Genomic DNA, 72,089 nt, shown 5'->3' with positions numbered 1-72,089 from the left:
TTCTTATCATAATAGTGAAATATTGAATAAATATCCATTAATTCATCAACTAAGCTAATTGAGTCCTAGTACATACCATAATGAAAGATCACAAGGTAAATATCATCAGATAAGTAGCAAAATTTACTGTCCATCAAGTATAAAAATATATATGCCGAGATATCCGGTCCTAAGTAACAAAATGGAAATACAATATCTATTCTATGATGGGTTGGGGTAAGGCCTCACAAACTATATATTCAATGTTATATTTTACCTAAATTCTTAGCATACAAGTGTTAAAGGTTCATATTTGCATAAGTAGAGATGCATTGAGAACTTAAAGAAAAAGAAAATCATAGAGTACTGAGCATCAATGGTACAATCTATAGTGATCAAGCTTTGCAGTATAGACCAAGTGATCAAGGAAGTTGATGTATTGAATAAATGAGTTAATATTAGTCGAGTGAATTAATCTTGATTGAGCAAGAAATGGAGACCAAGCTAGCTATCATGCACCAACCAAGTATGAAGGTATTAAATGCATATCTAAAACAAAAAGTTAAAGTTATTTATTGAATGTAGACATTAGTTTTTATTCACTAGGTGATCAATGAGCTCACGAGAGATTTTAAGTTGATCAAGATGATTTCAACAAGCAAGTGTGAGAGAGTCATAGCAGAATATCAACTAATTTGACAAACAAAGTAAGTATTACTCTCAATGTCGAGTTGACTATTCAGTGGAAATATTGCAAAATAACTTGTTAATGTGAAACCTTAGTTTACGATGGCATCTAGAAGTGAAATGTTGAAGGACAACAATGCACAAATTATAAGAAATGACCAATATCCTCCACCTAATTTTAGAAATTTAGTAATCCTCAAAAACACTATTGATGATATTGGAGGTTTATCGTCAATTCTACTCAGAGTCTTGACTATTCAGGATGTAAGATCCTGTTATCTATGCAAAGTAGGAGAAATTGGAGATTTTGAGATTAGAGCAGCTTATGATAAGCTCTGTGTTAATGGAATTTTGGAGGATGAATACAAGATCGTTGATGAGAAAGAGTTTACTCATGCCCTAGGTTTTCCAAAGGTTTTTAAAGTTGAATGGATAAAGGTCGTGATTATCTACATTCATAACATGCAAGTATGGTTGGAAGAAGGGTCAATCATGAATAACAAGGCTATCATTCGTAGGGTAACTAGGTACCCTACCCTAGATTGACCAAAAAGCATAAGAAGTGCAACAAAGAACAAAATTGAAAATCTGAACAAGGCTAAGTGAAATGGTTGAGGAATGTCAATTGATGGAATTGAGGACCCATTAGTTGAATTTTTTGTTTGTGTGATTGTACACAAATTTTATCAATCTAGCAAGTTGAATAGAGTACTGAATGTAACAGTGGATATGGGCTATAAAATTGTGAAGAAGGATCATTCCTATGACCTTGTCGAGCTACAACTTCACCAACTTACAAAGAATCTAGTAGCAATAAGGAAAATGAAGAATACCTCTTGTAAGTTTGGGTCTTTATTAGTATGTATATTTTTCTATGTATAAAACTCTTTTCCTACTATTGGAATAGTTGCTTGGGATAGGGATTGATCAGCCATGGAACAAATAAGTGACTTAATTAGAAGATTGGGAGAAAATTTTGAAGTAATAATGAACAATCATTTTGAAGAGCTCAAAGGAAAGATGAGAAATAGGGTGAGAATTCCTAAGTTTGTTGTAGACAAGTACTATGATGAAGTATGTTTTATTGTAGATAAAAATTTTGTATATGCACAAGCAATTTTGCCAAGGATAGCATGGCTAAGGCCAATGCCTTATGAAGTTAATTTAGATGAGATTACTGTAGCAGTCACTACGCTTTTGGTTGAAGAAATAGATGCATGTGCCTAGCAATTTGGCACATATGAAATAGTAATTTTTGAGCTAACTATTGATTATGGCACACCCATAGCAAGAAAGCAAAGAAAAAGGAAGAATGGCAAGAGTGGAAATAAAGAAGAGGGACAAGGGTCTGCACAACCTATAAAGGTCGAGGAAGGCAAAGGAAAAGAACTTGTTTCAAAGCCTAAGGCAACTAAGCAAAGAAAGGTTATTTTTATTGAGCCAAAGGTAAAGGCTGACCTAAAGAAGGATGCGTAAGGGATTATGACACCTGAATAGCCAAGGGGAAAGGTGATCATCACCAGGTCAAACTCATCTCAACCCCTTGCCAAAGAAGTCACAGAAAGTCCATCATAGAAGGGGAAATCGACTGAAGTACAAAAACATCTAACACAAGAGAAGTTGAGGAGAAAACTCATCATAGCACAAGAGGAGGAGGAAGATGATGAAAAGATTGAGTCTAATGAACCCAAAAAACTTCAAGTAATGAAGAGACTACCTACCATTACTATGGATCAAGTATGTGAAAAGTTAAGAAAATTGAGAAGCTTGATGGGATTCAAAGATATTCATTATGATTCTTTGAATAATGTTGATTAAGATAAGCTTTAACAAGCTATGATTGACATGATGGTCAAGTTTAATGTACATCCTTAGAATTGAGAGATGGATTCCTAGTGAGATTGTACAAATGAGTGGATGCAAAGTGGAAGTGGGCACTGGCCACCGAGAAAAAAATAAGAGAGACAACATTGGCACAAGCTATGCCAAATTTGGGGAAGACTTGTATCTCTATAGCCCTTAAGGATTTTGTAAAGAAGTTTATGCCAAGAGATAAGACATATAAAATTTTGAAAAATAAAACTCTTGAAGTTGAGAAAGATAGCATTCAGATATGGAAAGAAGAATTTGGATTGCTTACTCCATCTATGGAAGTGAGAGAAGGCAAAGACGCAGTAGAATTTGAAGATTACTAAAAAAAATAAGTTGCCAAGTTGACTGAGGAAATTCAACAACTAGTCAGTTAGTGTAAACATCAAAAGTTTGTGACAATAGAAGATGACACTAACACCCCTTCACCAAATCCAAATATACTCGCTAACGAGGACATTCAAAGCTTAATGAAAAAGTCAAGTAAGCTCTGCACTAACCCAATTTTGTTACAAATTTTATATTATCCAAAGATTGACAATAAGAAACTGATGATATTGATGTGACATCAATATTTGAGGATACAAGTACCAAGAAACTTGGTAAAGTTTTAATTGTGTTTACACCATTTACTTGTATGCCTATTTTGAAAATAGAGGAAAATTTTGTAAATGACACATGCACTAAGTCAGTAGCAAAAGAAGTAACATAGATAGAGCAAGAGGCTACTCAAGCTCTCATTCAATTACTAAGTGCAAAAGTTGTCGAACACACAACTAAGATACCTATACCATGTGTGATTCCTACACAATTACAACATCCAAGATCAAGATCAAGTGACAAGGGGAAATAGCTAAAATTATCCCTACCAAGTGATACAACCTCATGATCTCAAGATGTGACTCAATCAAGGGAGGATTATGAGTCAGTCAGTCTTGATGGGGTAATCACGTTACCTATGTATGATTTGAACAATCTAACACTTGAGCAAAAGCAAGAACTACAAACTTTGTTGAGTCATAAGGCAAAGCAAGAACAACTAAGGAGAGAGCAGAAGAGGAGGCAGGTATTACACACTATCAAAGACATTTTTGTAGATACATTTGAAATCGTAGATTTGAGTAATCAACATACAATTTTGGATCAACTCATATATTTAGCTGATAAGATTCAGACAGAAGATATAGAGACCAATGACAAATTGTTACAATGGTCTAAAAGAATAGTTGAACATAAAGTGCTAGAGAAAGTTTCATGGGAACTTATACATAGACAAGCTAAGCTTTCTACATCAATCACACAAGTGGACATAATTTTGCAAATAATCAATCCATTGTATTTGAAATTGTGTGATATTGATTTCTTTACAATTGATACTACACATTCATTAGAGTTGCTACATGCAAACATAAGAGCATGTGTAATTACATTGGGCAAGAATGCATGTTCAAGCTCATCCACGTATAATGAATTGACACTTAGTCAAGAGAGGTTAGTCGAGCTCATGGCTAAAGACAGAGAGATTAGGAGTAAGTTGACACTAATTCAACTTCAACTACTTCCACATATAGATATTATTCAGAAGGAGATATATATTGCTAAGAATATTTTGAAGAAAGGCACACACTTTTCCAATATTACAGGATTAATTGATCTAGTTGTCAAGCTAGAAATTTAGTTTCAAATTTTGGATCAAGTAAAGGAGAGATGGAATAAAGGCTATGCAAATATTGTGTCAAGTTGTCATCAATTCTTTGATAAGTACAAGTTAGCCCCAACAACCCCAAGCCATTCATGACAAAAAAAAGGGGGAAATACATAAAAGGGGAATATTGGTGAAATAAGGAACATAAGGGGAAATATTTGTGAAGTGATAACAAAGGCACCAAAATAGTACAACGTAGCATTAGAAGAGATTAGATGATCAGTATGGTCTTAGGGGGAGTACTCATTTTGAAAGAAACAATTATTCATGACAAAGTGTTTTTGCCACTGATGTCAAAGGGGGAGATTTTTTATCTCTACACCTATGTTTTCTATTAGTGTCAAAATGCTTAGTCATTTACTAGGCAAGATTACATGGTCATCACTACGACTGAGTTATCTAGTAAAGGTTGAGCATACAAAGCTTACATCGAGTAGGATAGTGATTGTCGAGTATTCAATAAAGACTGAGAACATGTACGCGTCGAGAAATATAGTTGGAGCCAAGCACATGGACAAGTTAACGAATGTCAAGAGTAAACATGTATACAGAAGTTGAGTGACAACATGAAGGAGTCTACATGATTAAGCGTCAGAGCACTCAAGTGCTGAGTAGTTCAGTTTTGTCATATGAGTTTGTAATGGCACAAACACATATGTAAACCATTTTGGCTATGACATTTAATATTTGTAGAGCTAGTTAAGAAGGTGATCACATGTCATTACAAAAGGTAATGATCCCAAGATATGCAATTCAACCAATCAGAAAATCAAATAGAAATGACAAATGACAGTGAATTGTAAACCGTCAATCAAGATCTATAACCTTCATTGAATATCAATTTAAGGAGGATTCTAACCCTAGAATTAGAGTATATGAGATATACATGAATGAAGGGACAACTAGATATATGTGAGTGAAGAAGTGTGAAGACTAAGTTTGAAAACAAATTATAAAGAGAGAAATTAGAGTAGCGAAGGATATAATCAAGATATCATATCAGGAGATCATATCAAAGATATAGAAAAGAGGAGACCCAAGACCAACTTATAGAGAAAACCAAGGGTCAGGTACTTAATCAACTACTATTAATTGAATCGGCATAAATATTTAACAAAGTGGTTTTAACATACCTATGTAAACCTCCTAACAGAGTCCTTACTTCATTTTGAGTGTAAAATCCTTTAACAAGGTGAGACCTAACAATCTCTAAAGCTTTTAACAGGGAAGACCCCTCATAGGGTAGATCATATCTTATGATTAAACATTGTTGCAAGAGTGAAGATTTGTGGGTCTCATCCCAACCCCAATTTGACCTTCGCATTGAAGTGTTTTTGGGTTACCAAATCATTGTGTTATGTGTTGAATTTTTCATGGATGTGATGTATTTCATTTATATTTTAACATTACAATTTTAATTTTAGATCTATTGTATGAGATGAATGAGATGTGAATTCAATAACTTGGTCTTAAAGCTAAAATTTTGAGATCCTAATTCACCCCCCCTTCTCAGTATCTTGTTTCCCATTTGCCCTTTTCAACACATTGAATGTATACATCTTTTGAAGGTTGAGATCAAGGGTGATTTTTTAATTTATTTTTGTGCTTCTATGGAACTGATCCATGCACAAGGAGATGAGCATCGAGTTCATGACTTATACATGTGAGTTGATTTTTTTTACATACAATCAACTTTCACATGGTAGTAAGCCTTTTATTTGTGAGTGTTGAGCTCTAGACAATGTGTCTAGATGTATGTACACTCAACAATTACGAAATTGTATTCATTACATTTTTCATCCCCTTTAAATAGAACCTTTTTTTTTTTTCTGGCATAAGATATTTTTGGGGGATTGGGCTGACATCCCTTTCAAGTATATCCAAATCTAGCATGCTTTTAGGGATAAGATTCTTTTTTCCTTCTGGAAAGATATAAATTTCGATATTTTTCTCATATTTTTATTAGTACTTATGTTTTTCTTTTAATCAAAGCTTCTATTTGTAAAAATATTATGTTCCAAATCCAAGTTCAAGTTATTAAAGTGTTGTTGGAATTGGTCCACCTGTAGGAGCTACTTGATCACTTGGAAATGCTCCTTGCACAATGGACAAGGTGCCCTTGGATAGTTTTTCTCCTCACAACCATCCTTTACTCTATGATTGTAAATGTGGCTGGAGCTCTTCTCCTTAGTGCTCTCAAACTACCATATCTCAGGATCCTTGTTGTCATTTTGGGGGCAAAAGTAAATTTCAACTTAACAACACTTCACTTTCCGAAGACTTTGCCTCTAGGTGGCCAAGTTCAAAGGGAGCATAGCCATGTATTAGTGGTGATAATGGATGAGTAATGACTAGAAAAGGTAATGGATGGATAGAATCCTTGAAGTGGATACTTATGTTGGCTTTGGTGATTTTACTTGTGAGTAATGAAGACAAGGATAAAAGAGGAGGATATAAAGATAATGGTGATGATGAGAAGTTCATTCCTGATGTGACCCAAAACCCCATTGATGTATTTGGAAAAATCATATGATAGAAACCCCCTTCATCCCCCACTAGAATTTCTCTTACTATTTAAGTGACTTTGTTATTGTTCTTGTTATCTTGCTTTCTAAATACTACCTATATAACCTTGAGACTCTCTCTCTCTCTCTCTCTCTCTCTCTCTCTCTCTCTCTCTCTCTCTCTCTCTCTCTCTCTATACATACATATATATATATATGTATGTATGTATAGAGAGAGAGAGAGAGAGAGAGAGAGAGAGAGAGAGAGAGAGAGAGAGAGAATTGAAAAATCCAGTGTTTTGTGGTAAAATGGAAGCACTTTAGATAAGATGTAGACTTCCACTTTATGAGGTCTCTCTCTCTCTCTCTCTCCATATATATATATATATATATATATATATATATATATATATATATATATAGAGAGAGATAGAGAGAGAGAGAGAGAGAGAGAGAGAGAGAGAGAGAGAGAGAGAGAGAGATAAAATTAAAAAATCCAGTGTTTTGTGGTAAAATGGAAGCACTTTAGATAAGATGTAGACTTCCACTTTATGAGGTCACTAAGCCATTCAAATATGCATGTGAGGGAAAGAGGGAAATTTCCAAGTATGATTCCACTTATGATCCAAAATAGATTAGCTAGGACCTAGAGGAATAAGGGAGCTAATACTAAATTTGAATTATAAAGAGGAATGCAACACAAGGGAATGTAGTCTCTTAGGCCCTTGATAGGATAATGTAAATGTGGAATTGAACTAATTGCTTAAATAATGTAGATGTTATGTTAACACAATCAGCCCAATTAAGATGTAAATCTAGCATAAGGATATGAAAGGAAACTAAATATTAAAGACTCACCTTGAAATGTGTAGAGGAAGATGTATTTTTGCTCCAAAACTCGCAAATATGAGCTGTATTTGAATATTCATCCACAAATCTTGGAATGAAATGATGAAAAGGAACAAAACCCATATATCTCCCCTAAATTTGAGACTAAATCACTAGGTCAAATTGGTAATATGTCCTACAACCAGGCTGACATAGCTCAATGATCTGCAATTGATGACCACAAAAATCTTGGATAGTGCAGGTTCCAGATTTGTAATTGTTTTCGCTCCCAACATGCAAATCAACATAGAAAAAAAAGGTTTGGGGGTTGGGGTTTGATGAGGGCTTGCCTTGGTCAAGCCCTAGGTTAAGGAATTAACCATAATTGAGAAATGTAAATATAAATGACTGAAAGACAAGATAAATGTTAGGATTCACCTTCTTTGTATGCATGTAAATGTAATGTATATCTCGAATTAGGAATATAGCATATCTCCACTCTTTGCAATGAATCTAACATAATCCCATCATCATTCCATGGATATAAAAGTGCATCAATGAAGAATATGATGAATGCTTCAATGTAGATCTTCTCCCTTGATGACCAACAATAAGCTAGATCTTGAAGAAGAAAAGATCACAAAGGATTCTTCAACACTAGATATAAATCTCCTTACTTGAATGCTTGAAAACTTGAATACTTGAATTCCTTGAATGCAAAAGGAAAAAATCTTCACTTGAGAGCAAGATCTTGAGTGCATGAATGAAATATGGATATGAATTATGAAAATGAATCCTCCAAGTCTCCTTATATATGAGCTTTTGGGTAGGAAAACAATGTAGGGCAATTGGATAATGATTAAAAACTAATTAAACCCCTAAGGCATTTCAAGCCCTAAGCTCTGTAACTAATGGGACTAGGTTGACCTGGGTGGACCTAGTCTATACTAGATTGACCTAAGTCAACCTGGTCTTAGAGGTCCAGTCTTGAGTGCCACAGAAAGCAATAGTAGGTTCCAGAAAGATAAGGGTTGAAAGATGAAGATGATAGGAGAAAAATGAGATTGAGCACAAACATATCCATGGTTTGAAGAAGGAGTTATGGAGAAAGAGCTCAAAGATCTTAAGATGCAAGTGCATCCATTTTAAGATGGTACATTAATCCCCCACTTTAGCAGGAGTATTAATTTCCTCAAACTCGTGGTAAAGTAAATCAATAGCAAAACAAAAAATCTTATCGCGAGTTAGGAGGAAAAGAAGTCATTAAGTCCCCAATAGACTTGAGTCTTTGTCACATCTAGAATCATAATAAGAGAGATAGGCACTACAAAAAGGGGTGTAGTTACTTGCCCAATAAAGTTTGTGTGCCTTATTATGAACCACACAAGAAAAAGAAAAAGAAAAATAAAAATAAAGAAGGAAATATCTCCACACTAGAAAAGGGGATGATGTTGAATAGTTTAGCATGTGTGTGTGGCATGCTAGTCAACCCATAAAATGAACCAGATGGTCTAGCAAGTGTGTGTGGAATACTTGTCAATCCATTGAGGGATTCAACTTCAAGAGAATTGTGTGTCCCAAAAGGAAGAATTGAAAAGTGACCCAAGCATAAGGATGTGTGTGTCCTTAAGGGATTGAAACAAGACTAGGCTTCCCAGACTGTTAGTAGTTAAACAAAGGGTTGAAACAAGGATCAAACCTCCCAATTTGTTAATAGTTTAAAGAGAGATCCAAAAAAAAGAGACCAAACCCCCAAAACAAATCCTGGAAACTAGAAGAAAAAGAAAGAGAGGGGATAAACATGAAATAACAATACGTATATTTGGGAATAACTTAGAAACCATACCAAGAACTAAAAGTTGAAGTAATCCAAGTTATACACAAGAATTCATATTTGTATTCCATGAAAAAGGATGAGTTGAGTGTATGCCCCCATGTTAAAGCGACTATAAAAACCTTAATGGGAGCAATGGCTTTAATGGAAGCATACATACATCCATTGAATAACATTTCCACTATGACATGCCTCAAAGAAGAGAAAAATACCAAGGGAAATGAGCACATGACAAAAAGAAAGAGGACAACAGGGATATACTAACTTTGGGTTAGTAAGATAATATGATAACATGTATTATTATATCAAGTATGAAAATATCATCATTCCCTAAAGGAAGTAGAACTACAATAAAATCAAGGAAAATACATAGAAGAGATACGAAGAAGAGTCTTTTTGGGCCAATAGCACGGAGATAAAAAAAGAATAAGTGCTACCATATCATAAGAAACCAAGAGGACTATACAATATCACTTGTATAAACAATAACAAAAATAAAACACAACATATAACACAAAACACAACATATAACAGTGTATAGAAGAGAAGAGATGCAAATAGAAGAATGTGAATGACAGGGCGATTACTTTATCCTCTTGAACTCAATGAAGTAACAAGGAGCATCGAAAGCAATCAAAAGACAAGACATAAAACACAACACAGGGAAAACACAACACGAAAACACAAAGACTACTATGATGAATAAGGTTCACATCAAGTGTTCTATGCGCCCCCCCATCTTGTTTAGAAAAGCTAAGGGAAGGAAGGCAACTCATGAGAGGAACAATATCCATTGTAGTAGGAATCATTGCAAGTTACAAGTAAGGACTTTGGAGTAAGGACTTTGGGAGTCACTATGCTTATTACTACAAGTGATTGTAAGCTGTGTAGAAAGTATGTTAGGAAAATCACTATCCCTACTAATTAAATCATCATCACTACTATCATCTAAAGTATCTTCCATATCTAGATTACTATAATCTAAAATAAGAACAAAATCATCATGTTTATCTAAATGCAAAATGTTACCTTGTGTAACTTCCTCCAAAGAATCATGCAAAGTTTGATCAAAGGAAGCTAAAGGTTGAGAAGAAGATGAAGGTTGAGAAGCAAGAGAATGAATTGTAGTCTTAACTTTGGCTTGATGATTCTTGTGATGCTAATGAGCATGTTGATTAGAAATAGTTTTATGAGATATAATAGAAAGACTAGGATCAACTACCATAGGTTTTGAAGAAGGAATGCCAATGGGTTGAGTAGATGTAGAGGGTAAAACAAATTTAGAAGTAGAAGGAGCAGTAGATAAGACAAGTATAGGTGAACAACCCTTAGGAAGATTCAACTCCATGATCTTAGCTACTCCATGTTGTTGATAGTTTCTACAGAGATAATCAAGATGAGTAGGTAGTTTTTAGGATGAGATGCAAACTACAAATCAATCCCAACACAATCTCTAGGACATGATGGTTTATAAAGAGAATGATTGATAGTAATAATGTTTCCATGACGTGGAAATTTAAGACATTTATGAATAGAAGCTATAACTTGTATAGAAGAAAGCCATGGAATACCAAGCTTAACTTGAAATTGATTAGAAGGGGTAATAACAACAAAGTTGGTAAAAATAAATTTCCTTGATAAAGTAACCTTCAAAGTGATAGAACGTCGAGAATGATAAAGGAAACCATTACAAGTTTGAATCCATACACGAGTAGAATCATAAGTCCCTCTATTCAACCCTTTGTTAAAAATGTGTTCTTTGGTGATAACATTCACAATAGAGGAAGGATCAACCCAAGTACCATGAGAAGGAATATAAGAAACTCTAACAGTGATGTAAATAGGACCATTAGGTGCCTTAAACATATCAGACTAACTAAAGCTAATAATAGATGTTTGTTCAAGTTCAGGTGGAGAATAAATCGAAGGTTGAGGTGCTAACTCAACATGATTAACCACATGATTCTCTTCTTGTATCTTCTCATCATAATTAATATGATGAACAGAAGAAGAAGGTTCATCAATAACATTCACTGAGTGAGAAGGCAAAGGATTAGTGCAAATCTACAAATTCTAATTAGGTGGCACAACAGACTTATTCATGTTATTAAATTGAGCATCAACATATATAGAATTATAATCAATAAAGTCCTGAGTAACATTCTCCAAACCATAATACTTTTAAGTATCCTGATCTAGTTGATAGTGATATTGACATAACACATTTGAATCAAAAGACTTAGGCAATAGTTTACTAGTGTCAATAAGAAAAATATGAGGAAGGTTAAGAACATGAGCATGAATCAACTTAGTCAACACCTTAGACAAAGGCTAAAATAGTTGAGTATACTGATGATTAGGACAAAATACAGAGGAAAAAGTAGTCATACATAGGGACATAGTAGCCACTTGATCATCAATTGTATTTGTAGACTTAGTTTTGATGAAATTTTTAGGTTTAGAGAACTTGTTTAAAATTTTGGTGGCATCACTCTTATCATTAGAAATAAGAGTCATCGGAGTAGAGTTCTCGAATTGATTCACTTGTAATTGATGATGGTCAAGCACTACACATAGGTGTGAAAATGATGTATAATTAGTAAGGAGAATCTTATCACTAATTTTTTTTGTAAATTAGAAATAAAGATGTGAATATCATGATCAGGTGTAGGATAAGAAATTTGAGCATACAAATGCTTAAATCTACCGATAAATTCAGTAACTTTCTCTTTAACATTATGCTTACAATGCATTAAATCAATTAAAGAAATTTCAGGACCAATATTATTTTGAAGCTATTAAATGAAAGCATCAGCAAGATTTTGAAAATAATCAATAGAGTAAGGAGGTAGAGAGAAATACCATTGCAATACTCTAACCCTAAAAGTACATGAAAATAGCTTAGCCATAAGCCTATAGTCATAAGAAAAATCACTACATATTGTCTAGAAAGTTTAACATGAATCATGGGATCTCCCTTACCATTATAAGTCTTTAGACGAGGTACCTCAACATGTTATGGAATAACAACATGAAGTATATCTAATGAAAGGGGATTAACAACATCACATGCAAGAATATTGTTCTTAGATTGAGTTAATTGAGCAAGTTGCTATTGTAAAGAAGTGAAAGTTTGAACCAATGTACTAATGGTAGAATCAAAAGAAATGCTAGTAGGCATAGGTATGCTAGATGGATTACAAAAGTTATAAGAAGTGGAAGGAATATGTAAAGATGCCAGCGAAGGATAAGAAGGAATGGGTAAAGGGTTCAAATAAGTAAAAGGAATCACATTATAGGAAGGTAATGAAGAAGGAATGGAAATAAGAGGAACAATCACATGAAGTGAAAGACTAGGAAGGCTAACACTCAAAGGAGTGGACACATGTGTAGAAGTAGTCATAAGAGGTAGAGCATATGTAGGTATCCTAGAAATAGTGGTAGAAATCGGGGTAGAGGGTTTAATGGCTATGGAAGAAGGAGGATATCCTATCTCTTGAGCACATTCTATCAAAGACTTCACATGAGTATTAATAAGATGAGATATACCACACAAGATAGAAAGATTATTGATGTCATTATTAACAAGCTTCTTAAGAGCTTCAACAACAACAACACCTTTGAGATTATGATTTTCTTGAGCAAGACAAGTTTCCAATTTATCAAATTCACTAGAAAGCTTATCAACTTGTGAATGAGGAACTCTTAAAGCATCATCATCATCATGAGATGAGTGAGAAGAGTTGTTCTCCATTGTAGGATTAAGATCACGAGTAAATATGTAAGTATATCATCATGAGTCCTAGGAAGAAAAGAGGAATCATGATCAAAGGAGCCCATGAATTTACAACTTCACTTAATGGGAATACTATAGTTTGGACTTAGTGTAATTAAGCTCATAAAAGAGGAGATCAAAAAAGGAAACCCCAATGAGATATAACCATACAAATGTAATAGAGAGCATAAAAGAGAGATCTAACCATAGTATAGCCAAATCTAACTCTAAAAAAAAGGGCACAAAGCAGGTCACCAAAAGAAGGTAAAGTCGAGCCCAAAGAAAAGAGATTACCAAAAGAGGAATATTTAACTCCAAGAAAGAGGGTAAGAAGGTTAGGTTCACTAACAAAAGGTAAACACCCAAAATATACATTCTAACTCCAAATAGAAAGGGGCACAAGTCGAGTTCACTAAAATATTTTGTGGTAAAAATGGAAGCACATTAGATAAGATGCATACTTCCACTTTACGGGGTCACTAAGCCATTCAAATATGTGTGTGAGGAAAAGAGGGGAATTTATAAGTATGATTCCACTTATGATCCTATTCTCTTAGGCCTTTGATAGTAAATTGGCTTAAATAATGTAAATCTAGATGTTATGTTAACACAATTAGCCCAATTAAGATGTAAATCTAGGGTAAGAATATGAAAAGGAATTAAATATGAATGACTCACCTTGCAATGTGTACACGAAAATGTATTTTTCTCCAAAACTCACTAATCTGAACTGTATTTGTATATTCGTCTACATATCTCAAAATGAAACTATGAAAGGAGCAAAACCCATAAATCTCCCCAAAATTCGAGTTTGAAGGATTAGGTCAACTTGGGAAGACATCCTACAACTAGGTTAACATAGTCCAGTGATCTGGAACCGACAACTCCAAAAAGTTTGTGAATTGTAGGTTCTAGATCTATAATCCTTTTTGCTCCCAACCTAAAAATCAACACAAAAAATAAAAGGTTAAGGGGTTGGGGTTTGATGAGGGCTTACCTTGTGTAGGACCAGAAAACGGGCTAAAAGCATAACATACTATGAGCAAATCACAAACCCAATAATCATACGTTAGCACCCACTAGTCTACCATGAAAGCCAAACTAAACAAAAGAAAGCAAACATAATCAAAAACTCCCTTTTCCGTTTCTAGCTCCCATGTCCTTCTTTCTTCTCCAAATGATTGTAGCTCCAAAGTTGCCTATAGTGCACACAATATTGAAGCAAAAGCCTATGATAGTGATAATGCCATGACAATACTTGAAGTGTGATTTTATGTGAGAGAGAGAATGCAAAATGCAAATTAGTAGAGACTCAAAAACTCAAAGATTCAAGGACTCAAGACTTAAGCATTCTAGATCTAAAATGAGAGGAAGGGTGTCCATTTTATAATTTTCATGTAGGGTGAGAGCATTGGATTTGTCACCCACAGACATGCGATGTGGAAAGAGATTCCTATGATGCATATGACAGAATATGCCAAATGTAAGATTCTATGACACATGAGAGTCAAATTTGGCTAAATGTGGAAGAGAATCTATGACGCGTCATAAGATTCCTCAACCCACTTAAAGCCAAGAATCTATGACGAATAAGCCAAATAGGGACATGCGTAAGAGGTAATAATAATTCCTATGACGCATCTGATAGAATATGCCAAAAGTAAGATTCTATGACACACGAGAGTCAAATTTGGAAGAGAATCTATGACGCGTCATAAGATTCCTCAACCCACTTAAAGCCAAGAATCTATGACGAATAAGCCAAATAGGGACATGCGTAAGAGATAAGAATATTTGATTATGACAAATCTCAGCCAAGTATCAAAGGATAATCCATGAGGTGTCACATCCAAGTGTCATGATGATGAAATATTTTATGGAATATTTGAATTAAAAATCCTTTTATTCCACAAAATAAGAATTAGTAGAAAATGGAATTAATGATGGAAAATAGAACTTAGGAAATTGTAAATTTCCATGGTTTGCAGATAATGAATCAATTAATTAATTGAGAATGATAATCAGGAAGAATAATTAGTGAGAATAATAGAATTAAATTATGGGTTATTTAATCCTATAGAGAAAATTAGTAGATGATTGGCCAAATTGATTAAATGAATGCGACCGTATCTTTTGATGAAAATGTGACGATGATGGATATCGAATAAGATGATGAAAAGGTAGACCAAAGCCATGGTCAAATTAATTGATAGATCGAAATTGATAACATGCCAAGGACACATGAAATGAATTAATTGATATGTAACATTTAACCGACATTGTAAATGCTATAGGATTGAAATTGATTGATAAGGTTTGATCATAATAACACTGACGGGCATTGTCAATATTATTAAAATGGTTGATGATGCCATGATCTGACATTGAAAGCCTCAAAAACATCAAAGATTGAATGACATGAATGATAGTTTGACCTAGCACTAAGAGCCACAACAGTACTAAGGTCAGATTGAAAATATTGATAAGTTGATAGGTTTCCAAGACATTGAAAGCCACAACAATGCCTAGGAGCGGATAAATGATGATTGATTTGGGATGTTTGATATGTTTTGGGTTGATTAGGACCAATTTTGAGTGATTTCGAGTTGATTTGGGGTGATTTCGAGTTAATTTGATATGATTCCGAGTTGATTTGATATGATTTTGAGTTGATATGAAATTGATACGAAAGGGGATACAAATGACGAAATATGGTCAATCTGGCCAAAAAGATCAAAGTTAGTAGAATGAGAAAATGGGACAAATTAGTATGAAGAAGTGATGAAGTCGTAGATGCGAACCATTTTTAAGCGTCTACATTTTACCCCTCTTTGATACAATGTGATTTAGAGGGTTGTATCAAAGAATAACTGATGAGAAAGCCACAACATGCCCCAGTAGGGATGATATATATGGGTGCCCCCTCAAAAAATTGACTAAGATAATCATATGATAAGTCAATTTATCGACAACAAGAAGACAAAACCATAGCAACTGACGAAATGAAAATCAGAGCTAAAATGTGAAAGTTATGAGGCCTAGAGTGTAGACCCGAAACTGTGCGTGCATGCCCAAAATGATGGAATGATGTCATAACATGAGGGAAATCATAAAAAATGGTCGTATTTGGTCAAATATGATGAGACAAATGTTTGACTGAGGTTGAACCAGGTGGAAAGCCATAGAAAGTTGATTGACAGTGTAGGATGATGCAAGATGAAGATGATTTGGTGAATCAGAAGACATGATCATGGTGATGGAGAATGAGATGACGAAGAAAGATGAGACGAGGAGATGTTAGTATGATGGAAAGACTTTTGCTTCTAGAAAGTGCACTATATGTCAAATGGAGCTTTATTTTGCTATGGCAAATGGAATACAACACATCATGGCATAAAGGGCCAGAGTGCAAATGCAAGCCTTTTGCATAAACAAGCACAATGCAGACAAAGAAATGACCTTGTCCTTCCTAAGGCATATGTACATGCCCTAGACTCTCAAAGGTACATTGTAATAGACAAATGGAAAAATGATAACCATGAACCATCCTGGCCACTCTCATAGATCAATTGATATCATCGAGTAACATAGGGACATGATCAAAAAACAAAGCAAAAATAAATCACTCACTAAACAACGTGAGCCAACAACTATTCTTGTCCATTATTACTTGCTTTTTAGTGTGTTTAGGTGTTTAGATGGTGTTCGATAGGTTGATAATGTGATAGCACTGTTTGTGGATTCAGTTGATAGGTTTGTAGTGACATGTTGTATTGAATGTTGGTTCATGTTGCTCGGATATTATGATTGGCATTGAAGTGTAGTGCTTTGATTTTCAGTCTGCAAAGTGCAAGTGTTTACACAAAAGGGATGGTTATCCACAATGAATTTGTATAAGCTTTATTGCAAAATTTTTGACGAGTTTTGTGATTTTTAGGGTTTTGTGGAGATATTTGATTTTTTTGCATGACCAGTTTCTTCAGGACATTTTATGATTTTTAAGGGTTTTTTTTCAGGACATTTTATGATTTTTAGTGATTTTTTCAGGATCATATATGAATTTTTAGGATCTTTTCAGGACATTATGTGATTTTTAGGGATTTTTTCAGGATCGTATTTGAATGATTAGGATTTTTTTCAGGACATTATGTGATTTTTAGTGATTTTTTTAGGACATTTTATGATTTTTAGGGATTTTTTTTAGGATCGTATAAGCATATACAAATGTCAGCTCCAATCCGTTATGCGAGAGATCCAATGGATAAAAAGCATTTAGGGGTATGCCCCTAGTTCAAATTCAAACTTACACACCATGTAGGTAATATGCCCCCAGACAAGACGCAAATTATGTACAAAGGCCAATGATAGAGAGTGTGTGTGTAGATTAGTGATGCTTAAGCGAGGTAACGAAGGACATTAACCAGTTCGTGAGCCATGATAAGGAACCAAGGATATCTTGCAATATGAAGGACATGATCAAGGAATGATAGAGGGGGAAAAGACTAAATGGAATCCTGATAGATGGAGGAGCAATAACTGATTACACATGGCGCCTGTTTGCCAGGTTTTCACCATGGTACTTGCCTAAAGCGCCTGATTGCTAGGTTTTCACTTTTGGACGAATTTTTTCTCTTGACTCAAATTTTCGTGCCAAGACACCTGTTTGCCAGGTTTTCATCAAGGCATCCATTTTTTTGCTTTTTTCATGACTTTTTGCTATTTTTTTGGTATTCTTTCAGGACTTTTTGCAATTTTTTTTAATATTTTTTCAGGACTTTTAGATGAAATCAAGAATGTCGCTGACAAATGCTAAGAAGATATCTGTTGTTGGTGCTGCTAGCTGATGAGCTCTGGATCCATGACTAACCATAACTACATAGGAGTCGTTCCGAGTCTGTAGCTAAAATCAAACCACTATAAAGGCCTCAAGAGATACCATCGTGTACCGTATGTAAGACAATGTCTATCTCTTGCGAATCAAGGCATCTAAGGATAATTGGGCCAATAGAAATGTCATTGATGATGATATAGGCAAAGGCTTGTTGGATAAAGGATTGATTTTGGTTATAGGACAAAGTAGGTAGTTGGATTTGGGGATAAACAAAGGGATATGAGGGAGGGTTGGGAGAGTTGAGACCAATGACCTTCCGCATGAATGCTGATTGAGAGAGCTCCAAAAGACTTTGTGGCATGTTGAACACTGGAACACTAATATTCATAGCATCATATTTTTCATTTTGTATCATTGGGAGCTGCTTAGCTTTTGATTTTTTATGGTCTAATGGTGCCTTTCAATTTTCACCAAGAGACCTATGCTTGTTATTTCTTTCTCTTTTTGCTTTGTAACTAGAAGGTGGAGTAGGCTCCCCAAAGTATGCCAATGTGTTCTCTTTAGGAGAAATTGCTTCTTTATGATCTTCAGTCATAATGCCTTCAAATTCTATTATAAGAGTGTCATCATTGTTGAATCGATCAAAAATTGGTGGTCCACGTTGGTCCCAATCCAAAGGTTCAGGATAACTTGAGGAGATGTCATCATCAGTGTTGAATGGGCTTCAGTTGAAGGTAGATATATGGGTAACTGATTCAACTGGGTCATTGGGGTTATGCTCAGAGGCTAGGGGATTGTTGGTTTCAAGTGGGATATCCTCAGATGCCTTTTCATCGTTTGAAACATCCATAGTCTTACATGTAGGTACTGTGGTACTAGGAGGACCTATTCGTAATGGTTTAAAACGAAGCCCCAAACTAGGAGGTTGTCCTTCTGTAGTGATAGGTTCAATGATTCCTTGTTTATGAGATCCAAGACCACTATAGCCATCATAGCCTTGTTTCTGCATGACGGTAAACCCAAGTCCATACTTGCTAGGAGATATCAAAGTGGGTTCTCGTTTTGCTTTTGCTTTCTCAATACATACAGATGTATTCTCATTGATAGAAGTATCATTCTTTGTACTGATGGGAGAAAGTTGTGACTCCCTAATGTGAGAGACTTGAGACATAAAGTACTCTCCACACCCATTGTCTTCAATCTTCATCTTTTCCTTGGCTTTACTGAGCAGTATATCAGCATCCACATACTTGGAGGAATTTGTGGGTTGTGCTTCATTGTTTGTTGGGATTTGGAATGCAGTAGCATCTCTTAGATTAGCACAAAATTGGAAAGGATCTGGATCGCCAGGGATGGTAACCTCTACGTTGTGATAGGAAAACTTCAAACATTGATGATATGTAGAAGGGACTGCTTTCATAGCATGAAGCCAAGGGCGTCCTAGTATCATGTTGCAATTCATTTCGATGTCTAGGACATGGAACAACGTATCTTCAATAGTTGGACCAACTCTAACAGGTAATGTGATGATGCCCTTGGAGAAGCGTTCACCATCATCATAAGCTTTTATTGTGATTCTTTGAGATGGATCCACATCATCTTCAGAATAACCCAAACTATTGACAACCTTAAGAGTACAGATGTTCAGTCCTGCTCCTCCATCTATTAAGACACATCTAACTTTGGCATTATGGATGAAGACTTCGAGATAAAGGGGATCGTTATGGTTAGGTTTGTCCTTAGGAATATCACAGGGTGAAAAAGTGATATGTTGTGACGCGGATAGGTTCCCAACCATGGCTTGGAACTGGGTGACATCCATGTTATCTGGGACTATTGACTCTTTAAGGGCTTGCTCCAAGATTTTTTGGTGTTGGGGGGATGCACGCAGTAGGTCCAAAATGGATATTTGTGCAGGGGTTTTGCCAAGTTGTTCAACAAGGCTATAATCAGCTGAAGTAGGAGCAGTAGGTCTAGATGGGTGTACAGGTCTAGTAGAAGCAGTAGGTCTAGCTGGGGCTCCAGGTAGGGTAATCTTGCTACGGCGTGTAGTGATAGCACAACGAGGATCTTCAGCCTTCAATGTGAATGTGGATATGCAAAAGTCAGACTCATTAAAGCAATTGATGGTGTAGTCATGGCCAGTACGTGTATAATTCACATTACCTTGTGAGTTTGAGTTTGAACTTGAGGGTTTCTCTTTGTCATGATTACCCAAAGGATCTTTGAAGATAGTGTGATCAGAGTTGGATGCTAACAGTGATGGATCAACTGTGATGACACCATCATCAATAAGGTCTTGTATTGCATGTTTTAGTTGGAAGCATGATGAAGTCTTGTGTCCTTTGGTGCAATGGTAATCACAATACTTTTTTGTCATCCCACCAATCTGCTTTAGTTAATGGTTCATCTTTGATTGGGGGTAGCTGCAAGAAGTTATTCCTCAGTAACTATTGTAATGCAGTCTCAAGTGGTATTCCCAATGGTGTGAATTTCCTGTCTTTAGTTCTAGGATGTCTTCGAGGTTTATCTTGCGTGGGAGTCTCAATTCTCTGTTGTGGAGCTGATGTTTGATTAGAGGTTTGTGAATTTGTAGGGTTTACACCTTTCAAAGTTAATTGAGGTTGTGCTATGCTAATCGCGCGAGCATCCACAATGCCATCATTAGTCACATTCTTGTTTTCGGAGAAAAGATTTGCCTTGTCATTAGACGAGTTGGTGTTTGTGTTTTCTTTGTTTATCTTGAGGATTCCCTTATGGATAAGAGCATCTTCAATACTAGCCCCTTTTTTCATCAGTTTAGAAATGGTGCTTGGACTCTTGATTTTGAGTTCATACATTAAGTCTAGGACTAAGTTTTCAATGCACAGGTTTACTTGTTGTTCTTCAGGAATGTCTAGTGAGCATTGACTAACTAATCTTCTCCAACGTAGTAAGAATGTGATGAATGATTCTCCTGTCTTCTGTTTAGTTGAGCACAAATCAGAAAGTGTCACCTCATTTGTGATGTTAAAGGAAAAGTGGGAGATAAATTTGTCTGCTAGCTCTGACCAAGATTTGATATTACTAAGAAGTTTGGAGTACCATTCAAGTGCAGGCCCACCTAGAGAACGAGGGAACAATCTCATAAGGTAACTGGGTTCATCACTGAGTTCAGTACATGAAGCACAAAATTCTCAGACATGATCAATAGGGTTGCCTTTTCCTTGATATTTTTCAAACCTTGGAGCCTCAAAGTGTTTTGGGAATGGAGGCATATACAGACTTTTATCGAATGGGTTAGGACGTAGGTCCCTTTCTGTATATAGAGCCTGTTTCTTTTGGACTCCCAATGCCTCGACTTGTTTGGAAAGTTGTTTGAATTATTGTAATAGTTCTTCATTGGGGTTTTGCATGATGGTCTTTCCTTCAAGTCTTTTGTGTCTATGAGTAGACCGTTTGCTGTGGCGAGAACTATGTCTACTTGGTTCTGACATTTTTGTGTCTGATGAGTCTGATGAAGTGTCGCTAGGTGGTGGAGGTATGTTGGTACCTTGAAGACAGAAAGGTCCCTGTTGTGGTATTTGATGTGGCACTTGTTGTGGGATTGACTGTGATTGTTGTACCATGTGTTGTTGTTGTGCCGTGCGTTGTGGTTGTTGTTGGGATACCTCTGTTGGTTGTATGTGAGACCATGTGCGTGCTTGTTGTTGTAGATGTATTTGTTGAGGTTGTTGTGGCACATGTTGTTGTAACAAATGTTGCTGGTATGCGATTTGTTGCTCAAGGCGTCTTTGGTATTCCAACTGTTGCTTGAGTTGCTCTTGTTGTTTAGCAAACATCATTTGTTGTTGTTGGAATTGCTGCTGAAATTGTTGTTGATAAATTGTGTGTAAGTCAAGTGGGTCCACATGGGATTGCGTGTTAGGAATGTTGGATGTTTGCCCCACTTGTGGTTGTTGTCATTGCGTTTGATGTTGTTGTTGATATGGGGGATGTGTGTCAAGTGGATGTAGACTTGGTTCTGCCTTGGAAGTGTTGAGTCCTTGTACCATTGTAGGTTGTTGTTGTCGTGGGGGTTGACTAAGTCCTTGAGAATTGAACGTTAGGTTTGTATTGTTGTTTTGGTACCTTTGTGTTTTAGATGTTCTCGCTTGCGACATCATATTGACTTGACTATGAGATGGATTTCTATTGGGAACGGGTGTAATGTCAATAAGACTTTTTCCTTGTGTGTCCATAGGGATGGTTGTGCTTGATGTTTCACATGTTGTATTTATGAGAGGCTCCATAGTGTTTGATGTCGTAGCACTGGGTAAAGTTAGAAGCAAAGGTGTACTTTGTTGATTTGCCTCCAAAGAAGGTATGTCTGGCATCCCTAGAGCACGGGTCCCTTTAGGTGCATCTTGTTGTTGCATCATGTGACTAAAACCAAGTCTTAATGTCCTTTTGGGGTGTTTAGGGATTGGTGGTAGTTCATCAAACAAGGGGTTGACATTGATGTGTTCAAATGTACTTTGGAGGATTTCAATTGTTGGTTCTTGATGGGATCTTATAGGTGCCATTATTGTGTTTGAAAACTCCAAAGGTTGTTTTCCCTTGTCTAAGTCCAAATTTATCATGGGTTGGATGTTTTCAATTGTTGTGTTGGTTTGATTTTTGGACCTAGGACCTTCCAAGTTTGGATTAAATTTGACAATTTCTTGAGCTGCCAAATGTTTGAAGTTCTTGCGAAAACTTTTGTCTTGACATTCCCTAGCCATTTCTTCATCAGTGATGCCATAATCAGTGTCAGAGTCATCACTTAGGTGTACAATACTTTGTTGTATGTTTGATGTGTTAGGTTGGCTGAATTCAAATGAATGTGATTGTTCATCTTCAGGTGAGGTTGGTACACTTCCTTCTCCTAGTGGCATTGGCACAAATATAGGTTTGAAGTTAGGACTCCGTTGAACTATCCCATGTGTGGGGGAAGTTTTTGGAGGAAATCTCATGATAGGTGCATTGTTCAAGGTTTGTTGTGCCATAGCTTGATTATGAGGATCTTGCGGATACATATTCAAAGGGTCTGATAGTAATAGTTGTGATGCCTCGATTTGATCTTTGTCAAAGGTTTGTTGGATTTTCTTACTCTTTCTTTGTCTTGGATGAGGTTTTGGTTGTGCTTGTGCCTCAGAAAACAAAGGTTGATAGAGTTCCTCTGGTCTCTGAGCTGCTTGTCTCCTAGTAAGTGCTGGCATGATACCTAAGAGTGCAAAGAGTGGTGGGTATGCAAGATATGAGTGTTTTTGGGATTTTTAATTGTTTAGGAATGTTATGAAATGTGAGGAAATGATAAATGAATTATGGTTTTGATTTGCAAAGTGAAAATGTCCTAGGGATATTATGCAAATGCAAATGCAAGGTGATGTTTTGAAGTTTGACTAGAGGGGATGAAAATGACTCTAAGGTATGCAAAATGACAATTAGGGTTATGTTTTGGACTTGTTAAGGGTACTAAAGGTTGATGTATGCAAGGTGTATCATGTAAAGGATGATGTTATAGGGTTCACAGTGATGTTTGGAACATGCAAAATGAGGGTAAATGCTCAAGAAGGTAATTTGGTTGATGGACAATTTGATAGGGATTGGTAGTGAAAATGATGTTAAGGATTTTGATCAATGCAATATGAAGGGGATATACCACTAGGGTAGGTCAAAATGACGTTTGGGGATGCTAGGGATATGATTATGCTATGACAAGGGTATATGGAAAGTTTTGAACTTAGATAAAACCTTTTGAAAGTATTTTGCCTAAGAGTTTAACCTTGTGATAAAGGACTTTGGATCTTAACCAAAAACTGACAAAAGATGAAAAGATCAAATTGATAAAAGATGAAAAGGTCAAATATATCAAGACAGATAAATTTTGACCAAAGAAAATGATAAGCAAAGATAAAAGGACTAGTAAAGATCCATTATCCGTCAACACTAGGAGATACTCTAAGACTTATACTTTTTCTAGATTTTTGACTAAATTCAAAGGTTTTGGGGGTTCAAAATGACATTTCGAGGACTCAAAATGATGGTGATGCTGAGTGGATATGTGATATGGACAATGCCTATGATGCAAAAGGGGATTTTGGGTCAAGTGCAGAACAGGGAGGTCTAGAGGCTCCTAGATGCAGTTTTGGGGTCCTAAAGTGCAGTTTGGAGGCCCAAAATGGTCATGCAAGTACCCAAGTGTGCCCTAATAGTGCCAAGTGCACCCTAATAGTACCAACTACATCATTGATGCACTTGGAGCCAGTTTGGGCACAGTTGGTAGTTTCTAGGCATAGTTGGTAAGCTAGGAAGAATGTTTGTTGATTTTGAGGGGTATGGTTATCAAACTGACATGCCAGGAAGCCAGGATGCTGGGGTTGATGTTAGGATGGGTTGGGAGATGAAAAATGAAGGTTATGAAATATAGAATGATGTCTTAAGTGAAGGTGATGACGATTAGGTGCTGTAGAATGCAGATCCGGGCAAGCTAGTGCAAGGGGAGCTAACCAGGTACCTAAGGACACTGTTGAAGCCCCAAAATGTTATCTGGAACCTAGAACTAGATCTTAGGACCACCAAGTGCACCCAGACAATGCAGACTATGTCAATGATGCAGTTGGGGCCTAGTTGGGCGCAGTTGGTAGTTTCTAGGTGTAGTTGGTAACCTGGGCTGAAACTGAGGCAATTCTGGAAGCTATGGTTTCAGGATTGATGTCACAGAGAGGTAAATGGTAGAGGATGATGATTAGGACACCCAAAATGATGAATAAAGTGGTCAAGATGATGGATAAGTATGCAAAGATGCAAGGTGGTGAATGCAAAGTGTTGATTCTAAGATGGGAATGCAAAAACTAAGGAAAGTAAAACTGAACCTAAATGGATGTAATATGAAAAGTAATAGATACTAAATGAGGACTAAAAGGTGCAATATGAAGTCTATATGATACAAGAATGAAGCCTGGACTAGGGTGAATGCAAGTGAAATCTATGCAAATATGAGATCTCCGTTTTGCCAAGCACATTTAAGAGCACAAGTCGCCATGTTTTCCAAGGTTCGAGTGTGTTGAATCAATGTTTTCAAAGTTTGATAAGGTTGAAATGTTTTGGCAATGTGTGATGTTTTGACAAGTTCAAATGATATCCAAGGTGTAAATTTAAAAGTTTGGCTTTTATCTTGATTATGTTTTACACACACGCAAGACACATTAAGACAAGAATAGCTGTTGTAAAAGTTAACAAACACACCACAACCTAGGCTTTTAGGATTGTATCCACTGAATTCCTACTTGAACTGAAGTTCAGCCGTGCTTATCCAGAGCGGACAACCTAGGATCTTGGCACCATAGGCTCCCCCTTACAGTGCACTCACTTCTCGGGGCTACCAAGATCCGCTTCCCAAGGGGCATGACTTCCCAAGGGACTGTTGCCTCTACTAAGGACCACGAGAATGTAGGATGTTTTCACAGGCATGGGTGACCCCTTGAGCCAGTGGATAGAAAGGATTTTGGCCACCAAAACATGGTTTTTAGTAAGGGCATTCTGTTCGGCAAGTTAATGATAAACTTTCACAGAAGGTCTCCTAGCCCTGAGAACCAGGGTTTGATGCACCACAAGGGTACTGGAGGAGAGCTATCACGCAGCAATACTGCTGACACAGCTTTCACTGTAATCAAGTTTTATATAGCGGCTGGAACGTTGACCTGGTTTTGGCCTGTTACCGCTCTGAGGTCGTCCCTTGGCATACCCAATATCGAGTATCTTGGTCCAAGGCAGGCCTCCTATAGAAGTTACACAGATTTCTCTTACACCTAAGATCCACGAATGGCGAGGGGAGAGGATACGTCCAATGCAACTCCTAGGGATCTAACACCATAGACACGCTAGGCAAAAAAGAAAAAGGTTCTTTTTAAGCACCAAACGAAATGTTATCTAATCTAGGAAATCCACACACATAGTTTTGAAAGACACACAAAGTCTTCGACAACGTCCTGCAAACAAAGCATTAGTAGTTTATGATCATGTCTTCATCCCATGATTGCCACATGCTGCAAATAGACCATCAGTAACACAAAAATCACCTAATCTATGTCCTAGAGAGTGATAGGAACTTGAAATGCAGATTTTGATTGGTGCATGTGCTTACTGTGAACCTAGGTGTGCTCCGACAGTGCAAATTGCTCCCCAGAAGGCCAAAATGGCTCTGAACATCCCCAAGTGTGCCAAGACAGTGCAGAGTGCACCCTAGGACAACAAGCTAACAGAATGCATGAAACAATAGCATATGAGCATTTTACTGGACCCCCTAATTCATCTAGGTGTGAAAAAGAAGAGCAGATAGTCGTTATACCCTTCCAAGTGAGCTCCTTCCTTGCACCTACAAGCACAAAACAAGAAAACCCAAGTTAGATATGCATGATTCACGTCGGGTTCACCAAATGTAGGACTAGAAAATGGGCTAAAAGCATAACATACTATGAGCAAATCACAAACTCAATAATCATACGTTAGCACCCACTAGTCTACCATGAAAGCCAAACTAAACAAAAGAAAGCAAACATAATCAAAAACTCCCTTTTCTGTTTGTAGCTCCCATGTCCTTCTTTCTTCTCCAAATGATTGTAGCTCCAAAGTTGCCTATAGTGCACACAAAATTGAAGCAAAAGCCTATGATAGTGATAATGCCATGAGAATACTTGAAGTGTGATTTTATGTGAGAGAGAGAATGCAAAATGCAAATTAGTAGAGACTCAAAAACTCAAAGATTCAAGGACTCGAGACTTAAGCATTCTAGATCTGAAATGAGAGGAAGGGTGTCCATTTTATAATTTTCATGTAGGGTGAGAGCATTGGATTTGTCACCCACAGACATGCGATGTGGCAAGAGATTCCTATGACGCATATGACAGAATATGCCAAATGTAAGATTTTATGACACATGAGAGTCAAATTTGGCTAAATGTGGAAGATAATCTATGATGCGTCATAAGATTCCTCAACCCACTTAAAGCCAATAATCTATGACGAATAAGCCAAATAGGGACATGCGTAAGAGGTAATAATAATTCCTATGACACATATGATAGAATATGCCAAAAGTAAGATTCTATGACACACGAAAGTCAAATTTGGAAGAGAATCTATGACGCGTCATAAGATTCCTCAACCCACTTAAAGCCAAGAATCTATGACGAATAAGCCAAATAGGGACATGCGTAAGAGATAAAAATATTTGATTATGACAAATCTCAGCCAAGTGTCAAAGGAGAATCCACGAGGTGTCACATCCAAGTGTCATGATGATGAAATATTTTATGGAATATTTGAATTAAAAATCCTTTTATTCCACAAAATAAGAATTAGTAGAAAATGGAATTAATGATGGAAAATAGAACTTAGGAAATTGTAAATTTCCATGGTTTGCAGATAATGAATCAATTAATTAATTGAGGATGATAATCAGGAAGAATAATTAGTGAGAATAATAGAATTAAATTATGGGTTATTTAATCCTATAGAGAAAATTAGTAGATGATTGGCCAAATTGATTAAATGAATGCGACAGTATCTTTTGATGAAAATGTGATGATGATGGATATCAAATAAGATGATGAAAAGGTAGACCAAAGCCATGGTCAAATTAATTGATAGATCGAAATTGATAACATGCCAAGGACACATGACATGAATTAATTGATATGTAACATTTAACCGACATTGTAAATGCTATAGGATTGAAATTGATTGATAAGGTTTGATCATAATAACACTGACAGACATTGTCAATATTATTAAAATGGTTGATGATGCCATGATCTGACATTGAAAGCCTCAACAACATCAAAGATTGAATGACATGAATGATAGTTTGACCTAGCACTGAGAGCCACGACAGTACTAAGGTCAGATTGAAAAGATTGATAAGTTGATAGGTTTCCAAGACATTGAAAGCCACAACAATGCCTAGGAGTGGATAAATGATGATTGATTTGGGATGTTTGATATGTTTTGGGTTGATTAGGACCAATTTCGAGTGATTCTGAGTTGATTTGGGGTGATTCCGAGTTGATTTGATATGATTCCGAGTTGATTTGATATGATTCTGAGTTGATATGAAATTGATACGAAAGGGGATACAAATGATGAAATATGGTCAATCTGGCCAAAAAGATCAAAGTTAGTAGAATGAGAAAATGGGACAAATTAGTATGAAGAAGTGATGAAGTCGTAGATGCGAACCATTTTTGAGCGTCTACACCTTGGTCAAGCCCTAGGTTAAGGAAATAATCGTAATTGAGAAATGTAAATGTAAATGACTAAAAGATAAGATAAATGTTAGGATTCACATTGTTTGTATGCATGTAAATGTAATTTAGATCTTGAATTAGGAATGTAGGGTATCTTTATTCTTTGCAAAAAATCTACCATAATCCCATCATGGTGCCATGGTATAAAAGTGCATCACTGAGGAAGATTATAAATGCTTCAATATAGATATCCTCCCTTGATGGCCAACAATAAGTTGGATCTTGAAGAGGAAATTCTCACAAAGGATTCTTCAATGCTAGATATAAATCTCCTTACTTGAATGCTTGAAAAACTTGAACTCCTTGAATGCAAAAGGCAAAAAATTTCACTTGAGAGCAAGAGCTTGAGTGCATGAATGAATTATGAAAATGAAGCCTCCAAGTCTCCTTATATATGAGTTTTCAAGCAAGAAAACAATAAATGTTGATTGGATAATGGTCAAAAACTAATTAAACCCCTGAAGCCTTTCAAGCCTTGAGCTTCAAATTGCAAAGAACTAGGTCGGCTTGGGTTGACTTGGTCTAGAACTAGGTCAGCCTAAGTCAACTTGGTCCTGGAGGTCTAGTCTCGGGTGGCATATAAAGCAAGGGTAGGTGCCAGAAAAATAAGGGTTGAAAGAAAAAGAAGATAGGAGAAAAAAGAGACCAAGCACAAGCATATCCATGGTCTGAAGAGGGAATTATGAAGAAGGAGATCAAAGGTCTTAAAATGCAAGTGTGTCCATTTTAAGATGGTACATAGAGTACCACCCAAATACAAGAGCTGAAACCTTCAAATAAAAAAAGAGAGCTTTGGTTGAGCTGGAGTCCCTACCTTATAAGTGGAAGACAATAGAAGATAATTTTTTTCCAATAAATAGAAAACTTTCTAAATAATTAAACAAAAAGTCAAACAAAAATGAAAATAAATAATAATGATGACTAATATTGAAAAAGAGAGTATATATTGAAATAATAGAGTAGGTAGAATACTATTGGTACATTTGAATGTAAATTGTTTTGATTGTTAAGTTATATTTTAAAAAAATTACAATATAAAGTATAATAAATAAACAATATAGTTGTAATCAGATTATTTTATATTATAGAAAAAATATTTTTTATTAAAGGATTTCTTCTTCTTCTTGAACTTTATAGGACATTCTTGTTAAATCTTATAAAAAACTCATACTTTTAAATATAATTATCAATCTAGGAAAAAACTAATAAAAATGAAAATGTAAAATGTTAGTTTATTTTCTTTCATTCAAGTATGCATTTGATGTTAGATTTTGCAAAATGGAAGCAGTGTGATTAAACCATTTGGCGGAATTTTTTTTGATTTATTGTTCATTCCAAAGGTTTTCTGGCAAAGGTTGAGCGATGATGTATAAGAGATGCAATGTCATCGGCAATGAGGAAGGCAATATAGATTTACATCTGTCTTCATGGTCAACAAAGGAAGAAGCTCTTAAGTTAAAAATTATAAGATTCATTTCAAATCTCATTAAGATAACCTTATGTATTTCCATATGATGTGTGCAAATTGTATGCAAGCGATGCCTTATTGCCAATAAGAAGACATCATTAAGATGAATTGCACTCTGTGGTTTCTCTTCTTTTATCGAATTATGGGCCTTTCAATAGAAAAATAAGATAGGATCATACACATATGGGTAAAGAATATTTGTTACAATAATGTTCTACCTTTTACCCTGGAAATATTTAAACAAAGAGGAAAGACAGGGTTTGTTGAATTGGGTTCTAACTTTTCACCTAGACAAGCATCTATAAGGGTTGCCATGTTGACAAAGTGTTCAACACTCTTTTTGGGATTCATGACAAGGGCTTAATCGCCTCCTATGTACTATAAGTTGAGTGGTTGTATCAAGCACTTACAAATTAGTCTTTTGGTGCAACAACAACCCCACTCTAATAAGTGGTATCAAAGCTTGGTCACAAGTTTGAATCCTCAAACACTCGGGTAACGCTAAGGGGAAGATTGTTGGAAAAATGTTCAATGCTCCCCTCAGGATTCACGACAAGGGCTAAGCAACCTTTTGTGTAATATAAGTTGAGTGGTTGTAGTAGACACTAACAAATTGGTCTTTTGGTACAATGACAACCCTACTCTAACATGCCAAACTTACTAGAACAATAACAAGAGTAATCACATACATCATTAAGTAGAATCACACTTTATTTATGAAAATAAAATGAACTAGTCCTATTTTTGCATAATCATATACTTCTAGAGTCATTTTGATCAATGTTTTCTAGTTGGTAGACTTGTGTGTGTTAGCTTGGCTTGGTGCAACTATATTGGAATGGCAATCATTGCAATGAAGTGGAGCATGAGATTGAACCTTGCCCATGGTGTCGTCAGCAGGCTCCAAGTCCTTTGCTTGAATGTTTGGAACATAAATAGCATGCGATCTTGTTGAAGGAAAGACTCAGGGAGGGGAGAAGAAATGGCTTCGTTTCACCTAGGGTTTCTTCCATTTTCCCTGTCCACTGCCGTTGTCTGCTCCAATAGTCTTTGATCATTTTTGCCAACACTATGAGTGAAGTAGAGTGCGAAAGCCCTTATTTTGGGTGCCATTTTTGACATCTTCAACTCATCGATAGATTCAATCACTATTTCCATGCTTATCACTTCTATCATTTGTGTTCCCATTCTTGCAAAAGGATGGATTTCTCTGTGTTGGAATTGCACAACTGCACAAGATAGCTATTTCCTTGTTGAATGAAAAGAAAATCTCATGCAAACATGGACAAAACTTCCAACAAAATGATGTTTTCATAGGGAAATTTTATTTTGAGGCCTTTTTCTGCATTTTCTTGTCTGTAGTAGAATTTTTTTTGCTTTCTAAAAACGAGGTTGAATCCTACGCCTGCTATCGTTGCATCAATTACAACTTCTTCCATTGTTTAACTTGTAGAGGTTACACCAGTGAGAAGAAGACCTGTTAGGGACTGGAAATTAATTTCTCGTGTCACAAAATTAATTTGAACCCTACTAAAATTCAAACTAGCCAATTAGAATTTAGAAACTAGTTTATACAAAATGATTTAAGAAATTAACAATTTAAACTTTAATATGTCACTTTTTTTATCGAAAAAAATTAAAGGTAGGAAGATCTAATGAAAATATTAGTTCCCTACCTAAAGATTAGCAAGCTCCATTTATTAAAAAACAAAAGCTCCATTAATAAAAGAAATATTTTAATTAGTAATTAGTAATTGATATAAAACGAAAAATAAAAATAAAAAAATCAGTACTTAATATATTACCTAGTACTCCAAAAACCCTTTTGAAGAATCCATAAAACGGAGCCTAATTAACTGAAAAGTAGCCCCTAAAGCCTTCCATAAGACCACAGCCTAAATTCCACCCCAAAGATCTGGCCGCACAAAATTCCCCGGTCGGAAAGCTCGGCGGTCACCGACTTTTTCTAAACCACGATTACCAGGCAAAGTCGCCTCAGCTGTCTTTAGACCAATTATCTTGGTTCGCACCAATTATATTGGTTCGCAATGTTTTTCCCTTCACGAAGCCCTAAACATATATACATTGAATATACCTCTCCGCGAATGCTTTTATTTCATAGTTTGCTTAACCCACAAGGAAAGGAAAAAGTGCAGAAACTTGGCGAGTGCAAGGGTTTTAACAAATGGTGAGAAACTCCTTAGAAGCCTGAAATGATTCTCCCAGAGAGGAGAATTGTAAGGTTCTATCGGTGATTTCGTGGCTGCATGAGCGTACAACGATTTCCTTGGTAAGTTATTTGGATCGCATTTCTGTTGTTACAGGCCACTTTTGTTTTTAGCTCGTTCGGCTTGATTGTTGGAATCTAGAAGTTTTGGTTTAGATTTGATCGGTCTGTACGTTGCTTAAGTCATGGTTGGTATACAATGTGGATTAGGCCGTTTGTATTTAGCGTCGACGCATGACTTTCGCGTCTATTGCAGATTTGGATTTAGGTTTGGGTTTAAAGATCGAGTGATCTTTTACTTTCTTTCGTGAAATTGTATTTTTTCTTTTTCCTTTTTTATTCACCTGATTTTAGGAGTGCCGCAAGTTATCTATGCCATGCTTGTTTTGCTACTTTGGTATGGGCTGTTGCGTCTTACTTGCGTAGGCGTGATCTTTGAAACTGTTGCAGCAATGTTCACTCGTTTTCCATCGATTACGACATTCTTCATTGAGACGGATCCAAGTGAGTCGAAATTGGGCTGCAGGCTACTAGGGTTGAAGAATAGCTGCAAACTATTGTTTATAAAGTCGATATTATGATTGAAGCTTCTCTAGCGGAAACTGTTATATAATAATGACTGCTATTTGTTACACTGTAGAATGTTAGAGCTCAGGGTTTCTGCGTTTTTGAATTTTTTGAATTCGGAGTTTGACTGGCTGTGATTTATTGCATTCAATTTGACAAATGTAGGCTTTACAGAGTCGAATATATTTATATATTTATCTAATGCAGTTTTTTGGTTTTTTGGGATCAATTATTTAGTGTATTGATTTATTTGCAGGAACAGTAGAATTTGAATTTTTTGGGTGCTGGCTTTCTCAGCTAATCTTCAATATTTATAATCTAAGAGGATGGAAGCAGAAGGTTTGGGAGATGGTTGGTACTTCACAAGAGAGGAGATTGATGAATTTTCTCCGTCAAGAAAACATGGCATTGATGTTAAGAAGGAAAGTAATTTGCGGAAATCCTACTGCAGTTTTATTAAAGATGTTGGCGTTGGACTCTCCCTGTAAGTGCTAATGTTACTTTAAAAAAAAAAAATAATGAATGATTTATGCAAATTACAAGTCTATTACTATTAAGTACTCTACATTGTTAAGTTCATTAGTTTATTCATACTTGTTATGTCTTATTATACTAATAATCGAATCCTCTAGTCATATACCAATAGGGACTTCTCCATTGTGATAAGTTCTCTAATTAATATTTATTTATCACCCTTAATGTCATCTCTGTTTCAATAATTTTACTTGCTCTCCATGTTCGGAGTAATATGGTCTGTTTAAAATTAGAGTGTGTAGTTGGTATATTGTATTTTTTTGGTTGTAATAGAATCCTGGTTTAAGGGATCAGGAGATACAAATAAGAAAAAGAAAAGGGGGAAAGAGCCCTGATGGCTATAGTACAGAGAAAGAGCAATCTACAGAAGAGCCAAAAATGCATCAGCCATCATTCACAGTGGCTATGTCATTTGCAATTAGCAGTGGAAATTCAAAGGGCATAGCATCCTTTCCAAAACCTAGTTTGTAAACCTGTTTTTAACCCCAGACCTGAGCCAGCATACAACGACCAGCCTGTACTTATGGCCACCAATCACCAACTCCATAACATCAATTATACTCTCAGCTCCCTCTATAATTACTTCTTGCCTCCAATTATCAAAGTTTTTTTCATCACTCCATTCACCAACTTGGAATCCCCTTTTTATAGTTTCTTACTTCCTTTTCTCTGGCAATCATCAAACTCCACAGCATGACTCTGACTCAAGCTAAAGTGCTAAAGTCAATGTCAAAATCCAATGCATAAAGAAGAATGGTTTTGCTGCGGTCATCAGTAAAAACATCACCGCCCCCTGTTTTGCTAGTGTCCCCTTTTGCAGCACCATCAAATCAAAGCTGGATCTTCCCTGGTGCCCACAGCTTCCATCAATGCCCCTTACATTTGCCCGCATGATTGCCTATAGCCTGCACATTACCTCTGAAGTTGGGCCAGGCATTAGACCAACCAACCTCTTATTCTCTCAAAGTCCAACTATCTTTCCTGTGAGCCTCAACAGACTCTTCGGTGTTGTTGACAAACCTTGCCTCAATGCCTATATAGAGTCCTCTTCACCCTTGAAGATCCTCCAGTTTGTTTCCAATCATATTGTCCAAACTATAATGAATGGGCAGCACCTCCCAGATCTTATGCAACCTTGGGCTCATCACTTTACTAACCCACGTTTGAATCAGGACGGTGACATCGTTTGAAGTGACCCACACCAAGTCCCGTTCGGCCAAGCAATTGCCTCAAAGCTGCCATGCCACCTCACGCTAAATTTATATATGAGGTAAAGTTTATAGAAGAAATTATAAATTTGAAGCTATATAGCTTAGAAAATAGAAATTTAGTTATATGAAATATCAATTTAAGAGCAAACAAGAAAACAATTTTAATTACTAATTTGTATTAACCATTTAATATAAATCATAAGCATCCATTTAACTTATATAGATTCGATTCGAAGATATTAGAAGTTAATTATTAGATCTATATAGTTTAATTGCTATTTATAGTTTTCTATTTTTAATATTTTTTTGTTGACTATCTTATATTTAGTAGTATAGATTTCATTCTAACTTTTATAATTAACATAACAATTAAAATGTTAAGGATGGTTATATTTAAAACTAATTTTTAATTTTATATCTTAGTGAAATAATATAATTGATGGTTTTAAATATATTTTAATTTTAAATTTAGTACATTATTTATGATTATGAGATTATGGTCAATCATATGCGAGAATAGGAACACAAATAAACGATAAAAGTTAGTTTAATGCCATGTGTTCTGTTCAAAGTGGGAAAAAGAATTGAATATTGTATTCACGAGAACTGTCTAAATGAGATATTGCATCTAACTACTCAAAGTCATATGTAGTGGCTGACAGCTATCTGTACTAGTAATAAATGCAATTAATTGATTTTTGATTTTTTTTTGAAAGCCTCATCTTTCAAACATGATAAAATCTTCCCCTGTTTCACTAAAACCCCCTTCTCTGGAAACCTATTCCTCCAAATTTCCCATACAATCATTCCTGACCTCTAGAAAATCTGAAAAAGGAAAAACAGGGCTTAGATAGTCTGGGATTTGTTGCAGTACAAATTGACAGTTTTAACTTCTTGTAGCCTGCATATGGTTAGATTGCTGCACAGGAGTATCATAAGGCTTGAGCATATATTCTCAGACCAATTCACAATAGCAATTGGACAGCGTATCTGTTTTCACCGGCTTAGGCGGAATAGGGGGTATGCTTTCTGGTCTTCTGTACCAGTGCTTTCGAACACGGGTTGTTTGGCTCTTGGGAGCTCTCGACAATTTGGCAGGATACACAGCCCTCTGGCTGTTTTTGAGAGGGAGATTACATCCCGTGCCTTGCATTTCATCTTGCAGTCTTTTCAGATGCCATTATGATTTGCATTGCAGCAAATTTGGAGGCTCCCTAGCTGCGAATGACAAGCGTAGCCCAGCAGTGATGCATGGAAACCCCAACCAAAAACTACTGCTCTACTCCCCTTCCAAAACAACTGCCTCAACATTTCAACACATTTGTTCTTGCCCCTGGGAATGACCTGGTATGATATCTGAAAGCAAATATTCTCCACTGAAAGTCTTTACTTGGTGATAATAGACTCAAAGCTAAAATAATGTTCTTTTCACTATGCTCTATTTTACGGATCAAGTCTCTGTAATGGCAACTGTAGAATCCATTTACCACATGTGTGGAAGTGACGACTTCTTCTCGGTGGAAACAAAACAAATAGGAAAACTCATTCCCTTAATGATCTGTTGTAGAACAACAAAGCCGTGTTTGAGACCAGTACAGGGGATTCGAACAGGCTAGCTTTGTTTAGCTACCTGTATTGCCATGAACAGTGAGTGGCTGTGAGATCTTCAGATATCTCATGAACATTCTGGATTTATTTTTGTCTAATTTCTGGTGTGGAAAAATCAATTTTACGAGCCAATTAAAAAATAGAAATTGTCCATTGAAAATTAATAAAAAAAAAAAGATTTTTAAACTTTAGTAGGTGACTTTTGATCAACAAATCTAATTGGGAAATACAACTAAATTAATTGTGAAATGCAACTGGGAACATTAGTTCCCTGCCTATATATCGGTAGAGACTAATAATAATTCTCATAATACAAAACACTCATCACATTTTTTTGATTGGCAAGTTGCAACAATATAGTTATATTAAATATAAAAAGAGGCTTACATCAAAATTACAATTAGCCTACCAAAGACTCCCCAGAGAAAATCCCATCGAGTTAAATCTTTACTACAACTAAGGGAGCCTAAATCTTTTAACACCTACCACCAAACATCTACCCCTATACATAACATAAAGCACAAGACCGCACCCCCCCCAAACATATAAAATTACATCAATTTACACGACTGATCAATTTGACCTCTAACAGAAACTTCAGCTTGTTCCTGCTGCTTGCCCGTTCAATTTGTTCATTTAAACTGGCAGCTCATGTAGCAGAGAGACGGAGATTCCTAGAGCAGTAGATTCACCAATCATAGTGGTACCTTCAGTAGTTATACCACCTGCCTTGGCTTGGGCACCTACAACAGCTGCCCAATTCCAGTGGCAGTGATCCTTTTGTGCTGTTATATATGTCATTACCGATCCAGATATTTTATGTAGACAGGATTTGGTGCTTATGACAGACTATATATATATATATATTGTATTAGATAGGAGCTGAATTGTCTATTCTGATGTAACAACAAGCTGTGATGTGAAACAGAGCTAGAACAGCTATATTATGTATTTTGAATCTCTTATAGTTATATCTAATAAGAAAAAATAATAATTATATAATAGTGTATTGTGTAATATATAATTATAATACAATAATAATTTTAGTTATAGTTATTATTATATTGTAATAATATGATATGATTATTATAGAATTGTATTAAAATTAATTTATCATAATATTAGACGTTTGTATGTTCTTTTAATACTACCGATCTTTCCTGTTTAGATCACGATTTTGTCAAATAAATCATATATTTTTGGTTTGCCAAAATTTTCCCGAAATTTTTATTCTGCAATGAGATTCTAATAAGTAATCTTGAGCAAATTCTGGCGCAAAATTTCATATACATTTTGTTTGCAGAATTTTTCCCAATTTTTTAATTCTGCAATGAGATTCTAGGCAATCTTGAGCAAATTCTGGCACTATTTCTGCATTTACTATTTTTAAATATGAAAGGATCTGTTACCATTCATTGGTTGAAATAATATTAGGATGCAACCTTATTAAAGGAATATAACCATATATATGAGTGCTGGAATCAATATGTTAGCATTTAAGGGGTTTTTCTAGTTTGTAGAATTAGAATCAAGAGGTATGCAATAAGTTGTGGTGCGAAGTACATGTGCTAGAAGTCCATTAATCTTCACAAAGAGGACTTCAAATTGTTTGATTGTAACCATAGCGAGCAGTTCTTTGAATCATGATTGTTTCAACAAACCAAAAGTATTAATTGAATTCAAATGCCCAGGATACAAAGAGAAAAAAATTGGGAAATTGTGAAGTGCTGAAATATTTATAAAAATAAGGACAAAATGTTGCTTTTGTTATGTGAAGCTTAACAAAGAGAAAACATGGTGCCTTTTTTCAAACTTGTGCAGCCCAAGCAATTTTTGTTATTACTTTTTAAGACAAGAGTCTGTATTTGGGCACAAATTCTTTTATCTTCCTTGTTTGGTAATTGCAGTAGATTATGAACCAGGGTTACTAGTTTTTTGGATAGAGAGCCGTGGTGGACCACTTTTAGGATTAGGTTTTAGAGTTTGTTCTTCTTTTCGTTATATCTTAATTTATTTTTAATTGGTTTGAGTCTTTTTTTAAGGATGTTTGATGCCCCCGGGGCATCACTGCGGAGGGGAATTGCCTAGTCACATTTCTGCATGTGCAAGGCCTTCCAAGGTATAGGTCTTTATGGGGTCTGGATGCATAGGTCCTTTTGTCTGTCTTGGTGCCCTTGTGATGTCCCTGTTCTAAAGAGTGATCCTAAAACGTGAGGATTTCTCCCTTGGGAACACTTGGGAAACTCGGTTCCAATAAATTGGTAAGAATGAAAGTATAACTATGCATTTTCAGTGTTCAATTATCATGTTCCAAATGTAATGAATTTGCTTTGAGACTAGTCTGTTCGCAGCATGTTTTATAGCTAAGAGATTTCTGCATGTGTATGGATGTGCCAGGTAGGGGCCCTAATGGGGGCTGTAGAGGATGTTTTGCTGATCCACATTCACTTTCAGAATGTCATTGTTAGGGGTTAATGACCCAAAAGCCTTGATGATGTGTGCTTTGTTATTTACTTGGAAAGTTTTGTTCGTAGAACTATAAAAAAGGAATATTAGCCCTCGTGTTTGAGGACATAATTTCTTTATCATGTTAACAGATTCACATTTCTATATTAAATTGCTTAGCAATGGAGTGCAAAGGACATTATAATTTATTGTTTTGAGAGTGGCATGTTTGCATCATGATAGCTTAAGAGATTCAGGATCTGTATGTGTATAACATTTAAATAAATTAAATATAATCATTGAAGCGCCTTGTTTTTGATTTTTTTCTTCTGTTATATTTAATTCTTGTAGTAGTGTCCATAACTTACTAAAATGTTTGCTTTCTGTAGCTTAACAGATGATACTCTGTGTTTTTGAGATTTCTTCCAGGTTACTGGATGTCCCAAGCATGCATCCTTTCTTTGAGAAGCTATTTACATTATTTCTTTTCATTTGAAATTGTTGGTAGCTTGTTATATTAAGATATTGCATTGAAGTGCTTGATTATTGTATCAATATAAGCCTTGTTTCCAGAATCCTAGAAAAATGTTGTGTATTTTGACCATTTCAATATTCTATCATGATAATGTGAAATTATTTGGTTTGTGATTTTCCAGCCACACGATGGGCTGATATATTCTAATTTTATTTGTATGTTCCAGGCCTCAAGTTGCTATTGCTTCAGCTATTGTGTTTTGTCACCGATTTTACTTGCGGCATTCACATCATGACCATGACAGATATGTAAGTATTGTGTTTCTTTACCTGTAATTTTGTTAATCATGACAAATTAACTTATTGTACACAGTTCAATATTTCTGTACAGCGGGTGTTTTTTGATGATAATAAGATGTTTGTATTAATTCAATGATTTCAGTACATGCATATAGCCACTGTAATTTTGTTAATCATGACAAATTAACTTATTGTTCACTGTTCAATATTTCTGTACAGCATTTGTTTTTTGATTGATAATAAGAGGTTTGTATTAATTCAAAGATTTCAGTACATGCATATAGCCACTGATTTGACAGAGATGACATATAGCCCTCCTAAACTTACAGAACAGAAGCCACTGATTGGCCGATTTTCATTGGAACCCCAAAAAGTACCACCCAGTTGACAGGAAACCCAAAAACTATATAGAGACACCGAGAATTAACCCAAACACTAGCCCATACTACAGAAAATAGGGCACGATATGGAAATTGAGCAGACTCCTGATTAGCTGAACCAAATTGCAGCCTCTTCCCTGGAGAAGTTTATGGAAGACGGCTCAGCATGGGCACCGCCCATCTCAACACCACTTCCGGCGACACTGGCGTGTCTTCGCCTCCCCACATCACCAGTGACCTGGTCCGAGTTGCCATCCTCAGGATCACTGCCAGCCTTTGCCTTGGCCTGAGTCTGATGGCGAGGGATAGGAAGACCATCATCCCCCCTGGGAGCGGTCACCGAGGTCACCTTCCTTTTCATTCTATGTTCAGCCTTCACCGAAGACTTGCCTGCATCCCATTTGTGCAAGGACGACAGAAAATCCTGTCACCCTTTTGTCACATTCACCATGTGGATCTTCATAGGGCAGGAGGACAACCAGACAACTAGTTGCTGCAGCTCACCATTCCCTCCATCAATGAGCCTCCATGGCCCATGATACATGTGCAACCCTACTGCAGTCTCTGCGTTGGTCACAATAACTGCTAACCCACCAACCCATTTTGGTTGGAGACACGCTTGAGCCACTTGCAACACTTCCTCATACGAAGAGCCCGCCATCAAAGCTAGGGCCATAAAAAGGGATGATATATCAAGGTTAGTCCTCGACTGCAAATCTGTATCGAGGAACTCATCCCCCAGCATCAACACTAGCGCTTCCCAGAACTCAATGTCATCGATTTTGAAAATTTTGTGCATCCTCATAATAGAAATGGAACCTGCAAAAGCCAGGATTTGGCCCACATGGTTTGCTGAGAGAAATTGGCCTCCATTGCCACAAGAGCCAGAGACCCAGCAAACTCACAAGACAAGGATTTGTGAAACCACACCCTACCACACCCCTTTTAGGCCGGCCCATGCCTAAAAGATTGCCCCAACTTGTGCACCCTGTCCAAAAATATTTGATCCACCCACCTTCTGGTGGTATCTAATATACTTCTAGAGAATACAAGCTTGTGAAATGGAATTAAATGGGCTGTACAAGTGCGTGAAAAATTTATTTTGTAGCTTAATTGAATTGAGTAGGATTTGAGCACATAAATTTCCTACTTCAAATGTCCTTGCTTTATTTGTGAAAAGGGTTTAGTTGTTCATTCTGGGTGGTTGTAATTTCATTGTTTTTTGACATACGATACTATTTAGTATTTACAGCCAATGTATATTTATTAGACTTCATCTGACCAAACTATGCAACATAGTGACTTCAATGTAATAATTAATTAGTTGAACTTGACTTTTAACTAACATTAGTTCATGGAATTTCAACTGCAGAGAATGATGTAATAATATCTATTACACTATTATAAAGAACTCCGAGTGTTTGGTGGATGATTTTAGTGACATAGCCAAGGACACCCGTATGATTAACATAGGTTGGTTGGTTCAGACCATTGACTTGCCATTGCCATTCTGTTTTCTACTTAAAATCTTTTTAAATTTTTTCCACGTTTATCTTCGTAGGCATGTGAAACATGATCTATGATGCATAATCTGTTAGCCTTGTGGCAGAATTGTATGTTTGGTTGAAAGAAAATTTCTTGCCTGGTCACATTTTCAAATGTGGAAGTCTAAATTTTCTTTGGTCTTCTCAAGCAAAACTCTTCTAGAAGGCTGGTTTGTCATTTGTTTTTAGGTTTCCTGGTCTTGTTCAAAGTCTGAAGCAAACAGAAAATATAAAACCTGTTATAGAATGAGTGTTACCAGTTATAACAGTATAACTGGTTCTTCTTATCAATGTTTAGTAACTGTCAACATGCCAATTTTCATTATTCTAGGCAGGATGAATCAATATCATTCTGCTTTTGTGTGTAGCAGTGAACTGAAGGTGTTCTACATCAGAGCTCTATAAGAAGACATTAGCTGCTGTATATTACTGCTTGGGCCCTTTTACAAGTTTTCTGATAATTTGTTTGTTTGCCAATCTGAAATGTTTGTTCTGCTTGACTAGATTGGAATTGGTTTTGTGTGGTAACCTTCATGATATTTTTGCATTTTTGGATAGACAATTGCAACTGCGTGTGTATTCCTTGCTGGTAAGGTGGAGGAGACTCCTAAAACTATTATGAAGGTTACTGTACTTGCATATGAAATTCGACACAAGAGGGATCCAGCTGCTTCTGAACGCATCAAACAGAAGGTACGGAGGTGTAGTTTGACTATTGTGCTTACTCCTATCTTTTGCTGGGTGTATTTTTAGTTTTTTCTGCATCTTGGTAAAAATGAAATTCTTGTGACATTTTTCTCAACAGACCTCAATTGATTTAATGATTTAAAGCTAAACAGATATCATAATATTTAATTCTTTGTTTTGATTATTGTGAGTACATAAATGCTTCATTACTCCTCTAAAAGATCTCATAATATCTAAAGATTTGAATAGATCTCTTAAGACGTAATGTGTTGATTTGACTATTGTTAGAGTAGATAAATGCCTTGATAAATGAGAGGTACCTGATAAAAGTTTTTGGTTTTCAGGAATGTTATGAAAAGCAGAAAGAGTTGGTGCTAATGGCAGAGCGTGTTGTCCTTGCTACACTGGGATTTGATCTTAATATACAGCATCCATATAAGCATCTTGTAACAGCTATCAAGATTTTTAAAGTGGCGCAAAATTCATTAGCACAAGTAGCGTGGAATTTTGTTAATGATGGGTGAGTAAAGAATCAGTATTGTATATGTGATTTAAGTACAGTATTTAAATTTTATTCTCGGAAACTGAATGCAGCTTAATGATTTATGTGGAAAATTAGATAATTGCTGTATTCTTTGCAGACTGATTACAACTCTCTGCCTCCAGTTCAAGCCCCAGCATATTGCTGCTGGTGCCATTTTTCTTGCTGCCAAGTTTCTGAGAGTTAAACTGCCATCAGATAGAGAGAGGCCTTGGTGGCAGGAGTTTGATGTGACTCCTCGCCAGCTTGAAGGTTGACTAGGTTTTATTATCTTAGGGCATTTTTATATGGTAGGAGTAAGATATGTCCAAATTTTATTTTTCTTATGAAAAAAATTGCATAATGTTATCAGTTGATGCATTTGAATGTTTGGAACCACTTATTTTGGGTGACTGCAGGTGGTTATATTCATTTGATTTCATGCATCTTGGTGGAAAGTTTAGTTTTGGCATATCTGTTGATTGCATTCTTTACTGCTGTGCAGATGTTAGCAATCAAATGCTGGAGCTTTATGAACAAAGCAAAACCATGACAGCATCGGCTTCAAATGACATCAGCCCTTCTCAAGGTATGGAAAACAAATAGAAAGACTACTTTTTGTAGGTTTTGGAAGGTGTAAATAATTGTAGGAAATATTAGTGGATGTTTCGCAGCACTAATTTCTTCCTGGCATCAGCCTGACTATGGCAATTCTGCAGGTCAAGCATCAAATTCACCGTGCAATACTGACCCATGTAATATCAAAACAGAAAATGATGATATTCTTGCAAAAGAGAATCAAGGTTCCACATTTTCAAAGTCAGTGCCTAATGTGATTGCACCTGAAATTAAAAAGGAATGTGAGCATTTGGTGTCAAAATCTATAACGGTTGACTCTGAGGAAACAATGAGGGATAAGCATCTCCAGATGCATCCATCTGTTAAGATTGCAGCGACATCATTGGCTGACATTGGTGAAAAGGGCAACACTGATTTGCATAATGTAAAATGTATTAGTAGTGTTGAGGGGCCTAAATGTGTGGAAGAAAGAAAGAGGAAGAGGTCTCGGTGGGATGACTCTTCAGATAAAGACTTTAATAGGTCCAATGGACATGTGCATGAAAGTTCATGTGTAGCATTTGATATGGATGCCACAGTTGGTGATCTTTCCGTAGTCACTTGTATTGATGATCATGTGCAGCTTACATGCAAAAGTATCGTACCAAAGCAGCAAAAGGTAAATACTGCCAGGTGGGGAGAAAGAATATGAACTGGTCTATTGCAGTGGTCCAGGATATCTGAAGTATATGGCAGTGCTAGTCATTGTATACTGCAGAAGCAAATGGTCAAATGCAAATCACTATTGCAGTCCTTGGGAGAAATCGTCTACTGAGCCTGTATAAAACCTCTTTAAAATGCAAGAATGGTGGGAGAGCTGCTGGCTACGTATTTTACTCAGTAACCTGGAAAATAGTTGAGAGTATAATATGTTAATTGTACTTAAATCGAGCATATTCCAAATGAAAATGCTTGATTTTTCTTCAAAGTGTAAAATAGGGTCAATCGAAAGGTGCCATATAGACAAGAAAAGATGCCATTTGTAACGGAAATTGGAGTATTGTTTTCCTGGTATTCATTGAGAATTAGAGCATATTTTATATTGCAGGCATTATGTTCCTTTCCTAATAAAATAGATAAAGATATTTCATTATTATATGGCTAACACGAGTTCTGAAGATGTACATACTTGAAGTAGTTGCATTTATGACGGATTTCAGTTATCAATTAAAACCTGAAGAATAAAGTAGAGAGAGTAGCTCGATATTTCACTGTATATAATCTTCATTAGGAGAGGATTTTGTCTTCGTAAGCTGGGACTAAAGTTTCGCTGGAAGCAGCTCTAGTATGTTTGTAAGCCCAACTGAGTTTGCTGAATGCACTCTAATGTTGAAATTTTTTATTGAAGTTTTTGTTCATTGTAATTTTAATAGAGTTCTATACCTGCTGTGTAACTTGATACATGAAGGTAGTCACCGGAGCTCCCATGCATGATGGATCTTTCCAGAGACCATTAAACATTAAAATGTTTGGGATGCAAATAGCCGTAAAATTGCTTTCAAGTTGAGAATTTAGTCTTTTGCTAGACGGATGGGCGTGGTAGAGTTCTTGAAGTGTTAAGTTATCCAATTATGTCAATGATAAACAGGGGACAGGTTATTTCCTATAGTTGATGATAGCGTAAGTAGACATTGGGTGGTGACTGAGACGAGAAATGCCTGTGGTTAGATTGGCAACATGTAAACATACTTTCATTTCCTCTGTTATGCAATGTTTACATGAACATCCCTTTTGAACTGTGCAGGTTTTTTTCTCACACATTCACGATTGGGGGAATCGTGTGCACTGCAAGCATCTGTACCTTGAAGTCGTGGGATAGCTTTTAAAAATATGCCAGGGCATCAGGCTTGGGATCATTACTATTTCATTATTTTTAATAGCCTTGGGATTTTGAATGAAATGAAGATAGTTATATCATTTTCAGCCTGCTGTAATATAATGATTTTTCAGTTAGTATCAAGAAATTCCATATTGCTCCAATTCAAGGAATCTTGGGAATCTTGTATATAGCTTTGTACTGTGATTGGGAACCTTTTATTGTATCGCTTGAAAGCGTTTCTGATAATATTGCGACTCAGCTCCGTAATGTTTGATTCATTTCGTGTGGATTTTAAATTGCTCCGACATGTATCGAGAATATTCCACGATACTATTTAGAAGTTAATTATTTAGCAAGTCTTATCAGTGACAGGGTAAAATTTATATTGGAAAAATAGAACCATCCTGCATTTCTGATCGATCATTTGGAGGTATAATTGCAGTTCATGGTAATGTATATAAGATAATTTTATGTGTTGTTAGAGCAGCTAGGTTGAAATTAGAAATGATATCGCGTGGGGTTTGAAGAGCGTGAATAAAACTGCGACTAAATTTTTAATAATAATAAGAGCTATGCCAAGTTACAGTAGTTAAGATAATTAGTTTTTACTTTGGACCGGCATGCCAGGGCAGTAAATGAACAAAACCTACCATTATGCCTTTGGGATGACTCCCTGCAGAGTCTACCGGGGAACAATATTAGTAATAATAATAATACACAACATCATAGTTGTGATATATAAAAGTATTTAATAATGGTAGTGCAAATATTAGTCTTTGTAGAATGCAAGTGGTCACCGTGGATATTAAAAGTATTTTCATTCGAAGATTGAGCTGTCTCTATTTGAATGAGCACAATTTTGTCTTCAGATCGGCTTTCAGAGTACCGTTTCCATGCTTCTTTTCTGCCTCAAATAGCTCTCTATTAGTAGCTCCAGTTCTAATTCGTGCTCATGATTGAACTCTGCTTTGGTGGTTACTGAATTGTTTTTGTTAGGCTAACACACTTGTTTCTTGTAAAATTTATACTGCTAAATCAATGGCTCGTGTTCCTTTCAAGAAACCTGTCTGCAAACAACAGTTGGGAAATCAATCATTTGTTTTCTTTTGATTTTACAAGGTTAGCTCCTTGATCAGATTTCCAATAAATCAATATCACTAACATTCTAAGTATGCTTTTCACCAAAATGGACACGAGACTTGATGCATCCGATCGTCAATATGTTTTGAATACATAATACATACAATTATGGATTTAAATCACATATAGGTAGTCTGTAGTTTTATGTAAACATTAATCTCGCTAATAAATAACCGATTCTCCGAGTAGGCGCACAAAGAAAGATTTACATCCCATCCACATAAACTAGGAAGTAATTTAATTCATCAATAGGTTCTACGCATTGCACAAGAGTTTATTTTTAAAATTTATATATGCCCATATATTGTATACATCCGTTCATCCCAGTATTTATATCAAAGCTTTAACCACAGCTAACTTTATAATGTACTTACAGTTTCAAAAAGAATTGTAGGTCAGAATAAGTTAGAATTTAAAACTAAACCTGACAACTCTGGGATAAACATCCTCAGTTTAAGAAGTCTATTAAAAATAGGGAAAACGATAACTAAGCTATACTTAACGACTTGTTGCTTACTGCCCCTTTGGACTCCACTTTTGAATTCTGCAATGCTTTCCACTTCTTGTAAGTGTGGTTTAGGGCTTTGATGGATGAGATCATCTCCTTCTCGGGATCCTCCAATTTCTATCTCCAAGCCTATGCGTGACAATGCGAATTTTAGATCCAAAATGATGTGAACTCTTGTAATATAACAATTAGATTTACATCCAACATGTTTGGTTATAAGGTCTTTTGGGTTTTGACCAAATACAAAACAATTACTATAATAGTTCTACAAGACCTCGCAAGATTCAACGCCCAACTAGCCTAGATCCACAATCTAGCAAAACTCATGCTTGCAAGCCACCAAGCAACCTTGTTTCCCAAGCTGCAATTATTAGCTCTGCTCATAAACTTCGCTCTCTGAGCTACTCCATCCTCTCCATGTTGAATGATAATGAAATGACTATCGACTCCACAAGACCCTCTACTTATACTAAACGAAACCATAGGGCGACCTAGTAACTCATATTAAATTAACACTTACCATATTAAAAAAGTCCTCTTCATAAGTTGGCTTGGCAATAGACATTAAATATATGAAATAATTAATAACTTAAGAAAAGCCCCAAGTTTACAAAGCATAACCAACTCATATAACATCATAAAGTACGTGCACTTGCACATAGATTCATGTGCCATCCAATGATCCAAATCCAAGAGTGCACTTCGATTCCCCAGGATCAAAATTCACAAATACAATTCCAAAGTTTGCTAGTAAATCAGGAACACATGACCTGATAGAATTAAACCACGGACATGAATAACAATTACATGCAAATATAACTAATATCAGAAAATAATAGATCACACAGAAAAGAACACAAGACACAGATTTAATGTGGTTCACCTAATCCCTGGGCAATGTCTACCAAATAGCTAGTCTGATATTATTACAATCTAGTGATTACAACTTGATTACAATCCGTAATCCCTTACAACTCAATATCGCCGCAAGAACCAATTTTCGCATCACCACTATGAAACAATCCCTAACCCTAAGCTTTTTTATACAAGTATTTTTATTGCTTAAGGGTTATAATTAATAATTACATGTCGGCCCAAAATCCTGATAACAAAGAATTAATGAAGTATGTACAATACTTTCCTAATTAGTCACCACAATCTAACACGACCAACAGTCACCAAAATGACTACTCCAAGAAAATTACTCCAAATTCTATGTGCACTTAGGACAAGGTTGTCCAATATGTCTCGAACACAACTCCAACTGTGCAAACCATAACTCTACAACTTTGAGCCTAAAGCTCTTGCATATAGGATTGTTGACTTCCCTATGATGCTCGTGCATTAGATACCCTAGGTGCGAAGAAAACATGTTATTAACAATTGGAAGAACATCTTTTAGGGTTCAGTACATAAACCCTAAATTGGTTTTTTGCATACATGTCCTTCACTTGTACACTCTTGCCTTTGTTCCACTTCTACAAACTATTTCCAGCAACAAACAATTGTCTACTTTGTTGTTTGACATTATTCCTCGGTGTAGCACATGTCTACTTTCTATGCTCTACTCTAACCCTTTCAGATTCCTTCAACTCAACTCGGCTACCAAAACTCAGGTTCTTCCTACCAAGTTGTACATCCTATAAAGGAATCAGGGAATGCTTCTTGCCACCCTTTTAAAACAATAAACACATTCTTGACACAATCGTGCACAACCTTGCAATCATACGCCAAGGTCCACAATATGACACAACACTTGATCAACATACTCTCCAATTTGAAAATGAATAAGACATTGCTCCCTTACCACCAAAGCATGTTCATCTTGTAACCAACTGCTCCTATAAGGACAAGGATGTCTCATTCTCTTCAAACCAAGATAATGAACCATCTCCTCAACAACAAGGTTATCAATACTACCACTATCCACAATCACATTCTAACAGTTACCTCCAAACTTAGAACGAGTTTTGAACAAATTCCTCCTTTGACAAGGTTTTAGTGTCTTCTTACCATGTAACACACTTCAAACCAACAAATTATCCCCATCTACTTTAGGTTCATTCACAAAATGATCAACCTCATTCACCACAACAATTCTTTTATCAGTAACCTTCTTAACGTTGGAACATTCAAAAGCTTTGTCCTTCTTCACCACATTTATCGCAAGTACCCTTAAATGCAACCAACCTTGTTCTTTTCTTCTACTCAACATGTTTTGGTTTATTTTCAACAATTTGTTTATCCTTCATAGAGTTGTTCTTTTCCTTCCCACGAGAACTACCTTGATGTCTTCTCTTCAACTTCTCCTTTGCCCTCAGAGCATACCAATAAGCGTCTTCAACCAAAGCAATATTCAACATACCAATCTCATCCTAAATATTGAATCTCAAACCATTAATATATCTAGTCACATTTTCTTTAGACAACTCTCTATGCCTAGACTAAATAGTTAGCTTGTAAAATTCCTCAACACAATCCTTCACAGTCATATTCTTTTGCTTCAGATTCTGCAATCTCTTAAACAACTCAAGTTCATAATCAATAGGAATGAATTTAGCCTTCAATTTTGTTACCATCAATCTCCACAAAGTGATCTTCATTTCACCTTCCTTTTCTCAACCTCTCTGCAATTCTTTCCACCATAAAGCAACATGTCATTTCAACTTAGTTTGTGCCAACCTCACTCTGAGCGAATCTCCAATATCCTCTAACTCAAAATAGTCTTCCATCTCACCAATCCAATCAACTGGGTCTTTAGGATTCAAAGTACCTAAGAAGTTAGAAACACCCATCTTGTGCTTTAGCTTTAATTGAGATCAGATCTATCCAATCGACCAACCCTATCTTTCATAGGTCTCTCTGTGTTCATTCAGTTCCGTCTTTACCACTAGATCCAACAACTTCAAAGTCTTCAACAACTTCCTCATAACCATATTCAGTACCCACATTCCTAGGTATACTAGAAATAGCTCTCATGATCTCATTCTTCATCAATTCCATCTCAAATCTAAAATATGATTTAACCTTCTTTAAAATCTTGGTCTTGATCACAAAGATCATCAATTGCCCTAAGGTCCAATCTTCTCAGAGGCATCTTCTAAGATCTCTGAAAACCTAAAGCAATAAATCAATCGTCTCCACAAGATCAACCTTTGCCACGATAATCTCTAACTAGATCAAACCTTTGCTCTGATACCACTTGATGCAATGCAAGGTAAGAGAATCTCCAGTGGAGATGTCTTAGTCCCCAACAATTTAACCACACAGAGGAATATAAATAATAACACAAAGATTGGGATCCAAAATAATGCCAACTCTCATAATATAATAATTAGATTTACATCCAACATGCTCAACTGTCAGGCCAATTACAATAGCAATTCTGCAAGACCTCACAAGATCCAACCACTAGCTAGCCCAAATACACAATCTGGTAGAAAAATCCAAGAAGAATCTAAACTCGTGCTTGCAAGCCACCAAACAACCTTCTTGTTTCCCAAGCCACAACTACTAGCTTTGCTCATAAACTTTGCTATCTCAACTACTCCATCTTCTCTATGCTGAATGATAATGTAATGACTCTAGACTTCACAAGACTCTCTACTTATACTAAATCAAGCCACAAGTCAGCCTAGTAACTCATATTGAATAAACACTCACATATTAAATAAACCCTCAAGCCACAAGTCAGCTTGGTAGTAAACATTAAATACATGACATAATTAAATACTTAGGACAAGCCCCAAGTTTACAAGCATAAGCAACTCATTTAACATTATAAGAGTACATACACTTAGACATAGATCCATGTGCCATCCAACGATACAAATCCAAGAATACACACCTCAACTCCATTGGAACGAAGCTCACAAATACAATTCCAAAGTCTGCTAGTAAATCAGGAACACACAACCAATAGTCACCAAAATGACTCTAACTCCAAGACGATTACTCCAAACTCTATGCACACTTAGGACAAGGTGTACCAATATGTCTTGAACACAAACCTAATCATGCCAACCATAACTCCATAAATCTAAGCTCGAAGCCCTTGCATACAAGATTGTTGACTTCCCTAGGATGCTCCTATATCAATGTGCATGTGTCAATGAGTGTTCATCAAGCAACACGAGCATAGTCTCAACCATTGCCATCTTTGAGAAGTGTTCCACCTTAGGGTTCCTCTCTTTTAGTTCACTAGTTGTTTTCTTGAGTGCCTTGACGATTGGTCCAAGTCATGTTCCACGATGCCATCGTGCCAAACATGTGGCATTGATGCATTTCATGTCACTATCTAGATGTTTAGCCAATTTTTGTAATTCTTTTACCATGTTCATGATGTCTTGGTGTTTGACCTTAGTCATAGTCTTTCTCTAGTCTATTTGTTTTTGCAGATGGCCAATCGTCCTCCATCCACGTCATTCATGGGTTTAAGAGGAATTTGCTTACACCATATCTTTGCACTTCATGGATTCGTAGAGCAACCTCAACTGATTTTCCTCTTCATTCTCTCAAGTTGACAACTATGATTGGACTTCTGTATCTTTGTGAGCTCATTTGAGATATCCCTAAAGTCAAGAATGCATTGCTTGCCATTCTTAATTATATCGCTAACCCATTCGTCAAAGACATCGACTAACATCTTGCCCCTCTATCTGATTGAGCATCTTCTAGTTATCATGGGTAGTTGGATCAAAGGACTGTGGTGTCTGAGAAATTGAATGGGGGATTGAGTTGTTGATATAATCAATGTAGGTGACCAAGGCTCTGATTATCTATTTCATTTTTTTCTTTTCTTTTCCATCCTTCTTGGACCTAGTCAACATCTTTTTAGCAGAAAGGTATAAGTGATGCAGGCGAATGGGTGAATAACTAGGGCCAAAGGCTCACCCAACTATTCAAACCACCTTGCAAGAGTTACACAATAGAAGCAAACACAAGGAACAATAACCAAAGGAGGAAAAAGGGAGAAATACTTTTATTGATTCATCAAAACAACTTCATACATGCCCAATTGTCAGGCCTTCTAGGTTACGACCAATTACAAATACATTCACATTCAAAGATCCAACTACAAATTCACACTTTCAGTTCTACTCCCTCTCCTTCTCCCTAAACTTACCTAACAAGTAAGCCTAAACACTCTATATATACTTGCCAGAACAACTTATAGAAGATTCTAGAACAAAGAAAGCCACAAGTCGGCTCATAATTGATATTAACTACCTGTACCAAAAATTAAATGCAAGCAAAGTTGGCCCAAACTGGAGCTAGAGACATATAACTCGGCAAATGAAGACTTCGCAAAAACCGACACTCGACATCTACACGAGCTCGACATTCAAAGGAATCACTCGGCAACAACTACGAACTTGGCACCCAAAGGATCACTCAGCACCAACAAGTAGAAAGAATGTAATGTCCCCGTTTTGGAGGTAATTTGATTTAATTAATTAAATTAATTAAGTTGTCCAAAATAATGAATATTTTATGAGGATGACTAATTAATTATTTTAATTAAATAAATAAGTGATATTAAGTTAATTATTTATAAAGTTATCAAATAAATAAATATTAAAAGGTGACTTTATATTTAATTAATATAATAAAGTGACTTGAATTATAAAATATTTTATAAATTCACTTAATAAATAAAATAAAATAATGTTCTAGAAGTTTCTGGAGAAAGTGGAGAAAAAAGAATAAATAGGCACCTTGGGCTTCATTCTCAACAGGCAGATTGGATGTTGATGATTGATGATTTCTTCTAGAGTATTTGTGGAGCCAAGTGATCTATAGATAATCAATTTGTCTTTGGGAACGAAAATTCCCATTGATAGCAATTTTGAGGGTGTGAAATATCACCTGAATTATTGCAAATTGGAGGTGATATTTCAGTCACTTCATTAGGGCAAAAATTTGTGGCCTAAGGCCAATTTTGAAGATCATTAAATTGGAGACTATTAGCATTGAAGAATATTATTGGAGGCATCAATTATTTGAAGAAGAGAACCATATTTCTATTGAAGAATTTTCTGATGCTAAGTCTGAAGCAACAGGGATGCCATTAGAGACTTCTTTTCATTCACTAGAGCTCATACTTGCATCAATTTTCATTGGAGATTGGGGCGCATCATTCCTAGGGTTATGCTAAAGGTGCTAGGAGTTATTGGAGGCTGGGAAGCTGCTTAGATTATTTTATTTTCCTCACTCCAGATCTAAATAGGGGTGACTTCTTCAAAAATTCGTGTGGATTGCATATGGTCTTCAACTTCTAGAATATTCACTGCTTCTTCATTGGGAATGCAAGGTAACTTTCTAAAACAGGTTCTTTTGTCATTTTTATGCATGTTAGATGACATTTAGCTGCATAATTAGGGGTACGACTATAGGTGATAGTCTGCATCAGATTTAATCATTAATTCATATGTATTTGCCAAGAGTCTTGGCTATTTGATATTAATATTGTATTGAAGTATTCATGATAATGGAGATATAAGTAGCCGATTTCAATAGGTACTCTTGCAAATGAAATTTCAAATGATATGATGCATGGCAAGTATTTTACAAAATGTCTATTTGCTGTAGTCTATGCATACCTAATTTCCCATATATTTGCATAAAAATCCAAAAAGAATTGCATATTTGCATGTAGATCAGATTGTGGGCATTGTAAGGGTATTTAAATTAGTCTCAACATCCATTTCTATGAAGCTACTTCAAACTGAAACACTACATCAACAAGCTTCAAGGTTGCATATAAACTGTTTACGAAATTACAAATAGTAATTAGGGAAAATTGTGGTCAGATTTGAGCAGGGCTCATTACAAAGAACAAAAGTGCAGGATTGCAAGGAAACCCCAGATGCTCCTATATCAATAAGTGATGATTATTAGCTTCTCTATTAGGAGAATAAAGATCAACCTTTTCAACTATGAAGTCATCAATGGAAGGATCTACAACTTGTTTTGTATTTGGCTTAGCCACTTCAACTATCTAATTCCTTGTCTTTAAATCAACATTAATCATGGACTTGGTCTTCAATTTCTTAGGCTTTTCTTCTTTGCTTGTGTACTTGCTCACCATATCACCAACTGGTATTGACACTGGGAATATGCTCCTTTTCTTACTAATGCTAGTGGCTAATCAAGTGGGAGTGCCTTCTGTTGATGTTGTGGTAGTGTTAGGCTTAATAGGGGTAGTATTAGTAATCATGGCCATTGCAATTGAGTCCAAAGGGGTATCATGGAATCGATGGGTTGAGGTTGTTGTTCCTACTCTTCTCTCTAATCTAGGTCTATCACTACACCTCTTGAAACTTTCCTCCCCCTAGCCTTTGATTTTGACCTAGTCACTTGAGTAGGGGATTTCATAGTAATAAGACTTGGTTCTTTGCTACTCAAGGACCCCTTTTGCTTCTACTTGATCTTACTTGCATCACAAGATGTAATATTAGCATAAGAAGGTATAGTTGTTTGGAGACATTTGGTTTTGTCTAAGGTACTTGATTTTCCAGAATCCTTGTTTCTGATCACTTATTCTGTTTAAGCTATAGTTCAATTCTCAAGATGACACCATATGTCTCTATGTCAATGTCATCATTTTCATCCAATGCCAACCTTACATTTTGTATCCATTGCAGACACAATAATATCTCTTATAACATCAAATTCAATACACAATCCTCCCAATAATCTTATAAAGGCATCCAAAGAATTAACCTAGAATTTCACTAAGTTTGGTAGCATTTTTTTCTTCAACATGAAAGTAAATACCACATATAACTTATGCACAATAACGGAAGCAATAGTAATGTCCATCTGAAAGTAAACATAACATATATAATAAAATTACATTCTTTAAGATCCCTTAACGTTGGATTACATCTAGAAACATCTAACATACATGAATCCATCTAGTACAACATCCACATGAAATAATAATGATAAGTCCAATGTTTATACATTACATTTCAAATACTCAATCATCCACTGTACATGTCACAGGGTATGACAAGCTCAAAAGAATATACATACATAAAATAAGGTACATCATCCTATTCTAATCCATGATACACCAAAGTAAAGATAATCACATGATATACATGATACATCATCATAGAAGACATATACATCCATCATAAAGATCAAACATAATAAACTAAGTGCATAGTTCCTCCCAACCGTAAATAGCATCATTAGACCATCGTGGATCCTAGCCATCCCTCTGTGCATAACATTCCAAATTACCAAAGAGATCATCGGTACTAACATAATAGGAATGTCACTCCTAATATATACAACATCATATGTAGAAAGTAATCTAACATGCAAATACAAGCATAAGATATCATCATCTAACATATGCTAATCATCAATGAAAAGGATACATATCTACCATCATGAAGGACGCATCAGCCACGATGTCTTAATGAATCTCAAATGATAAGAGTGGAAAATACACTACCACCCGACTGCGTGGTACCTAAGTGATCCACTCCCACCTTGCTGAGGAGATAATCTCAAGTCCCAAACGGGCTAACAAAAAACAAAACACAAATCTCTATAAGTCCAAGAATCCTAAAAGTATACTAACTCAAAGGTTCCAAACACAAAATCTAACATCTAATCCCAGAGACACACAATGATATGTAGGAACCTACTATGCAAGCGGGAAAGTGTCATCGCAATTATCATGTACAAGTTACCCTGGCACTTAGCTAAACTCCACGGGTCCATACTGATCTCATGCGGCCACTAGTATCCTCTCATACGGACAAGGCATACTACAGAATGCAAGGTTGCAACCATGCGTCTCACTACTCCCATCCTAGCCTGTACAAGCACTCAAGGCATGGGCAAGAACAAAACTCTTATCTTTTTAGGTTCATTCAGTTAGTATTAGGTGTGTATGTTATCACTTATTAATCCAACTTACAATGAGTTACCCTGGCAGCGTCTTACGGCCCCGACCCCCATTGCAAGCCACTTCCCGTCACTACATGCAGATATCCTACCCTAAGCTCATGGAATCATAAATCTCAAAATCACAAAAATAATCCATAATAAAATCATCAAATGTGCATAAAAGCATCAAATCTCCATGAGAAAACATCCATAGAAAATCATGATCACAAAAGCTCTATATTGGCAATTGAAGCATCACTGATAATCAAAGTATCCAATGGTTCTCAATAACCAAAATATATCTCATTATACTGATCGAAGACTCCAAAAAATGGTTGAGTCAAACATGTCACATCATGACATCATCAAGAATAAATCCACATTACAGTCCCATCATGGCAACTAGAAAATAACCAAGGATAACTGATCGATGACCAAAAATAATGGTTAAGTCAAGTGTCTCATACATAAGAATCTCAACTATAAAAATTAGTAATCACAAACAATACATAGAGCATTCCATCACATAACCATGGTTGGGTTTATAAAGATCGAGATTAAACATCATCATGACATCACAATCACATAACTCCCAAGCCTCTGGTAGACGTCCTATAACTGGTCAACACTAGTCAACCCAAAACCTAAAACAATAGCATAAAGAATACACAATGCAAACACATGATTTGGTTTTGCTAAATTTACAAACTTGAATTTAAATGCAAAAGTCTTGGTTTACATTTCCCAATTTAAATATCAAGTGGAGAAATTTCACGTTTAACCTAACCCATGTTTTTGTATTGGTAGATAAAAGTTTCTCCCCAAAAACCATTAGACTCAATTTTCTAAATCTTTTAAATGTCTCTTATATTCCCATTTAGACCCCCATCATTTTCAAAATAATATTTGAAATTCTTTTCATATTCATCTTTCTAAAATAAAAGCTTATATTGAACTTATATTCAACAATATAAAATAACTTGTTATTAAAGAATTACTCTTTAAATTCCAAATATCTATTAATATATCAATTATTTATTATTAATAATGTACACACACACACACACACACACACACACACACACACACACACACACACACACACACACACACACACACACACACACACACACACACATACACACACACACACACATATAAATAAAATTATTAACTTATAAATGAATTATATATATAAAAAATTGAATAAACATTTGACAACACACGGCGAGTTTATAATCGCCGACACATATATATGTGTGACTCGCGGATTGCAGGGTACACTGCAGACCGTAGGTATGCTGAGGTACTGCAGTATGCTTTGGCAATACCGCCGACAGGAGTGGGAAACACGTCCCCCCGCCCGTTCAAATTTATAATTATAATTGCGTTCTATTAAAACACATTCCTCAATTGCGATGCGTCATTCGCTTGTTATGAATTATGTGACATTCAACTCTTTTTAATGATATATATATATATATATATATATATATATATATATATATATGCTATGATATTTGATTAAACTCTGTATATATATATATATATATATATATATATATATATATATATATATATATATATATATATATATATATATATATGATATTTGATTAAACTCTGTATATATATATGTATGTATGTATGTATTCAAATTTGGAAATATAAACATATATAAATTCCAGTTCTCAGAATTTTCCTATAAGTCTTTGATCTCAATTTTTTTTTCCAATAATTAATCTAATGGGTTTGACTATGAATCTAAACCCTAGCCTCGTGTTCTTTTCAGATCTATGCATATAAATTTCTCAAATGAATTAAACTACCCAAACTGAGAATGCATACAATAAAAATATGAAATTCCTCAGAAGACATATGGAAGACACGAAGACAGGGAATGCAAGATGCGGAAATAGCATAAGTAAAATCACAAGAATCTACCTGGATTCTGATGCTAATTCGCTCTTCTTCAGAAAACCTGCAGAGCAAGCTCCCTTCCTTAGAGTTCTCGAATCCTCCAATGCTCAAATTGCACTCCAAATGCTATGTCTAAGCTTCTAGGAATGCCTGAATATAAAGAGCTCTCAGGAAACATCTAGAATGCCTCTAGAAACATCTAGAAGGTGTCACCAACTAAGCATGGGTCTTTTCCAACCTTCTAGATAGGTCATAAGGTTGTAGACACCATGTGCTTAATTGATGCACTAACCCTTGTGTTGTTGACATAAGAGAAATAGAAAAGTGTGTTAACTCCCATGCAAGCTTATAACTCCAATTTACTTTTTATATAATTTCTATTTAAATATTTATAACTTTTATTATTATTATTTATTTATTACTTTATTATTATTTATAATTATTATTAATTTTAATTTCTAATTTTCTTTTATTTAATTCTTTTTCCTCAATTAATTCACATTTAATTAATTATAATCAAAATATCAAAGATCATGATATTTTATATTAATTTTCTCAAATAATTAATTAATTAATTAAATCTATTTATTAAGACTTAATTAATAGAAAATTCACCATAGACCTCCAAGATAAAATATAAAAACCCATCATAGAGAAATTCACAAAAAATCAGTCTAAAGGGTTAAAAATTATGAATCATGTCATCCGACACATTCGGTGGGTAAAATATCTAGATAGTTGTCCTACCTCACTAGGACAATTGGCTTAAGGGTTTGGGATTTGGACTTGAGAATTTATCTCCCTTCTCTTATCATTGAGATAGTATAATAGGGTACGCTCATCCTGGCAATTTAGGAAAGTCGATACTTGGTACCTACAACCTGCAAAAAAACCATGCATGTACATACAATATATAATGCTAAGCTAAACGGACAATGGCAGGAAGTGGTGCATCGTGTAGATCCCGACTAAGCAGGTGACTACGACTCCCTTCCTTAACCATATTAGAAACACCATACAATAAGAAAACACACACACCATACACATGCAAGTATGGGGTAAGTATCCATAATAAAACACATGAGATAATAAACCATCTAACTAATCATCAACAATAACTGAAAGCAATGTAATGATCATCAGGTATGCATGAAATGTAAAGTCTAAATGATCTCATCATGTACCAACTGAATCCATAACATAATGTCTGATAGTCTCAAAACAATACCACTAATCCATCAACCATAAAACTAATCTATCATAGTCTGATAATAACAACAATAATGTCCAGAAAAGATGTGAACGAGGGCAGGCACTACATCCACCCCCCCTTGGGTTAGGCTTACTCCTGGAAGCCTACAAATAGGTAGGGATATAACTCCCGCAATCTAGCTGCATCCTCCCATGTAGCTGAAGAATCATCAGTAGGGTCCCATTGGACCCTTACCTACTCGATGGTTCAACCCTTGAGGGTCAACTCCCGCTGCTCCAGAATACGAACCGGCTCCAAAGCCAGCTGCCCTTCCTCTACCTGCAATGCATTCCAATCAAGAACATGTACAATATCAGGTATATATTTTCGAAGCACTGAAACATGGAAAACATCATGAATGCGAGATAGGCTAGGCGGTAGAGCAAGGCGGTAAGCAACCGGGCCAATCCTCTCTAAAACCTCAAATGGTCCCACAAAGCGAGGTGCTAGCTTAGAACCCTTTCTGTATCGGATCAGACTCTTTCGCGGACGCACTTTCAAGAAAACCTTATCACCCACAACAAATTGTTTATTAGTCCTATGAGTATCAACATACTTCTTCTGCCTATCCTGTGCCGTAGACAAGTGATCACGGATACGCACTACCTGTTGCTCCATATCACAAAGCATCTCAGGACCCAATAGGATGCGATCCTCAAGGATGTCCCAACTCAATGGTGTACGAAAAGGACGCCCATATAATGCCTAAAATGATGCGAATGCCAATAGAACTATGATACCTGTTGTTGTAAGCAAACTCCACTAGGTAGAGATAATCCTCCCAATGTGTCTGCCTATCCATCATATACATCCGTAACATATCCTCCAAAACCTGATTCACCCTCTCTGTCTAACCATCAATCTCTGGATGATATGCTGAACTGAAGTTTAACTGCGCTCCAAGCTCATGCTGCAGTGATGTCCAGAATGCAGATGTGAATACAGGATCCCTGTCAGAAATGATCTTTCTAGGAATACCATGTAATCTCACAATATCACACATAAAGACATTAGGTACAGAAGCTACTATGTAGGAAGACCTAATTGGTGAAAAATGCGCCACCTTAGTTAATCGATCAACGGTGACCATGATAGCATCATGACGTCGAACAGTCATAGGTAATCCCACAATGAAATCCATGGAGATAATATCCCATTTCCAAGAAGGAATGAGATTTGGCTGCAAAAGTCCAGTTGGGTGCTGATGTTCTGCCTTAACTCTCTGACACTCAATGCACCTAGCCACAAAATCAGCAATATCTCGCTTCATCCCCGACCAAAAGAACAAACGTCTCAAATCAGCATGCATCTTCTCGACACCTGGATGTGCTGAGTAAGGTGTACGATGGGCTTCTGCTAGAATCAAGGTGCGAAGCTCATCCAAAAATGGCACATATATCCTCCCCAAATGTCTTAAAAGACCATCTGATTCTCGAACGTAACCTACAAACCTACCTTCCAAAGATCTTCCTGAATCAATCTCTCTGCACACTTCTTGATACCAAGAATCTATAAGAAGTGCCCAAAGAATCTAACTCCTCAAATCCACACTAAGAGTCATCGATGATACCACATGTCTCCTACGATTCAAAGCATCCGCCACCACATTCTCCTTACCTTGAATGTACTTAACCTCAAAATCATACTCGCATAGAAACTCCATCCATCGCCTTTGGCGAGCATTCAAATTAGGCTGAGTAAAAATGTATTGAAGACTACGATGATCGCTATGTAGCTCAAATCTATGCCCCAACAAGAAATGTCTCCATCTTGTCAAAGCATGAACTACTGCTGCTAACTCAAGATCATGTGTAGGATAATTTAGCTCATGATCCTTGAGCTTGCGTGATTCATACGCAATCACCCGTTCATTCTGCATGAACACTGCCCCAATCCCTTCAAGAGAGGCATCTATACACACCATGAAATCACCTTCCAGATCAGGTACAGCTAAAATCGGTGCACTGGTCAAAAGCTCCTTGAGCTTCTGGAAAGCTTCCTCACATTTCTCCATCCACACGAACTTCTTTCCTTTCCTCTGAAGAGAAGTGATAGGATGTGCTATCCTAGAGAAGTTCTGGACAAATCTGCGATAATAACCAGCTAGGCCCATGAAACTTCGAATCTCTGATACATTAATCGGTGTAGGCCAATCTATTATCGCCTGAACCTTTGCAGGATCCACTGAAATACCATCACTCGAAATAACATGCCCTAAATACTGAATCTCCGATTTGAAGAATTCGCACTTAGCTGCATTGGCATAAAGATGATTGTCTCTCAAACACTGCAATACCAACTGCAGGTGTTCATCATGCTCCTTCTGAGTCTTAGAATATATCAATATGTCATCAAGAAACATGAGCACAAACCTGTCTAGATAAGACTGGAACACACCATTCATCAAACTCATAAAAACCGATGGAGCATTAGTCAACCCAAAAGGTACCACTGTGAACTCGTAATGCCCATAGCGAGTTCAAAAAGTGGTCTTGTGAATATCTGCTTCCTTAATGCAAAGCTAGTGGTATCCTGACTTAAGGTCAATCTTGGAGAATACTGTAGCTCCCTTGATCTGATTGAATAAGTCATCAATCCTAGGCAGAGGATACTTGTTCTTAATAGTCACCTTATTCAACTGTCTATAGTCGATACAAAGGCGCAAAAAACCATCTTTCTTCTTCACAAAGAGCACTGGAGCTCCCCATGGTGATACACTAGGTTGAATGCTCCCTTTGGCCAGAAGTTCCTCTAGCTGAAGATGTAGCTCACCCAATTCCTGTGTAGTCATGTGATAAGGAGCTTTAGAGATAGGCTCCGCTCCAAGAATCATATCAATACTAAAGTAAATGTCCCTCTTTGGAGGCATGCCTGGAACCTCACTTGGAAAAACATCTGCGTACTCCTGCAAAATCGGGTGATCTAAAGTCTTCCTCACAGGATCTTCCTGATCAAGATCATTTACCATAACAACAAATATCTGACATCCCTTATGGAAACTTCGCTTCATTTGCATAGCAGAAATCATTCGCAGAGATATAGGCCTCGGTATCCCAACTATCTTCACATCATTCCCTTGGTCATCTTGGCACGAAATAATCTTCTTCCTGCAATCTATACTGGCTCTATGAGATCCAAGCTAGTCCATGCCTAAAACCACATCATAGGAACCAAGGGGTATGACTTGAAGATCCATTGTAGTATCAAAGCTTACTAAGCTAAGCCCACACTTATGAACTACAGAGTTTGTGGAGACCTTAATTCCTGAGGCTAGTTCCACTTGCCAACCATGATCTTGCTTCACCGCATCCAGCTTACACTTAGAAACTATAGATGGTGAAATAAATGAATCTGTAGCTCCTGAATCAAACAATACTACAAGAGATATACCTCTAATAGCACCTGTGGTCTCAACCACTGTTCCCTGATGATCTACCTGACGCTGATCAACTGCTGCAAAAACTCTATGAGCTCTACCTGCATCACCCACTGTAGGCTCTGAATCTGTAGGTCTAAGTCCTAAAAACTGAGGTGCTCGCTGAGGACACTGAGCTGCATAATGTCCAATCTGACCACATGAAAAACATTCTGTATTTCTACCAGATCCTCTACCTATAGGTGGTACATTTGATTGCTGACGACTGTTCCTGCTCACAAAAGACTGGCTACTCTGAGCTGGCTGATTGGACTAATTTTGTTTATTACATTGAGCATTGCGGTTGTTCTTGGTGTTAGAACTTTTGCCACCACCTTGAGCTTGAGAATTTGAGCCCTTCTATTACTGTGTCCGCTGAGACTGCTGCTAATACTGTTTCCCCTTAGAGAAAGAAAACTTCTTGTTACCACCTAAATTGTAGTTGCTTTTAGATCCTGATGCTGCTGGTGCTCCTACAAAACCACCTTGACCAAGGTTAACACTTTGCTCAACAAGAATAGCTTGATGTACCGCATCTTTGAGGGTTTTTGGCTCAAATACCTTGACACCCCCAATTATACGGTTATTCAAACCCCTAATAAAATGTTGTGTCAACTGAGCTGAATTTTCACTGAACCCTAAAAAAGACATGAGCTCATAAAACTTACGCTCATACTTGGTTACTGACAAATTATACTGTCTAAGATTATGAAATTCATCAGCCCTTTGCTGTTTCCATTCCTTTGGTAGGAATCGTTGATGGAAACTCTCTAAGAATAACTCCCATGTGACACTGCTCATATCGATTCCCAACTTCTTCTCCTCAATCGTCCACCAAGTGGCCCCAAAATTCTCTAAATTAGTGATCGCAAATCTTGCCTTAACATTGCTATCCAACTCTTGCATGGAAAAAATCCTGTCGAGGGAAATAAGCCACTGCTCGGCCACATAAGCAGAACCTTGCCCATTGAAAGGCTTAACCTTGGATCTTGAAAGATCCTTCATCTGAGTGGACACAATGGACCTCTGACAATCCTTCCAAGGACTTCTAGATTTGGGTCTATGTTCTTGTTCTGTCTGATGCACTTTGGGCTGCTCTTGAATAGGAGGTAGACGTTCTAGAATAGTCTGCATCATCTGTCTCAAACCAACCTCTTTAGACTCAGCTTGGTCCTCTCTACGGCTCTCTTCCTGCTGCCTACTAGAGTGCTCTTCCCTGCTCTCTACATGAGCCGATCCTTCATAGGCAGACTCATGGACACTGATAGCTCTGCCACGACCATGACCTCTACCACGACCCCTACCACAGCCTCTAACAGAAGACCTAGTCCCAGATACCATCCTACAATAGTAGAAAGTACTATTACAATCACACATTGCAATAGACTAAGTTTAGTTCTATGTTTAGGTTTAAATAAAAATTTCTAGTTTTGAAACTAAGTGTTGAAGTATGAAAAGTATACAAGTAACAGTTTCAAATTCTGTTTTGTTTCAGTTCACCTAGTTCAAGTTCGAAAAGATACACTTAATAGTTCAAAGTTCTAGTTGTTCCAAAATACCCAGAGCTCCCAATGTAGAAACTCGGGCTCTGATACCAAATGTAATGCCCCACCAAGGCATCCAAAGAATTAACCTAGAATTTTGCTAAGTTTGGTAGCATTTTTTTTTCAACATGAAAGTAAATACCACATATAACTTATGCACAATAACGGAAGCAATAGTAAAGTCCATTTGAAAGTAAACATAACATATATAATCAGATTACATTCTTTAAGATCCCTTAATGTTGGATTACATCTAGAAACATCTAACATACATGAATCCATCTAGTACAACATCCACATGAAATAATAATGATAAGTCCAATGTTTATACATTACATTTCAAATACTCAATCATCCACTGTACATGTCACAGGGTATGACAAGCTCAAAAGAATATACATACATAGAATAAGGTACATAATCCTATTCTAATCCATGATACACCAAAGTAAAGATAATCACATGATATACATGATACATCATCATAGAAGACATATACATCCATCATAAAGATCAAACATAATAAACTAAGTGCACGGTTTCTCCCAACCGTAAATAGCATCATTAGACCATCATGGATCCTAGCCATCCCTCTGTGCGTAACATTCCAAATTATCGAAGAGATCATCGATACTAACATAATAGGAATGCCACTCCTAATATATACAACATCATATGTAGAAAGTAATCTAACATGCAAATATAAGCATAAGATATCATCATCTAACATATGCTAATCATCAATGAAAAGGATACATATCCACCATCATGAAGGACGCATCAGCCACGATGTCTTAATGAATCTCAAATGATAAGAGTGGAAAATACACTACCACCCGATCGCGTGGTACCTAAGTGATCCACTCCCACCGTGCTGAGAAGATAATCTCAAGTCCCAAACGGGCTAACAAAACACATCACACAAATTTCTATAAGTCCAAGAATCCTAAAAGTATACTAACTCAAAGGTTCCAAATACAAAATCTGACATCTAATCCCAAAGGCACACAATGACATGTAGGAACCTACTATGCAAGCGGGAAAGTGTCATCGCAATTATCATGTACAAGTTACCCTGGCAGTTAGCTAAACTCCACGGGTCCATACTGATCTCATGCGGCCACTAGTATCCTCTCATACTGACGAGGCATACTACGGAATGCAAGGTCGCAACCATGCGTCTCACTACTCCCATCCTAGCCTGTACAAGCACTCAAGGCATGGGCGAGAACAAAACTCTTATCTTTTTAGGTTCATTCAATTAGTATTAGGTGTGTATGTTATCACTTTTTAATCCAACTTACAATGAGTTACCTTGGCAGCCTCTTAGGGCCCCGACCCCCATTGCAAGCCACTTCCCGTCACTACATGCAGATATCCTACCCTAAGCTCATGGAATCATAAATCTCAAAATCAAAAAAATAATCCATAATAAAATCATTAAATGTGCATAAAAGCATCAAATCTCCATGAGCAAACATCCATAGAAAATCATGATCACAACAGCTCTTTATTGGCAACTGAAGCATCACTGATAATCAAAGTATCCAATGGTTCTCAATAACCAAAATATATCTCATCATATTGATCGAAGACTCCAAAAAATGGTTGATTCAAACATGTCACATCATGACATCATCAAGAATAAATCCACATTACAGTCCCATCATGGCGACTAGAAAATAACCAAGGATAACTGATCGATGACTAAAAATAATGGTTAAGTCAAGTGTCTCATACATAAGAATCTCAACTATAACAATCAGTAATCACAAACAATAAATAGAGCATTCCATCACATAACCATGGTTGGGTTTATAAAGATCGAGATTAAACATTATCATGACATCACAATCACATAACTCCCAAGCCTCTGGTAGATGTCCTATAATTGGTCAACACTAGTCAACCCAAAACCCAAAACCCAAAACAATAGCATAAAGAATACACAATGCAAACACATGATTTGGTTTTGCTAAATTTACAAACTTGAATTTAAATGCAAAAGTCTCGGTTTACGTTTCCCAATTTAAATATCAAGTGGAGAAATTTCACGTTTAACCTAACCCATGTTTTTGTATTGGTAGATAAGAGTTTCTCCCCAAAAACCATTAGACTCAATTTTCTAAATGTTCTAAATGTCTCTTATATTCCCATTTAGACCCCCATCATTTTCAAAATAATATTTGAAATTCTTTTCATATTCATCTTTCTAAAATAAAAGCTTATATTGAACTTATATTCAACAATATAAAATAACTTGTTATTAAAGAATTACTCTTTAAATTCCAAATATCTATTAATATATCAATTATTTATTATTAATAATGTATATACATACATATACTTTTATATATATATATATATATATATATATATATATAGACATATATATATATATAGACATATATATATATATAGACATATATATATATAAATAAATATATATATATATATATTTAGACATATATATATATATATATAAAATTATTAACTTATAAACGAATTATATATAAAAAAATTTGAATAAACATTTGACAACACACGGCGAGTTTATAATCGCCGACACATATATGTGTGACCTGCGGATCGCAGGGTACACTGTAGATCGTAGGTACGTTGCGGTACCGCAGTTTGCTTTGGCAATACCGCCGATAGGAGTGGGAAACAGGTCCCCTCGCCTGTTCAAATTTATAATTATAATTGTGTTCTATTAAAATGCATTCCTCAATCGCAATGCATCATTCGCTCGCTATGAATTATGTGACATTCGACTTTTTTTAATGAAATATATATATATATGTATGTATATATGCATACATGTATGTATATACATACATACATACATATATATATATATATGTATATATATATATATATATATATATATGTATAAGTATATATGTATGTATATATATATATATAAAAGTATATATGTATATATATATATATAAAAGTATATATATATATATATAAGTATATATGTATATATATATGTGTGTATATATAAATATATAAATATACAGAGTTTAATCAAATATCACAACATATATATATATATATATATATATTCAAATTTGTAAATATAAACATATATAAATTCCAGTTCTCAGAATTTTCCTATATGTCTTTGATCTCAATTTTTTTTTCCAATAATTAATCTAATGGGTTTGACTATGAATCTAAACCCTAGCCTCGTGTTCTTTTCAGATCTATGCATATAAATTTCTCAAATGAATTAAACTACCCATACTGAGAATGCATACAATAAAAATATGAAATTCCTCAGAAGACATATGGAAGACACGAAGAAGACAAGGAATGCAAGATGCGAAAATAGCATAAGTAAAATCACAAGAATCTACCTGGATTCTGATGCTAATTCGCTCTTCCTCAGAAAATCCGCAGAGCAAGCTCCCTTCCTCAAAGTTCTCGAATCCTCCAATGCTCCAATTGCACTCCAAACACTATGTCTAAGCTTTTAGGAATGCCTGAATATAAAGAGCTCTCAGGAAACATCTAGAATGCCTCTAGAAACAGCTAGAAGGTGTCACCAACTAAGCATGGGTCTTTTCCAACCTTCTAGATGGGTCATAAGGTTGTAGACACCATGTGCTTAATTGATGCACTAAACCCCGTGTTGTTGACATAAGAGAAATAGAAAAGTGCGTTAACTCCCATGCAAGCTTATAACTCCAATTTACTTTTTATATAATTTCTATTTAAATATTTATAACTTTCATTTTAATTTTTATAACTTTTATTATTATTATTTATTTATTACTTTATTATTATTTATGATTATTATTAATTTTAATTTCTAATTTTCTTTTATTTAATTCTTTTTCCTCAATTAATTCACATTTAATTAATTATAATCAAAATATCAAAGATCATGATATTTTATATTAATTTTCTCAAATAATTAATTTATTAATTAAATCTATTTATTAAGACTTAATTAATAGAAATTCACTATAGACCTCCAAGATAAAATATGAAAACCCATCATAGAGCAATTCACACAAAATTAGTCTAAAGGGTTAAAAATCACGAATCATGTCATCCGACACATTCGGTGGGTAAAATATCCAGATACTTGTCCTACCTCACTAGGACAATTGGCTTAAGGGTTTGGGATTTGGACTTGAGAATTTATCTCCCTTCTCTTATCATTAAGATAGTATAATAGGGTACGCTCATCCTGGCAATTCAGGGAAGTCGATACTCGGTACCTGCAACCTGCAGAAAAACCATGCATATACATACAATATATAATGCTAAGCTAAACAAACAATGGTAGGAAGTGGTGCATCGTGTAGATCCCGACTAAGCAAGTGACTACGACTCCCTTCCTTAACCATATCAAAAACACCATACAATAAGAAAACACAAACACCATACACATGCAAGTATGGGGTAAGTATCCATAATAAAACACATGAGATAATAAACCATCTAACTAATCATCAACAATAACTGAAAGCAATGTAATGATCATTAGGTATGCATGAAATGTAAAGTCTAAATGATCTCATCATGTACCAACTAAATCCATAACATAATGTCTGATAGTCTCAAAACAATACCACTAATCCATCAACCATAAAACTAATCTATCATAGTCTGATAATAACAACAACAATGTCCAGAAAAGATGTGAACGAGGGCAGGCACTACAAATGACTCAGGTTGTTATTGATCACAAAGGTTCAAATGTTGGTGAGCATATCCCTTGTTGTCAAAGCCTTGCCTTATAACACTTGAAATTAAATCTATTCAAATCATACCCAATACTTACAACATATGATAAAAAAATTTAGGAACAAAATCCTAGCTCTAATGGGAAGGGGTTATAATGCTCCTTTTCAGGTAGGTACTTTTTGACCACCGCTACTAGTTTCCTGTAAACCTCTTCTAAAATGAAACAATCTATAACATACCTTGGCAACTTGGTAGGTTTTCCTTAATATCATCCTACTCAGATATAGGTGAAATGTGGGAATTGAATATGGTAACTTCCATAAATATGGATGAGCTGCTTAGCTTCATCCGTAATACTTTAAATGCAAGACTTGTGATCTCAAACAACAACCCACCCATGATGGAATCAATCAATATTCTTTAGTTTTCCACAGCACTATCCCTTTGCATCAATGTGTAATACTTGTATATGGTGATTCCCTAGGACTATGGTTCATGGGGAAAACCTACCCACTCCCTAATACAAGCAAGACAATGAATCAAGTAGGAAGACAAGTAAAAATCTTTTGAACTTAGATGTGCTAAATTCAATTGTTTTGCCATGGCTTTGAGGATCACTTCTCCCCAATCAATTTTTTGTTATCCTTCTAAAATTATTTGAAAACAAAAATACATCCACACAGAGAAATGTTTGGCATAATTAGACCCTTTGACCATATGCAACAATACTAATAGGTCCTGCACATAAGCTTTCATGTGGTCACCAGTAAGAGGTCATGCCAATTTGGAATCCCCCTCTTTGAATTTAACTACATTTTTGTAAGCAGACATGGTGGGATGTAATATGATTATACCTCTATTATGATTTTTTCAAAATATAGATGATTGTTTCCTTGTTGATAGAGATCAATATTTCCCCCATCATCTTTGCAGATACATTAATTCCTTGCATCATACTTCTTGACACATTCCCTTATCAACTCGGGACATGCAATTGCTAAAGGAAAGGTAGTTTCTTCTACAAGACCACTTTTAACAATCTCTTTGTTAAAAGGTTCATATGGTGAATTCCTAAGCCTTCTTTTGAGTTGATTTATGTCAAAATTGGCAAGAGAAGTATTGCCATATATGGAGATCGACAAACTAAATCTTGCACATTGTAAATAATCTAAAACACAAACCTCATTCTACTAGTAATACCTTAATTAAGAGACGAGGAATGCAATTTAAACCAAAATTCATCAACAATGAAAATTTTAGAACTCACATTGTCAATTGAACACACTACAATGCTCCAACATGACAACCTAGAAAAATTTCCTATGCTCTGCTACTCACTACTGATAAATGAGAAAATAGATTTGTATATTTTTCTTTTAAAATAAATTATCTCTTACAAAATCTCGAGGATTAAATTTCCAATTTTTTTGACCGTGTGAAGTATCAATGACATGATATTTGAGAATGTTAATATTAATTATGTGTCATGGTTCTATGCAACCTTATTATATTATGATTACTTCCATTTTAATAGCTTATTTTTTCATAATTATCTTCAAGCTCACACCTATGTCCCATCAAATCATGTCCTTCCCCATCACCTCATCCTTTATATTCTCCTTTAGAATGAAAACACATCATCAATACTCCCTTGAACTTGCTTTAACTTGGAGAAATATAGTTCATCCTGATTCATTGGTGTTAGAGTGTGTGTGCAATCTTATGATTGTACCACATAATGTATGACTAGCATGAAAGTTTGACTGATTTGACTTGACTAATAAGTGCAAAGACTAGAACCTAATGAATTGGGATGAACCATTAGGAAAATGGTTCAAAGGGTTCAAGGAGGTTTCAAGTGGTTCAAGAAATATGCCAAGAAACTCTTTAAAGGAGAACTTTGAAAATGGTTGAACCAGGATGAACCTTGGAACCACATTGAACCAAATTGAACTTGATTCAAATGTGTTGAAACAACTTTGTTGAAAGGGTGATTTTTACTTAAAACATTTTAAGGAATGAAAGGCAGAACAAAAGAAGTCGAAAAAAGAATGGGGTGACTTAGAAGGGGACCAACACTTGTGTTGCACACTTCATCACAACTACCTTCATGATCCATGATACTAAGTGATTTATTGGTCCATATGGAAAGCATAAAGCTTTTGATACCTGCAACGGTCAACACATCCTGCAATATATATTTTAAAATAAAAGACAAATTATTGTATGTTTATAAAATATTAATTTTGGGGCAAAAATTTATATACTTTAGTTAAATGCTATTTCTAGGAAACAATTTTTTAATCACATCCTAATTATGCATATATATATATATATATATATATATGACTTTGTGGCATTTTGACAACTAAAACAATTATATTCATGGCATCATCTTGTTAATATGTGTATGTGTGTGTGTGTGTGTGTGTGTGTGTGTACGCCTATATGCAAGTGTAGAACATACATGTGTCTATATGTAGGTGTGTAGAACATATAACATTTTAAATTAGAGAACTTTGTCTTAAATTGTTGAAGCTTGTCGATGGCATCCACATTCTTATTTTACAAATTAACAATTATGGAAAAGGGAAGCCACTTGGAGAGATTTTAGAGTAGAGCCATACAATAATAATTTGCTTGATAACAATTGCTAGAAAATATTATGTTATGATGTTACATCTTCTATTCCAAATGTGTTTGAAATGAATCATCTAATAAAATTAGTCATTACATTATTATGAACTCCATAGGAAAAATAACCCATTTCTATTAGATATCAAGATTTTTTTTTGAATTTTTTAAAAAATAATCTGTCCATGACATTTTAGCATGAGTGTAGTACTAAAAAGGATTTTCTTGTTATTAGTTGAAAGACAAGAATGAAAATTTGATGGCTGGGCCATGCCACATTTCAATCTATTCAAAACATGTAGCTTTTGAAATTGACACTTGGGGGTGAAAGTTAGCTTTTGATTTTCATAGTTGTGAATTAATTTTTGTCCAAAATTTGATGTTAAATATGATAATTTTAAAAGCTACATGTAGATTTCTTTAAATGGATCATGAATTGAGACAAAAGAATTGAATCTAATGCTATTGTACTACTTGGACCAAAGGGATCATCTAAATAAACATACAATAACTAACCCTTTTGTAAAAACAATCTATAGGAAGAACAAACTAGTTTAGAATGTTTGAATTACTTATATTATAATCTTGTAATCCTTCCTTAAAAATAATCTATTGGAAGAGCACAATAGTTTAGAATGTTTCAATTAGTTACATTATAAAGTTAAAAATTAAAATAGCTTATCACTAGATAACCCACCCTTTATGTTACACTTTTATAAATCTTTTAAGGTATCCACTCACAACTCTCTCCAACACACATGGAAATTTTGTATAAATCTCTTGGAGAAACAAATGTGCATGCTGACTTTGATGTGGAGAAATTTCAAAACATGGTCGAAAACATCATTGTGCCTCATTTTTCTATCTTTTTTAGCACGTGACGATATGTCTCTCAACCATCTAAAAAACTTACATCTACATATTGAAGTGCTCAGTCATAAACAAAGTCAAAAGAGTCCTCAATGATGGTGGGGAACGATTGAACATTTGCACCTTAAATCTTGTCAAAGCCTTAGAATGTTTTGAAGATGTCATGGAACCTAAAAGAACACTACCAAAGATTATGATGATGAAGAGAGACCTTCAGAAGGCATAGTTTTCTTACCTATCAAAGTGGGACCAATTGTAAAAAAAACTATTTGTCAAGTCTTGGACCTAAAGTTGACATACAACATCATGTTGGGAAGAAAATGAATCAATGAAATAACAGTAGTACCCAAAACATATCACAATCTTAAAGTTTCCTTGCATGGGGTCAAAAAATCACTATCAGTGGAGATGAGAATTATTTTTAGTACCAAGACAATATCAAACCTTTGATTGATTCAATAGTGCCTCAAA

General features: G+C 35.7%; 1 protein-coding gene across 3 annotated transcripts; it reads left to right on the top strand.

The window, feature by feature from the left end:
- Positions 1–31,894: 31,894 nt before the first annotated feature.
- LOC149537046 (cyclin-T1-4-like) lies at positions 31,895–44,911 on the top strand. Of its 3 annotated transcripts, none has more exons than XM_089806943.1 (8): positions 31,895–32,077; positions 32,838–33,065; positions 39,081–39,162; positions 41,636–41,770; positions 42,109–42,284; positions 42,406–42,557; positions 42,790–42,873; positions 44,647–44,911. In XM_089806943.1, exons 2-8 carry the CDS (start codon positions 32,908–32,910, stop codon positions 44,706–44,708), a joined length of 849 nt encoding a protein of 282 aa, XP_089663069.1. In that variant the 5' UTR covers positions 31,895–32,077; positions 32,838–32,907; the 3' UTR covers positions 44,709–44,911. The 3 variants fall into 3 exon arrangements, with proteins under 3 accessions (XP_089663069.1, XP_089663068.1, XP_089663070.1); XM_089806942.1 differs by lacking the exon at positions 44,647–44,911 and adding an exon at positions 43,004–43,953; XM_089806944.1 differs by lacking the exon at positions 44,647–44,911 and adding an exon at positions 42,982–43,953.
- Positions 44,912–72,089: the final 27,178 nt, after the last annotated feature.

This window comes from Cupressus sempervirens, chromosome 10 (genome assembly GCF_028749045.1).
Source record: "Cupressus sempervirens isolate cs-2001-9-10 chromosome 10, ASM2874904v1, whole genome shotgun sequence".
Lineage (NCBI taxonomy): Eukaryota > Viridiplantae > Streptophyta > Pinopsida > Cupressales > Cupressaceae > Cupressus > Cupressus sempervirens.
This window is presented reverse-complemented; position numbering and strand designations above follow the sequence as displayed.

Bases quoted from the DNA above. Each gene is read 5' to 3' on its own strand.
- LOC149537046 (XM_089806942.1), top strand. From the start codon at position 32,908: ATGGAAGCAGAAGGTTTGGGAGATGGTTGGTACTTCACAAGAGAGGAG. The intron at 39,163-41,635 runs GTAAGTATTGTG...ATTTTTGGATAG, and splicing joins ATCATGACCATGACAGATAT to ACAATTGCAACTGCGTGTGT. The intron at 42,558-42,789 runs GTTGACTAGGTT...ACTGCTGTGCAG, and splicing joins GACTCCTCGCCAGCTTGAAG to ATGTTAGCAATCAAATGCTG.